The sequence below is a fragment of the Saccostrea echinata genome, unplaced genomic scaffold (assembly GCF_033153115.1).
Source record: "Saccostrea echinata isolate AGI-Se365-2 ecotype Australia unplaced genomic scaffold, CSIRO_AGI_Sech_v1 ptg000029l, whole genome shotgun sequence".
Taxonomy (NCBI): Eukaryota; Metazoa; Mollusca; class Bivalvia; order Ostreida; family Ostreidae; genus Saccostrea; species Saccostrea echinata.
Window position 1 is genome coordinate 4,882,704 of NW_026889778.1, and position 72,089 is coordinate 4,954,792.

At 32.7% G+C, this 72,089-nt stretch overlaps 2 protein-coding genes and 1 long non-coding RNA gene across 3 annotated transcripts; 2 read left to right on the top strand and 1 right to left on the bottom strand.

The window, feature by feature from the left end:
- The first annotated feature begins 12,409 nt into the window (after positions 1–12,409).
- Positions 12,410–14,387, top strand: LOC133195517 (complement C1q-like protein 3). Its single transcript, XM_061331379.1, has 2 exons — positions 12,410–12,500; positions 13,978–14,387. Exons 1-2 carry the CDS (start codon positions 12,428–12,430, stop codon positions 14,385–14,387), a joined length of 483 nt encoding a protein of 160 aa, XP_061187363.1. The 5' UTR covers positions 12,410–12,427.
- Positions 14,388–21,875: 7,488 nt separating this feature from the next.
- On the bottom strand, positions 21,876–28,514 carry LOC133194450 (complement C1q-like protein 4). The gene is made up of 2 exons (XM_061330406.1): positions 28,490–28,514; positions 21,876–22,279 (listed from the first exon to the last, which is right to left on the bottom strand). Exons 1-2 carry the CDS (start codon positions 28,512–28,514, stop codon positions 21,876–21,878), a joined length of 429 nt encoding a protein of 142 aa, XP_061186390.1.
- Positions 28,515–30,456: 1,942 nt separating this feature from the next.
- Positions 30,457–30,809, top strand: LOC133195520 (uncharacterized). The gene is made up of 2 exons (XR_009722216.1): positions 30,457–30,496; positions 30,675–30,809. It is a non-coding gene; the product is annotated as an uncharacterized LOC133195520 (long non-coding RNA).
- The last annotated feature ends 41,280 nt before the right edge of the window (positions 30,810–72,089 follow it).

A 72,089-nucleotide genomic window follows, 5' to 3' on the forward strand; every position in this document is an offset into this window, starting at 1 on the left:
TGGACAAATATATATGATAAGGACAGATAATTTTAAGGAATAAACGATGCCTTGATTGGCATCTTTTTTGACATATGTTATTCGTAAAGAATAAAAATATCTTTTTTTTAATAAAGAAATTGTAAACTTTACTTTCCAAAATTTCAAAATTCTAACATTTTGACTTTACCATCATATCTTTATTCAATTTTTCTTCACTTTTTAAAATACAATGTTGAAACTTTGATGTAAAAATTTAAATTAGCGCGGCTAAGCTCATTTACCTATATAAACAAAGGTGTCGTTGCTATTTCTGTGATTAAAAAAAAGCAATGATTTTCAATCATCTGTCCTTACGGATTAATGACAGAGAAACGCAATGAAAAAAGTAAAGTTATCGAAGATTGATCCCCCCCCCCCAAGCACTCGATCTCGGGGCATTTGCAGAGGCTGGATCAGAAACCAAGGAGGAGTTAACATGCCATGGCGACCGATCACATCCGCCGTGAGCCCTTTGTATTGATCAGGTAGACAGAATATTTAGAAGTCAAATTTAGAATAAAACAAATCTTAACAATTGGTACGAAATATATCAGTCGAAGATAGACCCCATGATAGGTTATATTTGCAAGGTCATTAAATCGACCAACAAATTAACTAAATGTTGACACTTTAAACGTTGAAATCCCTACTTATCAACACATCTGTAAAGAAGCCTGTTTTGGTTTAAAGTTTGATCGTACTCGGATCAGTATCGAAAAAGTTTAGAGACATAAACACCATATGCAGGTGATAGCGAAATATTATTACATAAATAAGGAAAGCTATAACGATGGAGTAGCTGAAATCATCTCGTTTGTCATACAGTTTAGCTGTTTGTTTGTCCTTAACTTTAATAGTCTGTAAAAATCCAAATATGAAACTGATATGGTAAACTTTGTGGTGTCTTTAATTTCGAGTTCATTGGGACAAATCGAATCGACATATGGATTGAATTAACTACAATATATATTTTCATAAACGAAACGTAGTCGATATGATTTTTTAAATGTCGATTTGAATTGAATTGCACACAGAAGTTTCCTTCTCATTTAGAATTTTTTGAATGCATTCTTTTTTTTTTTCATAGGAATATAAAAGCAGGTAGGCTAATAATGTAAGGGCATATTCTAAGTACGAACAATTTCTCAAAAGAAGCAGGCTATCAAAAAATAAATTGATTGTACTAGAATATAAAGAATCTCTTTTAAAGTCATTATTTTGCAAATTCTATGGTTGATACAATTATCTTATTTGCGATTACAATCTGTTGTTGTGTTGAATGTAAGCTGACGATTTACGGACAAATTGTCAGGCAATTATTTTCACTTTGAACTTCCACCCGATCATGACAAAGATCACACGGCGGATGTGACCTGTCGACAAGAGATATATTCTTTTCGATTGCACCTGATCCCACCTCGTTTTCAGAGGTCACTCTTGGCTCTGCTCATGATTTCTTTAAAGGAACTTTTGAGAATTATTACTGTTCTTTATATTGTGGATTTCATTGTGACTCAAATTTCTTAGATTTCTTGTCTAACTCTCATCCAAGATTTACATCCTTAAGGAATTGATGAAATAGGATTATAAAGTCATATTTTCTTTTGTAGGTATCAGAAAATAAACGAGGTTACATCCCCACAAACCTGTAAAATTAAACAAATCCATGAATTTTGGCCCCCACGAATTTCAATAATTCCACAGTATTTAGTTTTCATTTTCGACTAATTTACAAGATAGCATTAGTCATAAAATATGCTTAACTTTTGAGAATAGGTAAAAGTACAATTAACTTCATATGTAGTAGGTGCTATGATATACTGTTAGTAGAAACCAAATCCGATTTTTATTCTGAGGCAAGATTTACATAATTATTGATCTTACATACTAGCACATACATAAATGTGTTAGATTTGATTTTCTTTTGTAGTGCGTACATGTGAAACGTCTATATACATGTAATATATTAATATGTATCAGGTAGTAGCTTTTTTGTACCATAAAATATGAAGATAACAAACGGTAAACTAGCTCAAACGTCTAATAAAACAATACAAACTTGGAGCAGTGCATACATAAACCATTAAAATATGAGAGGTGGTATCAGGTGCCATGGAGGTCTAAGCATTCCCTGTCGGCCGGTCAAATTCACCGTCCACCGTGTGCTCTCTGTCATGGTGGGGAAACAATTCAATGTAAAAACAATTGCCAAACAATTTGTATAAAAACATTAGTCAACATTCGACTTCATGATAGACTGTATTTACTGATAAGGTCATCGCATCTCCCATAGAATTTGCAAAATGCTGACTCTTAATGAGACTGCCGATATCCCTGTTTCATCACGTCTTTGTCACGTCTCTATGAATTCTCGAATTGGACGTTAAACAACATACAGTCAATCAATCAATCTATTTGTCGACAGCTTGCCTCGTTTTAAAAGTACGAACGCAGAGCATACTCTTGCTTATCGAATTAACTGGGAGACATAAAATCAATATATTAACTAAAATCAGCGGTTTTCACAATAATGTTCTTTATTATTTAAAAGATGCTTAAACATGATAAATAGATAATGTTTCGTCGCCAAGCTCTCAGCACTTTCAAGTAAAGAATGAGGATCTTTCGGATGAAACCTTAAAAACGGAGACCCGTGTCACAGTAAGCGTTGGCAAAATAAAGACCCTCACTGTTCTATGGGCCTGATTGCCGAGTTAAGGTCAAGCCTTTCTCCGGTATATAGTAACGTTTCTATTTGAATTAAAAATTCTCGAATGGGACCTAAAATTATCTTAAAATTCAACAAATTAATTGCCCTGTGATAATTATCGCACGCTTGAGCTCATCTTTTCCTGTTATGGTCACAGACAAACCGACCGACATTCTATCATCAATATAAAGTAGGGATGTCAATTTTGTCAATAATTCATATTCGAATATTCAATGAAAGTATATGAATATATTCAAATATTCGATAAAATAAATAAAATGTATTTTTCAATTCGACGATCAATTAACCAAATATAGCTAGAGTTCACTGGGGTTCTTTAGAGTTGTTTATATTTTAACAGGGTACTCGCAAATTAATTCATGCAGGGTGTTGGGAATTAATGGATGTCGATCTCGATTATTTTTTCTCCATTAAATTTTAAATAAGGTACATGTACATAACCATAAATGATTTTTATTTGATTGTCATTTTATCAGGATCAATATTTTGTAATGCATTACTGAAGCAAAAATGTTTATCTTAACAATTTACAACTATATATTATGCTATTTACATCATATGTTGCATAATTAGGGGCCATAAGGGGCCAGAATGCTAAATTTTTGACGCTTTATATCTCAAAAGTGGAAAATATTTTGATAAGCAATATTGAAAAAAAGTTATTCAAAATAATGTTCTAAACAATATGCAACCTTTTGATTTTTGCTAAACGTCCCCATTAAGGAGTTGAAGGGCCGGCCCCTAAATATATCCTTTGCATATATCTCGGAAATGAAAAAGAATTTTTGAATAATTGTTGAACAAAAAGTGTTCAAAATCATAAGAGCTTTAAGGTGATATTAAGGTAAAGGGTCTGACCCATTAAATAAGGGGCTGAGAGGGACCGAAAGTATACAATCAATAACTCTTTAATGATCATTATTTTGTAATATATTACTGAAGCGAAATAGTTCATCTTCATATATAACATGATTTTGATATTATATGTTACGCAATAAGGGGTCTTTAGGGGCCAGGTTACATAATCTTTGGCGCAATATATCTCGAAAAGGAAGAATATTTTGATAAACAGTATTGAACAAAAGACATTCAAAATAATATTCTGAACGATATGCACTCTTTTAATTTGAAAATTAGAGAACAATTAGAAAACAAGAAAATTAAATAAAATCATCAACAAGTTCAAACGCACAGAAATAACATATAGAGACATCAAACAATTTAATGAAAATAATTTTCTTGCAAACTTAAAAGTAAACTTCCAATCATTAGAATTATTCTCTGACCTTAAATAAGCACTAAAGAAATTTTATTCACTGTTTAATGCTGTATTAGATAAATATGCAAAGGTAAAATCAAACAGAGTTAAGCATGACACAGGACCTAAATGGTTAACGCAAGAAATTATGAAAGCACAATACATGCGCGATAACCTTCATAAAAATAAGGACTTCAAATTTCAAAATATGGCGCAATAAAGTTACATCGCTAATTGAAAACGCCAAGACTAGTTATTACAAAACAACTGTAGAACAAAACAAAAATCCGAAACAGATGTGGGATGTATTAAACAATTTAGCTTCTAAATTACATAATATATTCCAGCCGCACTTGCCAAAAATAATAATATCACAGAGCATACACAAGAAATAGTAGAAATGTTTAATTCTCATTTTTCAAATATTTCTGCAGAACTTCTTTCAGGCGTAAGTAAGGAGGAAAATGACTTTACAGGTCTTTTGGATTTTGTAAAGTCTAAATTGGGTACAGACATGTTTGGTATCCCGCTTATAAGTCATGATGAAGTACTATCTTTACTCAATGAACTAGATATAAGTAAATCTTCAGGTGTTGATACCATCGGGCCACGTCTCTTGAAACTTACTTCACAAATAATACATAAATCTGTGACCCATATTACAAATACTAGTATCATATCACCTGAGGGTTTTAAACGTGTAAAAGTTACTCCAGTCTATAAAAAAGGAAACATTAGATCCAAATAATTATAGACCCATTTCCATTTTACCAAAATTATCAAAAATTATTGGAAAACATGTGGCAAAATATATACGATCTCTTTTTCTGCCTTTGATCTTATAGTAGAATCTCAATCAGGCTTCAGAGAACTACATTGCCAAGAAGCCCTTACAAAAATTACAGATGAATGGTTAAATGAAATGGACCAAGGAAAACTTGTTGATACTGATTTCTTGATTTAGTAAAGCTTTTCACCTTTGAAACCATTATATTCTACTTAAGAAACTACAGTGTTAAAATTTTGATGCAATAACTTTACAATGGTTCCGATCATACTTAAGTAACAGACTTCAAAGTGTCCATCTGTCTAACAAAGATTCATCTTATCAGCAAGTCACTACGGGAGTTCCACAGGCGTCTATACTAGAACCTCTTCTGTTTTTATTTTACATTAATGATCTTCCATTATGCATTACAAAATCCAAAATAGACTTATTTGCAGCTGATGCCACTTTACATGCATCCAGAAGAGATTACAATACTATTGTAGATGCATTATCAACGGATATAGCTTGTATACAAAAATGGTGTTCTAAGAATCAAATGGTTCTTAATGCTACAAAACCAAACGCATGTTAGTCGGTACGCATCAAAAGGATCATATTTTTCTGAGCATGAATTTAATCCAAGCGTATCAAACCAGAAACTACACATTGCATCAAATGAAAAGATTCTCGGAGTTTACTTAGATAATTCCTTACAATACAATGTACATATTGACCATGTGTGTAAAATGTAAACGTAAACGTAAAATTTATGCCCTCCGTAGAATTAAAAAGTTTCTTCCTATTCAAACACGCAAGCTTTTTTACAATGCATATAATATGCATTCAATTGTTTATTGTTTAACCGTGTGGTGCAATACATCTCCCTTAAATCTTGACAGAGTTCATAAGCTTCAAAAACGTGCTTCAAGATATATATGAGATTTTCCCCCTGATGCTCACTCACAACCTCTCTTCGAGAAACTAGACTGGCTCACAGTTTATGAGCAACTTATTGTAAATAAATATGTTTTGTTATATAAATCACTGTTTAACTCTAACCCTACTTATAATGCATATTGATTTTTGCATACAAAAGCCCCGGCGAAGATTAGTGCTTGCACTAATCGGGTTACTTTCTTTATATAAGGTATCATTATTACTATAATTATTATTATTATCAAAATACTTTTAAAGAAATGATAAAAATAAAATTAAATAAGAAATGGTATGTATCAATATTACTGTCACGAAGTCATAATGGTCTGTCCAGTCAGGCACATCAAGATTTTTTTTCAATTTATAAATTTTTATTTAAAGTTTAAATCAGTTTAAATAAAAGTAACCTATATTCATATCATAATTATACAACATATTCAGTATAACAACAAAAACAAAACATGTAAAGTTTAAAATTTCCTTATATAGGCACGCCATCCAAATGTGTAGAACGGTTTTAGGGAACAGGATCGCGTCCAGGTAATTCCGTTTTACAACAGACTCAGGTCAATTGACTTTAAGAAAATTGCTGGAATTTATGTAAAAATTATATGTTGTGAGCTAATGATACGTATGCCTTGTCAAAATTGACCATTAATGGTAGACCATACAAACAGCGGGACTAACCAAACGCTGTTAAATAAGAAAATAGTGTTAAAAATACAGATATCCTTAACAGAAAATGCGTTAATCAATTGAAACAAAAACTCCGATTGAATAAATGGCTAAAAAAATAATTAAAAAGATAAATACGTATCCGTCATCATGGATTGTACACCAGGCATGAAAAGTTAAAAAGAAAATGATGAAGGGTAGTGCAAGTAGAGTTCCACAAATTCTAAAAGGAAACTTAATATGGTAATGTGTTTCATAATCTCCATATCTCTAAGATACATAATGACACATAATAAATGATACATAATAAACAGATGCTCATACAAAACATGTTGATCAAACTCGGATGTTTAATTCTGCTTTGGAGTTACGAATGCAGTTCGGCCACTGGAAACAAGAAAATTCCCTTAGAGAAGCCAAGTTTCCAGAATATCCAGAAAACATACGTTTGCTTCTTTATATTGGTGAATTTGAACTACATGTATGCCATACTTTACTACAGTCAAAAACTAAATCCATCGTCATCAGCTTTGCATAGAACACAGAAGGAGTCACTTCTAGAATGAATGAATTTGGGATCTTTTATACAATATAACAGACATGAATAAGAACTGGTCCGTAATATGAGAACCTGGGACTATTATTTATTTTATCGCAATAGAGACAATTTGTTTTGGATCCACCCTTCCCTAACAAAAAAATACTATAGTAAACTATAGTTAACTATAGTAAATCAAAGTTCCAAAGTTTTCACTATAGTAAATCAAAGTTCCAAAGTTTTTACTATAGAAAATCAAAGTTCCAAACTTTTCACTATAGTAAATCAAAGTTTCAAAGTTTTCACTATAGTAAATCAAAGTTCCAAAGTTTATACTATAGTAAATCAATGTTCCAAAGATTTTACTATAGTTAATTAAAGTTTCAAAGTTTTCCCCATACTTAATCAAGGTTTCAAAGTTTGTTCATTAGTTTAACAACTTATGTATTTTTATTAATATCTTTTTTATTATTTAGCCGTTTCAGGGGAGGGGGTAGATATGGGGTTGGTTGGGGCTGGTTTTTGTTGTACATCTTTATTTAAATATACAAAGTTGTTAATTCAAATGCAATATTTTCATTTATAAATTCAAAAAAAAAAAAAAAAAAAAAAAAAAAAAAAAAAAAATACATGTTGACTGAAGTTGATGAAGCAGATATTTTGATTCTAAATGACACAATTTTTTCTATAATATATTTTTTTCTTCATAAATAAGACTTACGTTACATCCGCATAACATTAAAATTAAATACTGAGTACATTGAAATAAATATTGCTTATTTATCGGCGCAAGTGACAACCTTTACATTAAAATTCATATCTTTACATAATTCTTTAAGGGGAGGGGTCGGGTTTTTAAAATGTTCTCTAAAGCTTTTATGAATCTTAAATTTGAAATATCAGAAAATGTAAAGAATGGGAATCAAAAACATAATTCCACAGGATTTATCGTACTTAATCAAAGTTCCAAAGTTTTCACCATAGTAAATCAAAGTTCCAAAGTTTTCACTATAGTAAATCAAAGTTCCAACGTTTTCACTATATTAAATCGAAATTCCAAAGTTTTTACTTTGGTACTATAGTTAACTTTAGTAAGCTATAGTTAACTCTAGTTTACTATAGTATTTTTTTGTTAGGTTTTACAGAAAATCTGATAGAAGTTTGATATTTTATGTATACTATATGATTATTTTAATAAAATTAAACAAAAAAAAAAAAAAAAAAAAAAACTTTGAAAAGTTTAGGAATATTTTAGCATTTGATTTTACAGGAATCATGTCCTTCTCATTTTTTTATGTTTGTCTTTAACGAAAACCTTGCTTTTAAGTTAAAAAAAAATACTATAAGCTTCATATCTTTTTTCGGAGAATTCACTTGCAAATTGGTCTCAAACTAGGCCTGATGCGATATAATATGTTACGGACTTGATTGTCCAACGTTTGACGATTATTCATTAGTATTAAATGAAGGATAAATGAGTCATAAAACATGAATAAAATATTTTTGAAGACTGTTGCAACTTACACATATTGCAATTGATTGACACGTATTGAGTGCAGGTACTGGGCAAACATTTATTTTTCATTTATTATGATAATATCTATAATATGACAACCGTAGTTTTGTAATGTAGAGTGACAGTTCCGTAATTCAATATGATAAATGACATGTATTTTGATCAGTAGGAAGTCTTTTTGTTATGTGTTCTTTCAAAAAATTCTGTTTACGAAGTTATTTAGAAATATTGCTTGACAGGTTGTTGGTTTTTTTTTCGATTTCCAATGCGCTATTTATCTATATAATTATATTGTGAAACAAACACCGTGCATTAACAGATAGATCCAGTCAAATTCTGGTTGCTAAAAGGTAATGTATTGAAAATTTTGATTTTGATTAATTTTGAGTTTTTTTCGTGTGCAGTTAATACCTGAGTCTGTGCCTTTTGCTTAATGTTTTTCTTTGTGCTAACTTCCGTCGTTCTTCGTATTCTTTCCATCTGCTCATCTTTCCCTTAGTCATCGTTTTTTTGAAATAAAAGTTTTAAAGACTTTGAATCAAAAAGGTGAAGATTACAATCGATCTTTACTTAACAACAAACAATACAAATTTGTGAACAGGGTATAAAGCATGAAATGATAAAGCAAGAAATAAACAGTATGATAAAGGTGAAGAAGAATTATTATTTCTAGGCTCATTCCCGGAATACACGTACGAAGGTTGTTCGGAAAGTTCGCGGACTACCATCGTAACTTTTTTTTACTTAACGTTATGCTATAATTAAATTTGGTAGAAATATTTCAACAATGAATTCAAATGACATGTATTTAATTTTCTAAGAATATCGTTATTTATTTCAAACTTTAAAAAATGCGAAAATCGGATCACGGGGCAGGTCAAATTTTTGTAATTTGCAACAAAACACCAATAAAAGTCTGAAGTCATAACTTTTGTAAAACATGTCAAATGGTATTAAAGCGTAAAAAAAATCCTACTTCTTCAAATTAATTTATTTTACATCGTTTTATGTTCAGAATTCTGACTCACTGTTTTGCTTCGTTGAAAAGAAATCAGTTTCAGAAGATAGGTAATCCTCATTGAAAAATGCCAAAAAAGATGACTGCGTAGAATGTCACAAAGTAAAACTTTGGCAGTTTTGTGTTGTACTCCTTAAAACTCAGAAAACAGTAGAGGGAGTAGGAACTATATCAAAAGCGAGCCATGCATGTGTGCACATAGTACAGGCGGTATCTAAATGATAGAGAGATGGTGATCTGTGAGAAAACGGATTATCTGTAAAATCAAATAAAAAAAAACATCGAAAAGTTAGTAACGTCATGCGAAGAGTTAGGCGCTTCACAGTTGCTGATCTTGTGAAAGCACAATTAAGCAGTAAATAATTATATAACATTGACAAATAAAATGATGTTACTGGAACAATTATTAAGAAAATAGTTTTCAAGTGAAAGAGAAATGTTTTAATAAATGCACTGGTATTTGGCGATACTATGTGAAATGTATATGGAAAATGTTTTTGAGAATCTTAAGACGGTATGTTTCTGACACTACAGTGTTTTTTAGTTTGCTCCGTGTTTACAAAACGTGTTGATTTTAGATTCAATAACATTACTTCTATCGAATCATATGGCATGAAATTTCACACATTAACAAAATAAATATTTTTACATATGATAATGTGTTCATTTTAAATTTCTAGTAGATAGTATAACGCAGATTTGCATAGTCCGCGAACTCTCCGAACAACCCTCGTATATCATAGTTCCTACTGACAGTGAATTACAGGCTTATAACAGGAAGAAATATTAGTTAAAAATCCCTCACTTAATTTAGGAGCAGAATTAGATACCCCCCCCCCTTTTCCGTAACTTTAAAATCTCAATTTCAGTAATTGACGATTTCCTTTTTACATGTTGGCAACTTTATTTTGATACCTGATGTAATATGTTATACGTATTGTACTTCGAGGGTGCTCTAGTTGTTTCCTATTCCATCAAGGATAAAAGAAGTGAATGTTCACATTATACCGAATTTGTCAGCACATTTTGTTTGGTGGTGGTGGGTAAAAATAGCTTTTCACACCTTATGTATGGGTTAATATTTAATACAAAAGACTGTATGCAGAGATATTGATTAAAGCATAAATTTTTAAAAAGTTCAGTAAATTGTGAAAATTTAGAATGAACAACTTTAACTTCAAATATTTGAATACTACCATTTTATCATGTTCATTGACATTTTCTCTTTAGCGAGTTTATTACTATATACAATATACAATTTGTACTTCGGGTTCGTTGCCACGATGCTCTCAGTTGTGAATATGGCATTTTACTTGTCAATTTATTAGCACAACTTTCTAACAGTCTTTCGATATATAAATAGATAATTCACTAGTTATAGTGATATCACTTGCTATACAACTATTTCCATGCCATTCACATCAAAAACCATTTTACATTCATATAGCGTAGATCGCCTCATCGGGTTCGATGCCATCTACAGTTCTAGAAATTTCCATCATGATACAGACGTATAATTCTAAGATCGGATACTGGCGAAAACGATTTGCACAATTTTTTTTTATAATTAGTAATCATGATTTATTTCTTCTGTGTCACTTAAATAAAGTTTTCATTGAATGATTCATGAATGACGTTATATCAAATAAATAATAAATTGCTTGTTGTCAGATTCATTAAAAATTATCAGTTACTTAGATCCGCCAATCTAAACAACCACCATACTCTCTTTTTTGCTATTTCACGGCTATACATCGAAAATAAAATTAGACCCTTAAGTAAATTTACAATAGTAAGTATACGAAAGAAATCTGCATATAGTTTACGGACGTCATCTCGTACCTAGTGGAATATCAGAGGATTAAGTATGAAGTTTGGTGCAGGTGTTCCGGAGTTTATTTGCAATTTTTTTTTAATTCATAAGTATAAATATAGATATATATCAAATTTATCGTCATGTGATTAATGACGTCATGTGATATCACTATAAAACCGAGAGAACGCTCTACATCATTTGATGTACTTGAGTGCATAAATTTTACATATTTTGAACGCATTATTTTTTTTTTTTTTTAAATCTTCGGCCAGCCTTAACCTTACTGCCTAGAAAACAATTGCAACTACACTTTCAAGGATGGTAGATCGTGAATTGTTAATGCTGAATAAGTATCTTGTTTTTGTAATCAATACAACCCATCACCAACGGAGGTGATGTGACTGATATAAGAAAGTTTTCAACTTAAGAAGTATTTAGAATTTTCGAGAAATATTAGTTTATTGAATGGTATTTCTACCACCGTAACAAAAAGTTATTTTAAAATGTGTGAAAGTGTAAGAGATAATAAATTATTGTGTACTTCTAAAATCTGAGATATTTAATCGTGTTGAGCATTTCTAGTTCATCTCTGGAAGAGAGTGTAAAAAAAAAAAAAACAAAAAACAAAAAAAAAAAAAAAAAAAAAAAAAAAAAAAAAACAAACAAACAAACCGGATGAAACTCTAGCATTCAGTCAACTGAATGTTCACTGAAAGGTCTGAAAAGGTGACTGAAGCTCTGCCATTCAATCACTATTCAGTAAACATTCAGTTACTATTTAGTTAATGAATGGCAGGGTTTCATCTAATGCCAGAAGGTGACCAAATTATTTTATCGTCTCTTATATCTATCTATATTTTGTATGTACAATTGTCTGATACGACGATTTAAGTTTTCCCAAGGATTCCCAAAGAGGGCGTTTTCATTACATAACGAAATCGTTTCTATTTTTAATTACTAAATAATACTCCGAACAAGACATTTTTTTCTTTCTTTTATTAATCAGAAGAAATTGTTTTCATGCGTTCACAAAGACAAAAATATTTTGTCACTGAATGAATGACTTTTCCGAAACATCTAGTTGCAAGATAAAAAAATATCAACAATAATAAAAGCTTTCAATTTTTTAGATCCAAATTTTAGCAAAAAATGCCGACTTACCACTTGGTGATTTGTCTGATCTTGGTACTGAATTGCTTGGAGGGTTCATCTTCCTGGTCTAGTGAGTATACTATTAATTCATTGTCTTCCTGGTCTCTTGAGTATACTATTAATTCATTGTCTTCTAACTCACCACGAAGAAAATGAGATCTGCTATACCGTAGGAGTCCGTCTCCCGGTTGAAGATTAAGAAAACATGTCCATTCCCAACTAACTTTAATTCCTACTTGTAGAAAACTTGCATGGATGGTGCATGTAGAGATTCATAATGATCACAATTGCTTCAGGTCCGGGATTTGACTTACATTTTCTGGGTAGGATTGAACAGGTGAACAAAATGTGAAGAAACAGGAAATTATGATTGTGACCAAACATGCATTGATGATGTATCAAGGAATACAATAAAACCTTTATGAATAGGCTTTCCAACGGAGAAAGAAAACAAGGGTCACATTTGCCAGTTGGTCTCTATATACAAGTTACCTATTTTCCGCAGTGTTCAAAGGCATACATTTATTCCGTACATAATATACAAAGAAAGAAATTAATTAAAATTTATTTTAAGTTATAACTTTTTTATTTAAGACGGCAATAACTAGCAAAGTAATTTCGTAGGTGCCACAACTGGTTTCAGTAAAACATTGATACAAACAACAATTACTATTTATTTGTGTCAATGCGACAACTGGTTTACGTTCATGATACTGTTAGTTGATGAATTTGTACGTACAAAAAGGGAAATTAGGAACAACTTTCATCATAAAGGATAATAGTTTTTAAAGAGTTTATGGTTATTATTTTTATGTTCATTTCTTGAAGGAAAACAAAGAAATACAAAATTTTCCATCAACTTTTTTTTACAGTTATTGTTTTTTAACCAAATTGTTTTGTTACTATCAAGTGATACAGTGAGCCCAAATTATCTAACAGCATACTGTGGAAAATTTATATGTTCAAGTCACGTTCAACATATTTTTAATATATGATCCTCAAAACATATGTTGAACATATGTTGGAATTTTTCATTCATTTAACGAGATATCCGTGTTTCCGGGGGGGGGGGGGGAGGGGGGTTGAAGGTCATTTTTTTCTTTCACAGAGAAATTTAATAACTCTGAAGATCCAGGGGGGGGGGGGTCTGCGCATGTTTCTCGATTGTTGTTTAATAGCAGAATTAAAATGATATACAAAGATAAATAAATGGAACTATTACTATATATATTAAAGACAAACTCTCCAAAAAACAACATATTATGAACATATTTTTAAACAGAATGAATTTCTGTCATTTAGTTAACTGAAATATAATTGATAAAAGGAATGCTCATAAAAGTGATTATATAAAGTCTTACATAATAAATGTAAATACCGTTGTTGGATTTGTGATATATAACAGGTTACAATTTATGCAGTTAGTTCATTTCGAAGTAACAGCAAACCCTTTCCTTGTTAAACTTGCATTGATGATGCATCTACATATGCTTCCATACTGCTTTGGTTGCTTGACATAATCTTCGTTTTCATCAACATTTTTACAGCAAGCAGAGAGCCAGTAGTTGCATTTACTGCAAAGCTCTCGAAGGATACGACAGTCAGAGGTCACGGCATTGTCAAGTATGATAGCGTGATAACGAATATTGGAAGAGCTTACAATCCAAAGTCTGGTATATTCACCGCTCCCTATGACGGTCTCTACACCATAACGGGCACACTTATGAGTCTACCCTCAAATAGTGTACATTTGAGGATTAATAAGAATGGACAGAAGATGTCTCTCTTATACTCCGCATCAAAGACGTATCCTCAGTCTGGACAAACACTCCATCTGCTACTCAATAAAGGGGATAGAATCTGGATACAGAACGCCAATCCACAGACAGCAAAGCTTCACGACCACGGCTCGTATAATTTGTTTTCTGTTATCCTAGTACATGTTACACATGTCTGAAAAGGAATTTGAATGATCATTTCAAATAAATTCTTCATAAGCATATATGTTTCTTTGTTTGTTTGTTTGTTTTTTCACTTTTATTTCTGGAGATATTTCATGTTTATTGCATGTAAAGCATTTATGCATGTAAAGATTTCAATTAGAAATAAGCTGGATTTGAATTGTTTTCTAAAAAGCATTGCATAAATTATGTTTAATTGAAATTGCAAATGTTTTGGGGATTCCTGTTAAGATGACATGATTCTTAATCATGCAAAAGGCGATAAAGAGGCTTTAACATCAAACCTTCATGCTAAATGTAACTTTCCAATAAAAAAACTTTTTAAAAGTTTCACATTCTCAGTTTTTGCAAAACACGATGTATACCTTTGATGCATTCGTTTACAGTGAATGCTAAAGCAGACATAAAATATCTATTTCGTAATGTTAAGTGTTTGATATGTCATCATGACGTCTATTCTAGTAATCAATATTCCGGTTATAATCGTTTCCATAAAACAAATTCTGCGCAATCCAAATCAATAAAAATATGCCATCATCTTACATTTACGTATTTGTACACATAATAAATCCCTGAAAACCATTTTTGTGAATAAATTGAAATGTTTTCATAAATAATGAGATTTAACTTTAAATAGATTTATAGAATAAACACATAGGCAGATCTCAAAGTGTAGCAACCACTAACGATACAACACCGATTAAGGGTAGAAATAGCATTAAACGCTGCAAATGCAACGCTAAATGTCATCCATTTTTGCAGTAATAGTTGACCTTCTCAACCATATGCTTAATCGACGCTATTGATTGATGTATTATATCGCTAAGCGTCACAGAGCAGCCCTAAAGCATAATGTATCAAGTAAAAATATCAACATGCTCAATTGTTAGATAAACGATACAATATCTATGTAGTTTTTGTAGATCAGGTCTTCCAACAACCTGTCGGAATTCCCATGGGTGCCAATTGCGTCCCCTTATTAGCAGAACTGTTTTGTATTCATATGAAGCAGAATATATTCGACATTTAGATATATCGACGACATATTATCAATTAACAGTAGTTACTTCCATTCATATATCGACTCGATATATCCAAGTGAACTTGAAATAAAAAATACCACAGAATCTGACTCATCTGTTTCATATTTGGATGCTTACTATAAAAAGACGTTAATGATAACATACAAACAAAACTGTATGATAAACATTGCCAATCTTCAGAAGAAAAAACACTTTTACCATTCCTTTAATCCGCCTAACAATAGTAATACATGTATACCTTTAACATGCTAATTAATTTGTGTATGTGCTACGATAGTGATGAGGACGTTATTGGAGTGGTTCATCAATTAATTTTACCACACACGCACACACAATTTGAAGGAAATGCGTAAAGCTCTATTTTCCATCGAAGAACTGCAAACGTTAGTATTGTTCTCCCGCCTATCTCTTGATCAATTTTCAAAAGTTAACACATTTGAATGATTTCTTTTTTATAATTATATAGATGTTTATATGAATTTTCATAAAACATTACTTATTTGGGAAAACAAAGAGAGATAACTCTATAATTTGGGTAACACTATTCTTTTTTCACTATAGAAGTCAACGGAAAACGGAAAATATTTTTAAAACATCTCTCTCCCCCCCCCCCCCCCCCCGTGAAACAAAAATACCTTTTTACAGGTAATATGGATTAATATTTCAAAAGTTCATACCAAAGCTTTTTGTGTTTCATGGGAGAAGACTGATGTTTACAGACAAAAAACAGTAAAAATGGTCATTTTGTAACCAATTTCTAACCAGATAGCAAGTAAAAAAATTTACTTATCAATCATATACTTTGAATTTAACTAACTTTAACAAACGGAAAAATTTAAGGGTCATTTATCCATTTCCGTACATATTTGAAATTTTGGTTATGTTTTAAGGTCTGATTTCAGTGGAAAGAGTTTTCTACTTCCTTTATGAAAAGAGTTGTAAAAAAAGGGAATTAACATTTTGACGCTGGTTTTAAAGTTATCAATCACTTATCAACTATTCTTTGCATTCAAAAACGTTTTAACAGCCAAAATGTCATTTATACTGAATTAAATAGGTATAAAATGTAGGCGAGAATCAAGTGTTAGCGTGCGTAGTTCTTTAGAGATTTATTCCTGATTCGAGATATCATGTTTTCGTCATTTGATATTTATGTTCAATTTAGCTTAGCATTCTTAGTTTTAAGGAAATGTAAAAGGTGAATTGCATGATCTCTTCTTGAGGCTAAACATTAACCCAAATATATACCACTTGGGTTCACATGGTGTTATTTAAGAGTGGATTTCAGCTAATCATTAAATAAATGTTGAATATTCATGTTATCATACTATTTGTTAGGCCATTATTTACACACTGAATTGTCCACGGATTTTTCCTTTATTTCCCGATCATGACAAGGAGCACACGGCGGGTGAGACAGTCGGCAGGGGATGCTCACTACTCCATGGCATCTGATCCCACCTCTGATGTTTTAGAGGTCCGTGTTTGCTCTGCTCCCGTTTGTTTTGTTTCAATTGACTTTTAAGTTTGATTGCTGTTTAATTTGTTATCTCCATATTTCATCTATGAAAATCCTTTACTCTAATCAAGAATGGTAAGAAGACAAAGTGCTTATTTGATTATTACATGTATATACTATTAGAGGGCTTCAAAAAATTGCTAGATTTATGGCCCAAGGGGTTCTATCATGGTACATTCCCTAGGTTGGATAATTTGATCATATTTGATAAATTCATTTCATCTTTGAAGATAATCTTTTGTGAAGGGCATGAATACGTTCTATTTCCACAATGGAAGAGTTATACTTCCTGGTGCGCTCATTTGTGAAAAAAGTCGGAAAATATACAAATCTCGCGGGATTTCTGGGACAAACGTAACATAAACATGTAAACAATATGTTGAACATCGAGAACAATTCCTAAGAAAATGCAAATGAAATATTTTATTGTTGTGAACTTTATATACATCAAGAGTAGGAATGACAACGATATCAATTTATATCTATTGTTGATCATATGTATATATTTATCGTATGGTACATCTAAATACAATACACATGCCTCGGAAATGTCGTATTTTTTATAATGGATGATAAATTACTGTGCAACAATATATTCGAGAAGTGGTGTAAATCAGATGTGGATACTTAAAAATTCCAAGGAACTTTTGGAAAATTTGAAATCACAAGATTTTACCAAAATCAACAGCTTAAAAACTTACGACTTTTCAACTTTATACACAACCATTCCCCACGATAAATTAAAGTCCAGGCTTTTTGATATCATAGACAGCTGCTTTTCAATAAAAATGGAACTCGTAAATATACTTATCTTGTCATTGGTCATTTGCAAAATTATTTTGTTAAACAACATCCTGATTGTACACACAAGGACTCTGAAGTTGACATTAAAAAGATGCTTGAGTTTCTGATTGACAATATCTATGTGGTTTTTGGAGACCAGGTCTTCCAACAATCTATTGGAATTCCTATGGGTACCAATTGCGCCCCGTTATTAGCAGACCTTTTTTTTTGTATTCATATGAAGCAGAATTTGTCCAAAATCTTGTACGTGAAAAGAAGAAAACACTTGCTGTGGCGTTCAACTCGACATTTAGATATATCGACGACGTATTGTCAATTAACAATGGCTATTTTCATTCTTATGTCGATACGATATATCCTGGTGAACTTGAGATAAAAGATACCACAGAGTCTGACACATCTGTTTCATATTTGGATATTTTACTTGAAAAAGACGTTAATGGTAATCTAACAACCAAGCTTTATGATAAACGTGATGACTTTAACTTTTCAATCGTCAACTTCCCTTACTTATGCAGCAATATACCTTCATCACCTGCATACGTGGTGTATATCTCTCAGTTGATTCGATACGCAAGAGCATGCTCTACGTATGTACAATTTCTAAAACGAGGTAAATTATTGACAAATAAGTTGATGAAACAAGAATATCAGCTGTCTCGTTTAAAGTCATCATTTCGTAAGTTCTATGGTCGATACAATGACCTTGTCAGCAAATACAATTTATCATTGAGTCAAATGCTGACTGACGTTTTTCATACTAATTGTTAGGCCATTATTTACACACTGAATTGTCGACGGATTTTTCCGTTATTTCCCGACCATGACAAGGAGCACACGGCGGGTGTGACCGGTCGGCAGGGGATGCTCACTCCTCCATGGCACCTGATCCCACCTCTGATATTTGGAGGTCCGTGTTTGCTCTGCTCCTATTTTGTATTGTATAATGGACTTTTGAGCTTGAATACTGTTCGTTATCTCCATATATTTCATTCAGGGTTCTCGCTTTCTTACATATGTTTTTTAGTTCTTCTATTTTTTTAATTGGAATGACAAATACATTTAACATTTAAAATTGGATTGAGATTGGCATGTTTTGTATTATCCGCAACGCCATGCTTTCCCAGTCAGCTGACCAAACGAGCCTCTAATATTGAAGAGTTCACCAATGGAAATAGAACGTATTAGGCAAACTTTATGTTCAGTTTCACTGACTGCAAACTCTTTCACCCAAAAATGTAAAATTCGTGTCCCCTTGGTCCAATATACAAATTCGAGGGTGTCTTTATGTTAGCCATACGTATAAAGTGAAAATTCATATCACCTTGAAAATCTTCCTTATAAGGTAATTAGTCGTGAACATCAAGCAGACAAAATATTGACCTGATTATAATAACACTTAGCTCTTTATCAGGATTTTAAATTTCATACCCCTTTCCTCTGTTGGTCCTTTCCTAAAATTATCAAATTATTCACACTAATTGTTAGGCCATTATTTACATTTGTCGACGGATTTTTCCGTTATTTCCCGATCATGACAAGGAGCACACGGTGGGTGTGACCGGTCGGCAGGGGATGCTCACTCCTCCATGGCACCTGATCCCACCTCTGATGTTTGGAGGTCCGTGTTTGCTCTGCTCCTATTTTGTATTGATTAATGGACTTTTGAGCTTGAATACTGTTCGTTATCTCCGTATATTTCATCTGCACAAAAATACCTTGATATTGCTATTAAAAAAAATGTTAGCCTTGAATCTTGTCAGCATCTACATGTATGTTATATATACGTAAATCAAGGCCTTTCAACAGTCTATTCAAGAATATTTTCTGCATACGATCAGTTTTTAAACCGAGACTGAATTTTGATAAATAGCTGATGATACAGGGCTTCCAACAATCCTGCTTCAAGTCAACAGTCCGCTAATATTAATGACCTTGTTATGAACTTAAGGACGACGGACCTAATTCGACATTTCACGCCACTGCGCAGAAAACCGTGCATATGCCTTGAATCAAATTGACTTTATTATGTATTGCAAAAGATAAAAAATATGCATTTTTAATTCTTTTAAAGATATTCAAAAGTTTCCTCTAAATTAAAAAATATTGTAAATATTTCGAATTATATTCATAAATAAATGATTTATTTGGCCAAAGTATTTTCATTGAAAATTTCCCCCAAAATGTGCCCTACACCTGAGTTTAACATGCCCCCTGAAAAATCTAAGCCGATGACCCATTTATTTTTTGGCATAATTTGCTGGTAAGTTGTCTTGTTAACATTGTCCTTTAATATGAATAAAAATTCTATTGCAGAACTTTTTTCAATGATCTCTCTTACATGTATACCTTACACTGGCAATTTCCCATTACTTTCTATAGTAATTATCGATTTTCATTGCCAACTTCTGAAACCGCTCCCCATTAAAAATCTACTTCCATGGCCATATGATTTTTTATTGATTTAAACTCACCAAAAGCCACATTACTTCATATATTAAAAATTGAATAAAAAATCTATTGCATAATGAATTAGGTCCGTCGTCGTTAAATACAACCTATCGTGGGGTCGTATTTTGTATTCTTGTAAAGTGTTTTCAAAGGTTTGTAAGTTTGGAAAATTTACGATTCAGTTTCCTCACAGAATTTTATGAGATGAATCATTGTTTCTTATCTTCACCTCTTTCACCCTTTCAGACTCTGGGGTGTCATACATTTAAAATTCATAACACCTTTGAAAAGCAGCTTCTCGGTTATTCATGGACATCTGACAGAAAAATATTTTGCATGATTATAATTTATCCCGAGCCTTTTTACAGAAATTGTAGAATCATCCTCGAATCTTGTGTAATGTTTTGACTTTTAACATATGACCCCTGATTTTAATTACACGTGTATTTATGCATTTAAAATATTATTTATTCATTTTTAAATGAGGAGAAACCATAGTACGTGTATATTTTTACAAATCATATCAAGACTAGTCACGTTCTTGCGTAATATTGTATATAAACGAGTATTTGTGTTGAAACTACGATATAACACGTGATGATCTATTTTTACTTTTAACATGTATGGTGTTGAGTACTGTAAATCGCTTAAAATGCATATCACCTAGTCTTATGGAAGAAGCAATGTCACATGTATATTTCATGTAATTTAATATTTTATCTGTGTTACGGTTGTAAACAGGTTCATTTGGCTGCATATTGTACTTTTTCTTACCAGTCGTTTTGTTTACACTTTTCCATCTTGGCATTGCATTATGGTATACTTCCGGTTTATTTTACTCTGGATCCGCACTGTATTTTTTATACGCCCTTGAATTTTATCTGGGAAGAAAATGAACAGCAATAAGGTAAATAATTTATTGTTTATTATTGAATGAATGAAAGTTATGTTATTTTACGGTGACATATTTATTGTAAGTTATTTAGTTAGATGGAAGTATTTTTCGGATACACTGTCTGCTTTTATTTTTTCGTAATGTTCCGTATGGATCTATACGATTTCGTATGAGATATCTTACGAGGGTTTTTAAGGGGTGATTTTTCCGTATGTCACCAGTCTGCTCTTTTGCTCTTTTTTGGGGTTAACGTCATTTCTTGGGGTTATTCATTAACTTTGGTAAATATTTGTTGTCTCTGAAGAAAATAAATTATGACTATGTAATTTATTAATTGGTAAATTTAATCAGGGAAAGTTTAAAAGTTTGGGGAGTTTAATTACGATCACATAACTTGATTATTTCAGGATTCGATCTTATTTGAATTTCCATTAATTTATTATCTCTATTCAATTTATTGACAGTGAAAAGATTATAAATTTTTAGCCATATATCTTGGTTATTTCGAGATCTGGCTACTTGCGTTTAAATTAAAATTGTAAACCTATGTCTCAAGGGTGGTTCAAAAGCCTGGATATATTTTTTTTTTATAAATTATAATATCATTGTTAATTTGGATTTTATGCAGACTCGATAAATTCCTAAAACTAAAATTTTGAGTTAGTATTGTTGACTCAGTGTTTAAAAGGGGAGTTATCTCCAGAATTAAAGTTTAAAAAAATCCAAATATGCTTATGAAGAATTTATTTGAAATGATCATTCAAATTCAAATTCAGAAATCTGTTATTAGAATAACAGAAAACAAATTATAAGAGCCGTGGTCGTGGAGCTTTGCTATCTTCCAACTGCCTTTCTGAATCCAGACTCTATCCCCTTTATTGAGTAGCAGATGGAGTGTTTGTCCAGACTGAGGATACGTCTTACATGCAGAGTATAGTATAGCCATCTTTAGCCCATTCTTAATAATCCTCAAATGTACACTATTTGATGGCTGACTCATAAGTGTACCCGATATGGTGTAGAGACCGTCATAGGGGGCGATGAATATTCCAGACTTTGGATTGTAAGCTCCGCCCAAATTCGTTAGCACATGATCGTACTTGACAACCTCGTGACCACTTAATGTTGTACCCTTGGAGAGCTTTGCAGTAAATGCACCTAATGGCTTTTTGTATGCTGTAAAAATGTTGAAAATAAAGATTATCTCAAACAACCATGTCTAGTCTTGTAGTGTCTATAGATACGTCATAAATGCAAGTTTGATAAAGAAAGAACCCCTAAATATATAACTTTTTATATTGCATCTGTATTAAACGACCGCCTGTCTGATGCGACCGTTTGTATTCGCAACTATTTTTAGTGATTTCATGTAATTCGAATTCAATCGAGAATGTCATTTTCCCTTTCAAAAATTACAACCTCTTGATTATATCATTTAATAGTTATATATTGCGGGTGTTACAAGTATCTGTTAAACAAAAATATAAATATTCCAATATCTTCCAAAAATTAATCTCCAGTATTAAATTTGATGTAACTAGTCGCAAATCCTATAATATTGGTATTAAGCCTACTCTTAAGGTCTTTGTCTTCTTGGTTCCCAGCCTAAGCCGGGACCAAATGAAATGGTAGCCTTCTAGCCCGACTTTTGTCAAGGGTTTCCTAAAACAAATTTATGATAGTAAACTAAGATTACTGTAATTTACAAAAAATAACTTTAATACTTTGATTAGCTAAGAAATTTTATCCCATTTTTTTTTTTTTTTTTTTTTGATTTACGGCCTTAATGCCTCTTTAATTGCACATCAATTAAGAAAAGTTTAGAAATAACGTGTTAATATACAAGAAGTATTTCTTACTGATATAAAAAAATGCATGGAGAACGTGGAGAAAATAAAATATAACAATTTGAAATTCATAGTAAAAATACATTGATTTACTAAAGGAAAAACTTTTATTTGCAATGGTGAATAACTTTTAGATCAAAGTTGTTTTTTTATAACAAATTATAGATTATTTTAGTAGTTTTTGTTACAGTTTGTTAGTGTTTATATTTTCAAATTATTTTCAAATCAATTTATAGATGAGCAATATTTAACAGGTCTGACGATATTTTCAAGTACAAGTACTCTGAAGTTGGTATGAAAAACATGCTTGAGTTTCTGATTGACAATATCTATGTGGTTTTTGGAGATCAGGTCTTTCAACAATCTGTTGGAATTCCAGTGGGTACCAATTGGGCCCTCTTATTTGCAGACCTTTTTTTGTATTCATATGAAGCAGAATTTATTCAAACACTTCTGCATGAGAAGAAAACACTGTGGCCTTCAATCCGACATTTAGATACATCGATGACGTATTATCAATTAACAATAGCTACGTTTATTCATATGTCGACTCGATATATCCCAGTGAGCTGGAAATAAAAGATACCACAGAGTCTGTCACATCTGTTTCATATTTGGATATTTTACTAGAAAAAAAAACTTTTATGGTACTTAACAACAAAGCTTTTTGATAAACGTGATGACTTCAATATTTCAACTTCCCTTACTTATGTAGCATTTTACCCTTATCAACTGAATATGGGGTGTTTGTCTCCCAGTTGATTCGATACACAAGGGCATGCTCTACGTATGAACAACGTCCAAAACGAGGCAAGCTATTGACAAACAAGTTGATAAAACAAAGATATTAACAGTCTCGTTTGAAGTCATCATCTTATGATCGATACAATGACCTTGGTAGCAAAACAACCTGTCAATAAGTCAAATGCTGATTGACGTTTGTCATACCAAATTGTTTGGCCATTATTTACACACTGAATTGTCTACGGATGTTTCCGTTTTTTCCCGATCATGACAAGGAGCACACGGCGGGTGTGACCGCTCGGCAGGGGATGCACACTCCTCCATTGCACCTGATCCCACCTCTGATGTTTTTGGAGGTCCCTGTTTGCTCTGCTCCCGATTTATATTGTCTAATAGACTTTGAGCTTGTATACTTCTCTTTATCTTCATATTTCATTTCTGAAGGTTTAAATGTATCATCATCGAACGTTTGGTCAAAGTAATGGTAATACCTACCATTTTGTTACCTTTTCCAATCAAACGCAAAAAATTAAGTAAAATCTTTCATCTGAAGCAAGTATGGTTCGTGTGATCTCTATAGGCACCATCCAAGCAAACATTAATAAGTAGAAATTACAGTTTGCTGGGAAAGGACATGTTTCTTAAACTTCAACCTGGAGAACCTTCAATCCTATTGTATAGCATAATTTCATCTTGTTATAGTGAACTAGAAAGCAATGAATCTATTATAAAATACTCACTTGCACAGGAAGATGACTCTCCAAATTAAAACAATTGAGAACCAAAATCAGACAAAGCAGGACGCTGCAAGTCGGCATTTTCCTTTACTTAAGATCTGAAAAAAAGAAAGCTTTCATTATTGATTTTTTTTTTTTTTTTTTTTTTTTTTTTTGCTAAATAAAGTTGAGGATAATTCATTAAATAACAAATTATTTTGACTTCTTGAACACAGAATAACAATTTCTTTAGATTTACAACAGAAAAGAAACACAACACTGTTTGCATGTTATGATGTTTTGATTAATCATAAGTAAAAATAATTTCGTTCAACTTAAATGTGATGAGGAGGCCTTCTTTCAAAATCCAAGGAAAAACTTTATTCTCGAATCGAACAAAAAGAAATCAGTCAACCAATCTAGTTGTATAAAATTTCATTGAAAATGAAATTTATTTCACAATTGGTACCGTATATGATATTACATTATGACCCCTGGGTCGAGTCCTCTGCTGAAGGACTGTTAGTACCAGGGGGTTTCTACAGCCCAGTAGTTAAGTACTTCGGTATTTGTTTAATAATACGGATATATATTTAATTGCTGTGGTAAAATTTAGAAATTTATTTCAAAATTAAGGACTATCTCCCTCATGCACAACTCTGATCCTTCGACGTATTTGGCTCCAGTCTTTGGAACTTTTTCAGCTCTTCAAATTCCTTTTTATTTAAATATTTGGATTTCCAACCTTTCGGCATGAGCATCACTGAAGAGATAATCTGTCGCAAAGCGCATCTGGTGCATCAAAATTGGTACCGTATATGATTGACATTTATAAACAACCCTTCAATATGGCACCATATTTTTTTCCAAAGGTATATTCAGAAAATAAAAATTTAATTGTTTCTTTGTCTTGTTTGCAAAAGACCATGCAGGTGATTCAATTAATTTGAGTTTAGAGGTTAGCGGTATTCATTTGTTACGATAATCATGTGAAAAATCTGAAAGTGCAACCATTGAAAGTTTGCATGTTTAGTGACTTTAAAAGAAGTTTAAAATTTTGTTTCAGTCTGCATCCTAAAAAATATTCTATTAGTTTTCCCTTTTTTGTGCCTTAATTGTTTCCTTTTTCTTCTTATTGAGAAATTTGTAATATCTTTACAGCCTTTTGCGTTTTTGTTAAAAAAAGGATATAAAGCGAATTAGGAATAAATTGTCCATTGTTTTCGTTTTTTATCAATATCTTAACTTCATTTTTTCTAAAACTACTACTTTCATCCCACATATTCTACAAAATTTGTTTTTACATTTAGATTTGTGAGGCACTCAAAGTTTACCAATCTTCCTTCAAAGTCAAACAAATCACTTACAAAAACAAAAACTGAATTAAAGTAACTTTTAAAATATAGACGAGTTGTTCAATTTAAAACTTGATTAAATCATATATGTTCATGAAGAACTTGCTTATTGTTTGGCTACCAGAGTTGATTTTGACCCAATTATGTAAAACCTCTTTCCAGAACTTGGTACCAATTTTATTTTAAATGTTTACTGTAAATTCTAAACCCCATATTTCTACAGATTAAGTTTTCATTTCTAATTCTGATTCTAGACGTTTTAGACATTTTGTGTTTTAATTAATCAATCTTCGGATTCATATTGATTCTAATGCACCTTAGAAATCCATACATTCAATACTTTTCAAACCCCCATCCACATATATTTAATCTTGACTCATCATTTTTTTTTCAACTTTGCAAATTTGCATTTCTTTAATTTTAATTTAAGACCATGCTGCCGAATTCTCCGAAATATCTCCTCTATATGGGCTTGATGTTCTTCAGGTGTTTTCGAAAAAATAAGAACATCGTCGAGATAGGCAATGGCCAATATTTAGCATCTCAAGAAATTTATAGAGATTGATGAATTGCTGTATTATTTGTCAGATGGGGATTCAGAGTCACCAAAATTGAGATTATTTATCCCAACAGAGTTAGAAGAACTTACTCTTAAACAATAACAATATCTTGACAATTTAGGGCATATGGCTGTAGACAAGACCTATGATGCTATCCGACAAAAATACTACATTCCTAATCTATATAAAAAGTAAATCAGTTTTATAGAACAATGTGTTATTTGTCAGACTAGGAGTGCTAGAAAAAGTCAACCTCCGGTGCATGAGACGCAAATTCCACCTTATCCTTTTGCAAAAATTGCGCTTGATTTATCTGGCCCATATCCGACTACTTTGTCTGGAAACAAGTACATCGTTTCATTATTTACTCGGGATTGCCGGAAGCATTTAGTGTCTCAGATAAGTCCGCTGACAATATATAGTACATATAATTTTGGACGAGATCTTTCCAAGGTAAGGGTGTCCTTTACAGCTATTAACACACAATGGTATTGAATATGTTAATAAGGCGGTAGCAGAAACACTCAAGGAATTGAATATTTATCACATTACTACTTCTTATTACAATCCACAGGGTAACGGGAAGGTAGAAAGGTTTCACCGAACTCTGCATGATGTAATGGCTAAAAATGTTCAAGAAGACACACAAACTTGGGATCTTTATCTTAACCAAACACTAGTTGCTATTAAATTTCACACCAATGAATCAACTAAATACTCTCCTTTTTATCTATTGTATAACAGGGATGTGGTTTTACCATTAGATACTATATTGAAACCCAGAAGGAGGTATTTGGTGGGTGATCAACACAAAATTGCAATTCAACAGCAACATAAGGCATTTGTAAATGTTTACAGAAATTTGAAAGAAGCAAAATATAAACAGAAATTACAAGCCGATAAAGGGAGTAAAGAAGAAACTTTTCAAATGGTTGACCCTGTTTATTTGACAAATAATAGTAGGATTGGTAAGCTGGGTACCCTATTACCGCACTGTTGATCAGACAGCTTTGTTGTTAAAAATCAGTTAAATAATACCACCACTAAAGCTCACGCAAGGCACCTTCATCATGCTCGAATTAATGAGTGGGAAATTCGACAAAATTCTGGAGAACGCACCTTAAGACAAACTCAGTATGTAGTACCCCCAGAAATTGAGTTTGACAGCGAAAATTTTGAACGGAAATGTTAAGTTACTATTAAGATTCTTGATTAAGAGTAATGAAATTGGGAACTTTGAAGCAGATAAGTAAAAGAGCCTAGGGCTAGAACTCCTGTAGTGCAGAGAAGGAGACTGAGTCCATAAATATTATCTACGAAGGTATAACCGTATTGAATCATGTTGGGGTTCATAGGACAACGGACAGACCTACGGACAAAGCGTGGGTGGCATGCCAATGTTAAGTCAGCCAATGAAAAGTACTTTTATATCCAGGACCATGAATACCATCTGAGCACAATATATCCTGAATTGCCGGAAAATGGCATTCTAACACTCTATTCTTTTACTCTATCCTTCTCTCTTTCGACCATTTGTTAGGCATCTATTGACTCTTTGGATTACAATTTGGACTGTAATTTTTGGATCTCACCTTAATTATTACTTTTGGAGTTTTAGATTTACGCTCTTCTGAAATATTTGGACCGATCTTAAAAACTTTTGCTATAACCAGTGTATTTGTCTATTCTGATGAAATTTCAGAAAAAGCATTGAAAATCTGTACGATCACGGTAGTTTAATAAACGTTTCAAAATCTTACACAGGCTACTGACAGATAAGGTTATTTTACAGGGATTTCAACAACCTTGTTTCATGTCAGCATTTCGTAAATTCTATGGTCGTTATAATGACCTTGTTAGCAAATATAACGTATCCTTGAGTTGTTATTTGACTAATGTGTTTTATATCAATTGTTCGGTCAATGTTTTTATTTTGAATTTGACTACGTAGTGTTCCGTCTACCCGATCACTATATAGGACTCACTGCGGATGTGATACATATATACGACTCACGGCTGGTGTGACCTGTCAACAGGGGATTCTTGCTCCTCCAAGGCTCTTGATTCCAACTTTGGAATTTCTAGGGGCCTGTGTTTTATACCCTATTCACAGATTTGTATTGTTTTTGATTGTTTTGAGATCTATTACTTTTGTTATTTTCACCTTTTTCATCCAATATAGCTTCCATCTCGAATGTTGTTTTTTGTTTTTTTGTTTTATTAACGTCCATCTCGAGAATTTTTCACTCATACTGAGACGCATTCACTTGCCGGTGGAGGGCTGTAAATTTTAGACCTATAATTGGTACATAAGGCCATTGAACAGTGATGGATCTTTTTCATGTCAGCATCTACAGCGACACGAAACCTCGGTTTATTGGGTCTCATCCGAAGGACCGTTCTCTACGTCCCCCAGTGGGATTCGAACCCGCGACGAAAGGATCAAATCCTTACTCCGCGACTCTAGAGAAAACGCTCTAACCACTGCGCAAAGCGGGTGAAACGATGATGTCGTATCTGTTTAACAAACATTCATACATAAAGGAGAACATGTACTGCGAATTCGTCATACCGTATAAATAGAAATTTCAGCGGGATGCAAATTAAGTGATTTGTTATGAAAAATCAATATATAATTTTAGCGAAAACTAATTTTAGCGATTTTATGAAATTAGAAATATAATGGTACCCCCCCCCCCCCCATGCGGTAAGAGTTATTAGCGATATTTTATTTTTGCGATCATACAACCCTCGCTAAAAATGCTAAAATTGAATCTTCGCTAAAATATCTACTTATACAGTATATGATTTAATGATTTCGATATACAGATATAACGAATTACGGATATAGCGAAGTAAATTCAAAGGTCGCTTTATCCGAGTTTTACTGTATTTCACTAGTGATGCTTCACGAGATTACGCATTAATATATTCCTAGCTTTAACTGTAAAGGCAGAAACATTCGATGGGATTAAATTTCGTTTACGCAGTACAGTTAAGGCTACACATGAAGATAATATGGTAATGAGGTCATAATGAGGTTTGACGTCATGACAGTTGCTCCGCCTTGATAGATCCATATAAGGAAATAGAGCTCAAATAAGCTATTTAATGCTGATTGCGAGAATTTGTAATGAATGTCTGTATTTTCAGGTTTAAATAAATAAACATTAGTGATTTTCTCTTATATAGTAACAACACGTCTTCGAAATAATTCTCTTTTTCTTGTGTCGTTTGGCTGCATTCGGCTTCAGCCAAGCGCTTGCACTCGGTGACACGGAATGTTGTATACATCTAAAAACGTGGCGACAGCAGATGGGATATCCAGTGGATAAATGCAACAATCAGACAATCTTTAAAGAGAATAGGGATAAAATAAGAGACCTGGGCCTTGTTTATCTTTTTGATGGGAAGATGATGACGTTATTTCGGGAAATCTGAGACGATCCGCACTACCTCCTTAGGTCTGTTTCTGTTCATTAAGGTGTGTATGTGCATAGGTATTAACATGCAGACATACTATTCTTTACATCGATGTAAAATAACCGTGAATATGTACAATAAGATGTATTATTACAAACTGCAATGTAGTGCCTTGTGTGTAACACCCCCCCCCCCCCACACACACACACACATACACAAAAACACACACATTATGAAAGTTACACACTTTTAAACATGCAATGATGTTGTCCTTTGGCATACATGTACAAACATGTAACATAATATAAGCACAGCACGTCATGATATCAAATAGTATAATTTAGATGCAGTCACACTTACAATGTATTTGTGAAGTCAAACTGCACAGTGTACAATGTATGTGAACTCTACTTACAAGAGTATAAGACCCTATAAATTTTATAAATGTTATCTTAAGTATACCAGTATTGATTTTATTTTTTTTTTACTTAAATTAAGTATAGCTACCAATTCTACTTTTGCAAATGTCATAGGTTTCGATATCCCAGAAAAGTTTTGTATCAAAAGTTTTTTTTTTCCATTTATTTTATGAATTTCAGAAAGTATAGTATAGCATGGTTTGTTTTGTACAATGCAATAGTAATCATTATGTTATTCACTCATTACATATATATTGTGTTGTAGCTACTCCCAAACAATTTGAAGAACTCATTCAGGCAGCAAGTGTTTCCACCAATAAAATAAAAAGGTATGCTCCATATAAGATATAAACCATACATATTCCTAGCAAGATTATTGAAATGTTTTGAGAATAAAAACAATAGAGTCATGTATATGCTTTCCATGTTACTCAATGCATTGTTTTGAGTATCACTTTTTTAAAACACCAATGAACTTTCCATAATGGTATTTCATTTTGTTTTCAGAATTGATTTCATCCAGAAGAACTGTTTGAACTGTGGACTGTTTGAAATATTTTGCACCTGCTCAGAAATCCCTTCACAGCCTGCCTTTGAATTTGAAAAGCTGTTTTTAATTAAATAAATTTTCTAGATAAATAATACTTTGAATTTTTAACAGTACAATGGTGTTAAAGTTTGAAGGCTGTTAAGATTTGAATATCTTTACTTGAATATATTCTGACAGGCGCGTAGCTGCCTATACGCAGATGTGTACACATCGTTTTCAAATTAAAAAAAAAAATGGGAGGGGTGGGGGGGGGGAGGGAAGGGAGAGATTGGTGAGAAGAGAAAAAAATATCAATACCATCCAGCAAATAGTTGAGTTTCAAATTATTTTATCTCATACTGTTTCGATTCAAATTCAAATTTTATATTGCCAGGTCTTTATAAAAAAAATTGTAATGTTTTATTTAAACATTGCCACAACCAAATAAAACATTTATTAATTTGTAATTCTTCCACAACTCATTGATAACATTTTTAAAGATCTTTGAGAAAATATCAACCGTTGAATGCTGTGATCCACTAGAATATGATTTGAAATATAACATTATTTTTGTTAATAATTGAAATTAATTATATTTGTTGCTAAGAGTTAAAAAAGAGTAGATGTTACCAATATATCATTTTAAAAAATATTCAGCCTCTACATGTACAATAAATTTGCACGGAAGTATTTAACTGTGTTAAAAAGCAACATTAAGTACTATGTCTTGTATTTTCTAAAGAAAATCGAAATGGCATGATTTTGAATGAAATATTTGGTAAAACCCATGAGCTTCCAGGGACTTCGCCCATGGGTCCTCATCAGGGCTTCGCCCTGGACCAAAGCGGACCCCAGCCGTTCTCTGCGTACATTTCACTTCCATTCTGGCTACGCGCCTGTCTGTGTTTTTGGGTACCAACAAGATCTAAATTTCAGCATGTATATTGTGTTCACCTGATCTTTAACAGAGGATATGTTTCTTGATTACAAAGTTTTACTATGATTATCTTGTTTGCGCATGGATTGATAATTACTCAAAAAATAACTCAAAGATCTGTAGAAAGGAAAACAGGTTATTAAATGCAGGAGTAAGCTCCCCAATCCCTTTCTCCTGTTCTTAAAACTTTTAACGTAGTCTAGAATCCCTAAACAGTTGAAGTTTGATAACTAAAATAATCACATATGTAAAAAAACAAATCAAACTAAGTTCTGTTGGAGATATTTTTCTGTGTGTCTGCTGGGGGAGAATAAATATTTTATCATTGATAGGGGCTGTCTATTGTTTACTACAAGTTATTGAATCTTTTAACCATGGGCATTTTCCAATTGATTTACATGATAGATGTTGCGGCTAATTTTAGGCCTATTTTTGACGATCGGAGGAAATGCAGTAGGTGTCAAATACGTCTTGTGTAGCGTATAAAAGAACGAAGATATACAAAACAAAGTAAAGTCAAGAATTTTTTTAAGCATACCGATTTGATTTAATGAAATAAAGCCCAGCACAGTTCGTAGGTATTATTTGTTCAAAATTTGCGAGGTTCACAAACTCTATTAAGTACCACAGACTTATCTCCCATGCTAGGTCAATGATGCGTTTAAAAACTATTTTTAGAATGAATGTGTTAAGATTTCAATTTTTAATCAAAAAGTGCAAGGGCAAGGCGACAACCCAAGAGGTAGGTTTTTATTTTAAATTCTTTACTTTTCTGTATAGTTTTTAAAAAGTGATGCTCATTTCTTTGTAATTCATTAGGCAATTTAAAACTTCCAATTAAATGATGAAAAATACCCTATTTTTGAATACTGGTGTTTGTTTTCAATGAATAACTTAAATATCTCAGAAATCTGACTGAATGAGAATCAGTTTTACGATAGGATAGATACTAAGGACACAATGAAACATTGTGCAGTTCAAATATTGTTTGACTTGCCCTTGCACTTTTCGGTTAAATTTGACCTTTACTCGGCACTCAGGGCCATTGAGCAGTGAGGGATCTTTATCGTGCAAACGCCTGTCGTGACACGGTTCTCGGTTTTTAAGGTCACCAGCGACTTTCACTTCAAAGTGCCGATCGTATGGCGAAGCAACAGTTGCTACCAATTTTTTTATCGACTTAGGTCAGTCGTGGCGGTGATACGAACTCACGACCTCCCGATCACGGAGCGAGAGCTCTCCCGATTGAGCTTCCATGAACGTTTTCTTTTTCATTTTAAGTTATATGAAACAAATGCATTTTGACTTTAATTAAGAAGAACGAAGTCAATGGAACGGTGTAAGATAGAAAGAATACACAAAACGATTGGCGTTATAGTACAAATTAAAGCGAATGGGAGAAAACATTAAGCAAACGAGATAGAATCTAGTATTAAGTATACACGACTAGAAACTCACAATATTAAACAAAATAACATTATAATTACATTACCTTTTGACAACCAGAATTTACCTGGATCTATCAGTCAATGCGGTGTTTACTTATAAAGATATATAGATAAAAATCGAAAACACCTGTCAAACAATATTTCTAAATATCTTAGTAAATCGATTTTTCTAAGAACATAAACAAAAGATATGCTAACTAATGGTCAGAAACAAATGTCATTTATCATAATGTAATTACAGAATTCTTTACATTTACAAAACTTAGGATGCAACATTATAAATATTATTATAATATATGCACATATCGTTTGTCCAGTGTTGCCATTCAATATATGTCAACCAATTACAAAACTGTGAAGTTGCAACAGTCTTCAAACACATGTTATCTATGTTTTATGACGCATTAATAGCAATGAATAGTTGTCAATTCTGGACAATGACGTTTGTAACATATGGGAACGCACCAGGCTGAGTTTAAAACCAATTTGGCAGCGGATTCTCCGACAAAAGTTATTGAATGTAGCTTTATGTATTAAACCTTCTTTACCTTAAACTTTGAAAAGAAAGTTTCCTTGAAAGACAAAAGATTTAAATGATGAGCATGACATAATTCCTTTAAGATTAAAAGCTGATATAGTCTTCGAAATGACAAAGCTTTTAAAGCAATGTTGAGATAATCATACATTATACATAAAATATTAAACTTCTATCTGATTTTCATGTAAACAGGAGGATGTATCCAAAATAATGTCCCCATTGGGATAAAACGAATAATAGTCCCTGGTTCTCTTATAACTGATCGGTCCTTATTTTAAAATAACAAATTACATAAAACGTAAAATAAAGGTAGTTATTGGATGTCTGTTACATTGCAAAAAAGATATCAAAATTCATTCATTTCTTAAAGTAACTCCTTTGGTTGTTACACTGAGGTTTTGAATTTGTGATAAAACATGGCATACATGTAGTTCAAAACCACCCAAGTAAAAAAAAGAACAACAAGAACATACATATGTTTTCTGGATTATGTGGAACTCGGCTTCTCTGAGAGAATCTTCGTATTTCCAGTGACTGAACTGCATTCTTAACAAAATCAAAATGATGCATCCGAGTTCTATCCATGGGTATTTTAAGCTTCATTAAGGCTTCTCTTCTTTTTTTACCACCTAAAGAATCTTGGAAATTGGGTGATTCTTAAACACATGAACATATTTCATTTTCTGTCAGAAGTTGTGGAAACGATCTTGCACTAACCTTCCTAATGTTTAGGTTCTCTGTGAATTCTGTGAATTGAATAACAGGACAAACCTACAGGATTTTATATAAGAATTATATTTTAATACACCTGGTCCTAGGACCATGAAACAGACTTAGTCTCAAGTCAAAATTTTAATCCCTTTTAAGGGGGCCGACTGGGGTTTTCATTGCGCAATACATTGCGCAACATAGTAAAATAAAGCGTAATTATTTACTCTTTTAAAGCAAATATTTTTATATAATTTTTAAAAATTAACAAAATTAGGAAATCTCAGGTGAAAAAAAAATCTAATTACGTTTTTAAATAACTGATATTTTAAACGATTTTTCAAATGATGGGTAGATAAACTTCGTAATTATGTGTTTTGACGTTCTGAATAACCAAAGTTCTTTAAGAGGGATCATTAATTATGTCACAAAATAAAATTATAAAATAGATGATCTTGAAATTTAAACATAGGAAATTGAGAATCTCATAATCAGTTTTATTATTTTTTATATAAATTTGTGATATTTCTCCTGTTTTCTAAAAATCCACAAAAACAGGAAAATATCATGAATTTTGACATTTTGAGATGCCCCTCTGGAAACCAGACCGCAGAATTTTGTGTTTCTTGCATAAAATGTACAATATAGTATTACTCATTAAATAATATAATTTGAGCAAAACGTCTACAGTAGCACTTGTATAGTTTGCTCCGAAGTGCGAACAAATAGTATTTTCCTATATAATCCTATAGTAAATGTACCTGTATTTTGAGATGGTCCCTAAAAAATAACCAGACGGTAGATTTTCACTAGACTTGGCATGTATAATGAAGTCAATGTAAGGTACATATGGTATAAAATTAAAAAGTTTCTCTATAGTAGTTTTCACACAATAAAACCCCAGTCGGCTCCCTTAAAATGTTTATTTCTTGTGTACTAAAACTCTTAATTTGCAGACAACAGTTTGTTGATGCAGTGTTGAAAAGCATCCCTATATTATATTTTGTCTTAAGCTTAAGATGTTTCATGATCCCGGGGGCCTGTTTTCGTGTACTAGTATTATATCACATACTAGCTTTATGCTTCTTTCTCACATTGAATATTTGCTCCTCCTGTCCTCTGGGGATCTTTTTGTCCACCGCCGCCCTACCATGAAACGATGACACCACCTTTTATTATGTATTCTAACTGGCTTCTGCGCTACAAACATCCTGGTGGGTCAAACTCATCAGCTGTGTCAGTTCAAAAATTCTTTCCTCAAATCACTAACTTAATAAAATGCCTCATGAAATTAGAGTTAAACCAATTTTTGCATTTTTTAAAGACGTACATCTTAATTCTCTTACGTATATGTTTAATATGGCTGCAACAGCCCAAATTGATTATAAGTTCAGTAATTTTATAAATTTTCAGTTGTCGATGTTTATTTGTTTAGATTGTTCTCTTTTTTTGTTTGTGTGCAAGATCCAAACAGATTGATGTTGTTTTAAATGCTATGTGCTGGCTCTAATTTTAGGGAAATCCTTTGAATTTATACAACTGACAGAAAAATTTTTAATAATTGAGGGTTCTTATGACATCTTGAAAAAGAATATCATTTTAAGTATGATAACATTATTCTTCTAAAGTAAGCACATTCGTAACTCAATAGCAGACCTTGGCTTTTTATCATTTATTTTTTACAGTTTATATCACAGTAATCATTAATCGTGTTGCGATGAATCTAAATGACATTAAATAATTATACAATCGTCGAAATGATCCAAAACTGCCGAACTATCACATTCAAATACGAATCGAAATAATATCTTTATTAAGTATATCATTTGCAGGGCTTTAATGTTTTACTTAATATATCAAAACCCGATTTTGGGACTCACAGGCATTTATCATTTGTTGCCCTTTTGTTTTGGAAGCTCTCTATATTGTCTTTAAGCGACTGAAGTCCCCTTTTTTTTATATCTTAACCTTTCATGCTTGGAGTACAATCCATGATGTCTGGAAAGTTTCTCTATCTCTCTTTTCTCATCATTCTATGTAAGGGCAAGATTTTCGCATACGTTACTTTTTAAGGCTATATTTAGACGCTATTTAAAGATACAGGTTAAGTAATGGTTTTGTTACTTTTTATGTATACAGCTTCTGCTGACTTCGTTAGTTAATCAAGCATGAAACATTCTATCTTGTGCAGTGTTATAAGAAATACACGCACATTTATGGAATTATATTTTTTAAATTTATTTTTATTTAGGCTATTTATTCAGTCAGCGTTTTTGTTTGAAGTGATCAACACATTTTCTATTAAGAAATTGTGTATTCTTAACACTTTCTTCTTATTTAACAGACCATTCACGGTAGCTCAGTCGGTAGAGCTCTCACTCCGTGATCGTGAGGTCGAATCTCGGCCGCGACTGACCTAAGTCGATAAAAATGGGTAGCAACTGTTGCTTCGCCATGCGTTCGGCACTTTAAAGTGAAGTTGCGGGTCTTTCGGATGAGAATTTAAAAACCGAGGCCCCGTGTCGCGGCAGGCGTTGGCACGATAAAGTCCCTCACTGCTCAATGGCTCTGAGTACCGAGTAAATGTCAAAATTTGAAGCCCTTCACCGGTTTATGATGACGTCTCTATATGAGTGAAAAATTCTCGAATGGGACGTAAAACAACATACAATCAATCTTATTTAACAGCGTTTGGTTAGTTCTGTAGTTTGTATGGTCTACCATTAAGACCATATAGGTCAATTTTGACAAGGCATACGTATCATTAGCTCACAACAGATAATTTTCACATAAATTCCAGCAGTTTTCTTAGAGCCCATTGACCTGAGTCTGTCGTAAAAGGATTGCCTTGACGCGAACTTGTTCGCAAAAACCATCGTTCACATTTGGATGGCGTGGCTATACAAAAAAAAATCTTAAACTTTACATCGCAGTACAGTTAAGGTGCCAAATGGAAAAATCGGCGAATTTTTTAGACAGAAAACACATTCTTTACTAGGATGGGCGATTCTTTTTAGACCTTTACTATTATCGGACAAATGTAATGTGGCTGAAAACTACATGTTGAGGACATTTATATTTCTTATTTAGATTTGTCACGTAATGTGGCAGTCACGTGATTTTAGCACATATACCTGCAGTATTGAGGTCATCTATAAATTCCAATATTGCAAGGGCATAACCAAGTTAAAAATCTAAGTTTAATTTATAAATATATTCAACACTCTTTGTAGTTTGTGAAAAGTGCTGCAAACTTATGTAGATTCTACTACATAATTGCTAAAACTACATTTTTTAGACCGTATGTTGACTATTTTGCTGGTCAAGTACATAAATGCAGATATAATTAATTCATTTGGAAGATTTCATCAGGTTCGCAGCACTTTTCAAATATCTTCATACCTCTTGCGTTTATGTGTAAAAGCTTGTCGTATTCATTGAGTGTATGCCCTTGCAATAAATCGATTTATTACGACCCTTCTATTACTCTTCAATGAATCTGCATACAAATGTACAGCAGTTTCACTTGTCTAGGGAATGTACGGGAAGTATATGAATAAAATCATATAATAGACATCGCATCCAAGATAATGGCATCTTATATATCTGCAAATAATATCTTATTTAATTACAAAACACATTTTTCATTGTATAAAATATAACTTGGTCCGCCTCTCACTGCATACAAATTGCGTCAAATTTTACGATATGACGTCACATTGACAAGTGCATTGCGATCAGTGAATTGTTTATATACTGCTGTGTGGGATTTAACCAACGACAAAAATACACGCAATAGTAAGTATTGATGTAGTTTAAAGTTATCCAACAGTTTAAAATAGCGTGTCATTTCATTTTGTGGTAATTTGAAGAACACGATTTTTTGTGTGATGTCATAGTAAGCATTTCCCGTAAAAATTAGGCCCCGCCTCCTTATTGCAGCCTTAACTGTGATGCGATGTTGCGATTGCTGTTCTATTGTATGTTGTATAATAATGATGTATATATATTTTTATATTTTACGTTGATTTAAACTTTAAATTAAAAAAAATTATGAAAAAAAAAATCTTGTTGTCCCTGACTGGACAGACCACTATGATTGTCGTGACAGTAATATTGATACATATACTATTTCTTATTTTATTTTTTATCTATTTCTAAAGATATTTCGATATGTTTTACTTACTTGAAAAGCATTTGCCAATGATATCAAAAAGCTTGGACTTTAATTCATCGTGGGGAATGGCTGTATATAAAGTTGAAAAGTCGTACGTTTTTATGTTGTTGATTTTGGTAAAGTTTTGTGATTTCAAATTTCCAAAAAGTTCTTTGGAATTTTTAAATATAAATATCCGATTTACACCACTTCTCGAATATATTGTTGCCCAATACTTCTGAAGTTTCTCCTTCACTCCGTCCCATTCGAGAATTTTTCACTCATATAGATAGTTCTCAATATAAAGGGGAAGGGCTTCAAATTTAGACTAGGCACTCAGGTCCATCGAACAGTGATAATTCTTTATCGTTCCAAAGTCTGCCTTGACACGGGACCTTAGTTTTTATGATCTCATCCGAAAAACCCATGACTTTCACTTCTAATGCCCAACATCTGCCGAAGGAACAATCAATACCTATGTTTTACGTCTTAGGTTTGACGCAGCGGCGAACGAAAATTGATATCCGGGCGAGAGAGAGAGAGAGAGAGAGAGAGAGAGAGAGAGAGAGAGATTTACTATATAAAATACGTAACCATTACCATGCATGATAATTTTTTCCTTATATAGGTTATATCATACAGAAATACAGTTCTCTCAAAGTATTTATGGGATGTCAAGAAATATCGGTTTACGTGGTACCTCCGGTCTTATAAATAAAGATATTGCTAAGAGGAGCAGAATTTTATTCATGAAGAATAATGACATATATTTAGGGTATTGCTAAATGGCCACTTCAAGGCTCTTTTTTATAGTCCAAAATCTAAGAAAGATGAATGTATAAGTGCATGCTGTACGGGGTTGACTTTATGGCTTGATCAACTTTCTCTTTAGATTTTTTTCATCTCAACTGAGCCAAACCGGTAAGCTTTTCTGCATGATCAACATCTGTCGTACGTCCGTGTGTCGTCTCTAAACTTTTCACATGTTTGGCTTCTTCTCCAGAACCAGAGGGCCAACGTCAACTAACTTGTCAAAAACATCTTTGGGTAATTAAGATTCAAGATTTTTTTTTCAGATGAAGATATTTTTGAAAAAAATATGGAAAATAGTCTAGAGCATTTAATTTTTTTTCCCCCTCAAGAAACACTGGTGAAGAAAATTCTAACCTTATATGAGTGTACAAACATAGTTAAGGGGCGTAAGGTAGATCCAAATTAACCAATCTCCATTGGAATGTATTAGAAAAAGAACTCAAAATCTTCAAAAAGCTGGGCTATGATTAATCATATAAATATGTAAGCATCCTGTGAAAGTGCAAAAGTCAGGTTTGTTCAAATCATGGCCCCAGTGTGTAAGGTAGGTCCAATAAAAAGTGTATGTAGGTAAACGTAATTTTACATAGAGATATAAAAAAAAAATTTGAAAAGCTTTCCTAGAACAGCAGAGATGACATAAGTAATGGTAGTCATTATAATTTACAAGCACCTTCAGGTGTTTGAGATTCATTTTAAGCTATAATTTTAAGCTATAATGTTCAATTTACATTTTAGGTTTAAAATAATTTTACAAAGTAATCTTCCTTGGCTCTCCGTAATGTTTATTATTTTGTAGGACTTTATAAAATGGAAATATTATAAAGTTTCCATTCGCATATGAATTAAAATGTTCACTGCATGGCGTATTCCTGACAGAAGGGTCCCGTATTTGTTGTTTATGGACTCTTACACGGTCAGCTAGTTTGTTACCGGTCTGTCCAATGTAGTTTTCCCCGCATGAAGTACAAGTCATACAGTATATTAAATTTTTAGATTTGCATGACATATTCGCATTAACGGTAAATGTTTTACCACATTTAAAAGTAAACGTCTCTCCTGTTTTTAAATAAGGACAGGTTCCACATAGGGGTTCCATACATTTGGCCACTGTGCGAATGTCTTCATTTGACGAAAATTTGGCTCTTGTAAGGAGTTTCCTCAGGTTTGGGGGTTGGCGCCGGCTATAGATAATGCTCTTCAGGTCAATTAATTCCTTTAGATTTTGGGATTGTTGTAGAATGGGGAAACACTGTTTTACGGAATTATACATATGAAGGTTCCGGGGGTTATGTGTAACGACAAGCGGGATTTCTTTATTGTTTTCCTGGGTCCCTGGTCTAGTAGAACTCCGGGGATCTGTAGTTTGTATAGACTTGGCCCTTTCAATAGCGACGTCTATTAGATCATTGAGATATTTTTGTCTAAGTAAAGACGTTTTCAATTCCTGTAGACGGCTATTTCTTCTGGTTTCATCTATGACAATGGTACAAACACGTCTTGCCATATTAAAAGGTATGTTACGTTTTACATGTGAAGGATGGCAGGAATTAAATACATGGTATTTGTGGGAATCCGTATTCTTGTAGCATAAATCTGTTATGATTTTACTACCCTCCTTAATTATAAGGATATCTAAAAAAGGTAGTTCCAATCCGCTTTTTTCCACCGTAAATTTAATAGACGGGTGTATATTGTTAAGAATAATATGAAATTCTTGGGTTGAAAAACTCAACAGAAAAACAATTATTTAGAAACAGAAATCCTGGACAGGGACCTATAAAGTTCTTCAATCCTTCTGGAAACTTATTCAGAAGAAATGGTACAACTTACATTGGAAAGAAATCTTCATATTACTTTTTGGGAGGAGGCAAACACAGCCCACGACAAAGATTTCAGCAATACCAATATCTACAAGGACAGAGGAAAAAATGGGAACTATAGACCCAAAAGTGATAAACCTGTCAAGCAGGCCATTAAACGCGGCTGAAATAAAATTACTGTCAAAAGGATTAAAATTTACACCAACACCAAGTCACTCTAATCTTCAGGAATTATCTAAGGATATCAAGGAATATACAAGAAAATTAAGACAAGCAGAGTATTTTCATGGTAATGACGACGACGAAACACGTCTGAAAGTGATCTTGTTAGGAACAAATCAAATTTTAATCCAAAGAAAGGAAGGAACAGTCTCCTTGACACCGTTTGTAATACTCTGCAAAATGTACCTCTAAATAATGAAAAAAATTATACAAGAAAAGGCTGTTCAGTCATTGACAAAGGATAGTTCAATCGCAATCAAAGAAGCAGACAAAAGTGGAGCAGTAGTAGTTATGAACGCAGAATTTTACAAAACAAAAATACATATGCTCAATAACAACGAGTTTTACGATGAAATATCTGAGAACAGTGATAAAAAGACAATGCGAAAAATCAAAAACTGAATAAAAAACCACAATACAACTTCCTTCTTAACAGCCAAAGAAGAGGACTTTTTAACTTATTTTGATTTAAGAGAAAGTGCCTTTATGGACATCCTAAGATACACAAATCTAAATAATTAAGGAAGCGATCAAAATACAAAACTCTGCATACATTACATGTAGCGATCCAGATGATCTTACATTTAGACCTATCGTGGGTGGACCAAAAGCTCCAACACAAAGGCTGGGTCATCTTATGGACATATTACTGAAATCTTTATGTTTAGAAGTAAAAAGTTATGTTCGGGATGATCTAGATTTTCTGAAACATCTTCCTGAAAAAGTTGGTCATGATGCCACGCTAGTCACAATGGATGTTACTAATTTGTACACTAATATTACAACTTCTCTTGGTGTCAAGGCGCTCGAGAACTGGATTGATAAATATCCACAAAAAATTAATGGGCGTTTCAGCAAAGACTTCATCTTAGAGGCTAGTAAAATAGTATTGAAAAATAATACTTTCTCTTTTAACGATTAACATTATGCACAAAAGAAAGGATTGGCAATGGGTACAAAGATGGCCCCTACTTATGCCACCCTTACACTAGGATATCTCGGGGAGAGGATGTATGAAAAAACTACTCAGTACATTGATCAACAGACTTCAGAAAATATAAAGAACAATTGGAAAAGATACCTTGACGATTGTTTTTTTTCATTTGGAATGACAGCGATGCGAATTTAGCAGTTTATCTAGATATTATGAACGATCTAGATCCTGACATCAAATTTAAAATGGACGAAAGTTTACATAGCATTCCATTTTTGGACTTCCTTATAACAAAACATGGAGAATGTTTATCGACAGACATATACTACAAACCAACAGACACCCATCAATATCTCCATTTCAGTTCCTGTCATCCAAGCCATAAAAAACGTTCGATCCCTTACAATTTAGCTAGAAAAATCTGCACTATTGTTAGCGACAAGAAAAGAAGAAATGAACGTCTGAATGAATTAAAAAAATATCTGCTTGAACAATGCTATCCTCTTGGAATCATTGAGGACGGAATCAAAAAGGCTATAGAAATCGACAGAGAAAAACTTATTAATTCTTCAAAAAGTGACACATCAGATTCCGCAATATTACCGCTTGTTACTACATACAACCAAAGAACAGGAATATTACCCCTACAGTGCGCCACCTCAACAACATTCTACAGACTGATGAGACAATGTCCAAAGTCCTGGAAAAATATAAATTCATCAACAGTAAAAGACAACCTTAAAACCTCCGAAGAATATTGTGTAAATCTACATTTCACCAACGGAATTCATATATGGTCAATAAATGCTCTGATTCACGTTGTGGAACCTGCCAGTATATTAAAGAGGGAAGTACTTTTACGCTCGGAAATAAAGAATTTACTGTCAATGCAGACATCACCTGTGCATCTAAAAACGTTATTTATTGTATAACATGCGCTGGATTCGGACAATTATACATAGGAGAAACTGGGACCACACTACGCACTCGTATACGCATACATAGACAACATATCAACCAACCCGAGTACAGAAAAATAAAACTCAGTGAACATCTTGCTGTTTGTGGGCTGGGACAATTCTCAGTTTATCCCATTTATAAACTCAAAACAGAAAATCTTTTAGAAAGACGGGAAAAAGAAAAACATTTCATCAAGATTTTTAAACCGTCCTTAAATAATTTAATATAGACTGTTTCATGACTTTATCATTTATTACGCTATTAATGAATTGCGTAATTTTACTTACACTCTAGAATTGTTTCCTCTATAAGCATTGTGACGTCATTGCATTGTGGTTGACGTTATCATCAGGTAGCGTTATAACATCACATATTTGAATTGTTTTGGAATGTAAAATGTCTGAAGAAGTAATGAAAGCGGTTACGTATTACTAACATTGTTGCCTTGTTATTTTTTATTTTCATATTAATTACCGGACACTGTGGTATTTCTTTTCATTTTTGGATATATATATATATATATATATATATATATATATATATATATATATATATATATATATATATATATATATATATATATATATATATATATATATATATATAAAATCATAATTATATTCTCATGTAAAATTTTGAATCCCTATTTGAATCCCACCCTTACTTCAGGGGTAACGATTTGATGGAAAGAAAAACAAACTTGAATCTGAAACACCTGAAGGTGCTTGTAAATTATAATGACTACCATTAATTATGTCATCTCTGCTGTTCTAGGAAAGCTTTTCAAATTTTTTTTTTATATCTCTATGTAAAATTACGTTTACCTACATACACTTTTTATTGGACCTACCTTACACACTGGGGCCATGATTTGAACAAACCTGACTTTTGCACTTTCACAGGATGCTTACATATTTATATGATTAATCATAGCCCAGCTACTTTTTGAAGATTTTGAGTTCTTTTTCTAATACATTCCAATGGAGATTGGTTAATTTGGGTCTACCTTACGCCCCTTAACTATGTTTGTACACTCATATAAGGTTAGAATTTTCTTCACCAGTGTTTCTTGAGGGAAAAAAAAGATTAAATGCTCTAGACTATTTTCCATATTTTTTTCAAAAATATCTTCATCTGAAAAAAAATCTTGAATCTTAATTACCCAAAGATGTTTTTGACAAGTTAGTTGACGTTGGCCCTCTGGTTCTGGAGAAGAAGCCAAACATGTGAAAAGTTTAGAGACGACACACGGACGTACGACAGATGTTGATCATGCAGAAAAGCTTACCGGTTTGGCTCAGTTGAGATGAAAAAAATCTAAAGAGAAAGTTGATCAAGCCATAAAGTCAACCCCGTACAGCATGCACTTATACATTCATCTTTCTTAGATTTTGGACTATAAAAAAGAGCCTTGAAGTGGCCATTTAGCAATACCCTAAATATATGTCATTATTCTTCATGAATAAAATTCTGCTCCTCTTAGCAATATCTTTATTTATAAGACCGGAGGTACCACGTAAACCGATATTTCTTGACATCCCATAAATACTTTGAGAGAACTGTATTTCTGTATGATATAACCTATATAAGGAAAAAATTATCATGCATGGTAATGGTTACGTATTTTATATAGTAAATCTCTCTCTCTCTCTCTCTCTCTCTCGCCCGGATATCAATTTTCGTTCGCCGCTGCGTCAAACCTAAGACGTAAAACATAGGTTTTGATTGTTTCTTCGCCAAATGTCGGGCATTAGAAGTGAAAGTCATGGGTCTTTCGGATGAGACCATAAAAACTAAGGTCCCGTGTCAAGGCAGACTTTGGAACGATAAAGAATTATCACTGTTCGATGGACCTGAGTGCCTAGTCTAAATTTGAAGCCCTTCACCGGTATATTGTGACGTCTCTATATGAGTGAAAAATTTTCGAATGGGACGGAGTGAAGGAGAAACTTCAGAAGTATTGGGCAACAATATATTCGAGAAGTGATGAAAATCAGATGTTTATACTTAAAAATTTCAAAGAACTTTTGGAAAATTTGAAATCACAAAACTTTACCAAAATCAACAACATAAAAACTTACAACTTTTCAGCTTTATATACAGCCATTCTCCACGATGAATTAAAGTCCAAGCTTTTTGATATCATTGGCAGATGCTTTTTAAGTAAGTAAAACATCGAAATATCTTTAAAAATAAATAAAAAAATTAAAAAAAAAAAAAAAATTTACTCGGTACCCAGGACCATTGAGCAGTGAGGGATCGTTATCGTGCCAACGCCTGCCGTGACACGGGGCCTAGGGTTTTTAAGGTCTCACCCGAAAGACCCGCGACTTTCACTTTAGAGTGCCGAGCGCATGGCGAAGCAACAATTGCTACCCGTTTTTATCGACTTATGTCAGTCACCGCCGAAATTCGACCTCACGACCTCCCGATCACGGAGCGAGCGCTCTACCGACTGAGCTACCGTGAATGGTCTGATAAATAAAAAGAAAGTGTTAAGATTACACAATTTCTTAACAAAAATTGATTGATCACTTTAAACAAAAACGCTGACTGAATAAATGGCCTAAATAAAAATAAATTTAAAAAATATAATTACATAAATGTGCGTGCATTTCTTATAACACTGCACAAGATAGAATGTTTCATGCTTAAGTAACTAAAGAAGTCAGCAGAAGCTGTATACATAAAAAGTAACAAAACCATTACTTAACATGTATCTTTAAACAGCGTCTAAATATAGCCTTAAAAAAGTAACGTAACTTGCCCTCACATAGAATGATGAGAAAAGAGAGATAAAGAAACTTTCCAGACATCATGGATTGTACTCCAAGCATGAAAAGTTAAGTTAAAGACAATAAAGAGAGCTTCCAAAACAAAAGGGCAACAAACAATAAATGCCTGTGAGTCCCAAAATCGGGTTTTGATATTTTAAGTAAAACATTAAGGCCCCGCAAATGATATATTTGATAAAGATATTATTTCGATTCGTATTTGATTGTGATAGTTCGGCAGTTTTGGATCATTTCGACGGTTGTAAAATTATTCAATGTCATTTAGATTCATTGCAACACGATTAATGATTACTGTGATATAAACTGTAAAAAATAAATAATAAAAAGCCAAGTTCTGTTATTGAATTATGAATGTGCTGACTTTAGAAGAGTACTGTATAGGTGGAAAATAACTCACGGTGTTAATATTCGCTATATTCAAGGTGATGATAAATCTATGAATTCAAGAAACAGTGAATAAGTTTTCAATAACCTCCATGCTATATTTGGAAATTTGAGAATAAATTACGCTAGGTATATAAACGTGCAGTAGATGGTCATTTCAGTAATTACTAGTCGTACTTGTCATTCAATTATTTTAATTATCACGCTTTACTTTAATTTAGATCAGCAGATAATAACCTGTATTTGTTAAAAAAAAAACTGTTTAAATAACCAACGTAACATGTTTCTTCTATCAAAAGACATGGGTCAAGGGTTTTGATTATCCTTGTGTAACTATGTTACCACGTGCATTTGATACCTGCATTATTATGCGTATTAGTTTTAATCGACATTTTGGTTTTTATAAAACATTCAAATAACTATCGAACTTGCTGAAGATGTGGAATTACATTATTTCGTCGACTTACTTAACACATTTCTTACCGTCCAGTAGTTTTTCGCCGCGATGTATTATACCTTCGGAAAGATCTTGGGGTGTACATGCATTCATGTAATAGCATAAAGGAAAGATACACTGTAGTAGAACTTTTATTAACTGCACTTGTTTTAATTAGTCGTCAATCAATTATTAATTCTAACTTTTTTATATAAACCTACCCTGGTTCGTGAAGTGAATACACGATGCTGATTAATGTCGTTCTAGCTTTGCTATGGTTTAAACATACATAGACAAGGGAGGTAACTTTTATTATATACCAATTCTGCGAATTCAAGAACCCGCGATCGTTTCAGGGGAGAGAAAAAAGTGAAAATTACAACCCGTGAAATTAATCCCCTAAACAGTAATGTTATCATAATTACAATGATATTTTTTTCAAGATGTCATAAGAATCCCTCAATTCTTAAATATTTTTCTGTCAGTTGTATAAATTCAAAGGGTTTCCCTAAAATTAGAGCCAACACATAGCATTTAAAACAACATCAATCTGTTTGGATCTTGCACACAAACAAAAAAAAGAGAACAATCTAAACAAATAAACATCGACAACTGAAAATTTATAAAATTACTGAACTTATAATCAATTTGGGCTGTTGCAGCCATATTCAACATATACGTAAGAGAATTAAGATGTACGTCTTTAAAAAATGCAAAAATTTGTTTAACTCTAATTTAATGACGCATCTTATTAAGTTAGTGATTTGAGAAAAGAATTTTTGAACTGACACAGCTGATGAGTTTGACCCAGGATGTTTGAAGCGCAGAAGTCAGTTAGAATACTTAATAAAAGGTGGTGTCATCGTTTCATGGTAGGGCGGTGGTGGACAAAAAGATCCCCAGAGGACAGGAGGAGCAAATATTCAATGTGAGAAAGAAGCATAAAGCTAGTATGTGATATAATACTAGTACATGAAAACAGACCCCGGAATCATGAAACATCTTAAGCTTAAGACAAAATATGATATAGGGATGCTTTTCAACACTGCATCAACAAACTGTTGTTGTCTGCAAATTGAGAGTTTTAGTACACAAGAAATAAACATTTTAAAGGAGCCGACTGGGGTTTTATTGTGTGAAAACTACTATAGAGAAACTCTTTAATTTTATGCCATATGTACTTTACATTGACTTCAGTATACATGCCAAGCTTAGTGAAAATCTACCGTCTGGTTATTTTTAGGGACCATCTCAAAATACAGGAACATTTACTATAGGATTATATAGGAAAATACTATTTTTTGCACTTCGGAGCAAATTATACAAATGCTACTGTAGACTTTTTGCAAAAATTATATTATTTAATGAGTAATACTATATTGTACATTTTATGCAAGAAACACAAAATTCTACCGTCTGGTTTCCAGAGATGGCATCTCAAAATGTCAAAATTCATGATATTTTCCTGCTTTTATGGATTTCTACAAAACAGGACAATACCACAGATTTATATAAAAAAAATAATAAAACTGATTATGAGATTCTCAATTTCCTATGTTTAAAATTTCAATTATATACTTTTATACTTTTTATTTTATGACATAATTAATGATCCCTCTTAAAGAACTTTGGTTATTCATAACGTCAAAACACATAATTACGACGTCTATGTACCCATTATTTGAAAAACCGTTTAAAAATCAGTTATTTAAAAACGTAATTAAATTTTTTTTTTACCTGAGATTTCCTAATTTTGTTAATTTTTATAAATCATCTGAAAATATTTGCTTTAAAAGAGTAAATAATTACGCTTTATTTTACTATGCTGCGCAAAGTATCGCGCAATGAAAACCCTGTCGGCCCCCTTAAAGGTGATTAAAATTTTGACTTGAGACTAAGTCTGTTTCATGGTCCTAGGACCAGGTATATTAGAATATAATTCTTATATAAAATCCTGTAGGTTTGTCCTGTTATTCAATTCACAGAAATCACAGAGAACCTAAACATGAGGAAGGTTAGTGCAAGATCGTTTTCACAACTTCTGACAGAAAATGAAATATGTTCATGTGTTTGAGAATCACCCAATTTCCAAGATTCTTTTGGTGGTAAAAAAGAAGAGAAGACTTAATGAAGCTTAAAATACCCATGGATAGAACTCGGATGCATCATTTTGATTTTGTTAAGAATGCAGTTCAGTCACTGGAAACACGAAGATTCTCTTAGAGAAGCCGAGTTCCACATAATCCAGAAAACATATGTATGTTCTTGTTGTTCTTTTTTTTACTTGGGTGGTTTTGAACTACATGTATGCCATGTTTTATCACAAATTCAAAACCTCAGTGTAACAACCAAAGGAGTTACTTTAAGAAATGAATGAATTTTGATATCTTTTTTGCAATGTAACAGACATCCAATAACTACCTTTATCTTACGTTTTATGTAATTTGTTATTTTAAAATAAGGACCGATCAGTTATAAGAGAACCAGGGACTATTATTCGTTTTATCCCAATGGGGACATTATTTTGGATACATCCTCCTGTTTACATGAAAATCAGAAGTTTAATATTTTATGTATAATGTATGATTATTTCAACAACGTTTTAAAAGCTTTGACATTTCGAAGACTATATCAGCTTTTAATCTTAAAGGAATTATGTCATGCTCATTATTTAAATCTTTTGACTTTCAAGGAAACTTTCTTTTCAAAGTTTTAGGTAAAGAAAGTTTAATACATAAAGCTACATTCATTAATTTCGTCGGAGAATCCACTCCCAAATTGTTTTTAAACTCAGCCTGATGCGTTCCCATATGTTACAAACGTCATTGTCCAGAATTGACAACTATTCATTGCTATTAATGCGTCATAAAACATAGATAACATGTGTTTGAAGACTGTTGCAACTTCACAGTTTTGTAATTGGTTGACATATATTGAATGGCAACACTGGACAAACGATATGTGCATATATTATAATAATATTATGTTGCATCCTAAGTTTTGTAAATGTAAAGAATTCTGTAATTACATTATGATAATGACGTGTTTTTCTGATCATTAGTTAGCATATCTTTTGTTTATGTTCTTAGAAAAATCGATTTACTAAGATATTTAGAAATATTGTTTGACAGGTGTTTTCGATTTCCAATGTGATTTTTATCTATATATCTTTATAAGTAAACACCGCATTGACTGATAGATCCAGGTAAATTCTGGTTGTCAAAAGGTAATGTAATTATAATGTTATTTTGTTTAATATTGTGAGTTTCTAGTCGTGTGTACTTAATACTAGATTCTATCTCGTTTGCTTAATGTTTTCTCCCATTCGCTTTAATTTGTACTATAACGCCAATCGTTTTGTGTATTCTTTCTATCTTACACCGTTCCATTGACTTCTTTCTACTTAATTAAAGTCAAAATTCATTTGTTTTATATACTTTAAAATGAAAAAAACGGTTCACGGTAGCTCAGTCGGTAGAGCTCTCGCTCCGTGATCGGGAGGTCGTGAGTTCGTATTACCGCCGCGACTGACTTAAGTCGATAAAAAAATTGGTAGCAACTGTTCCTTCGCCACGCGCTCGGCACATTGAAATGAAAGTCGCGGGTCCTTCGTATGAGACCTTAAAAACCGAGACCCGCGTCACGACAGGCGTTTGCACGATAAAGATCCCTCACTGCTCAATGGCCCTGAGTGCCGAGTAAAGGTCATAATTTTTCTTGATATTTGGTAATAACGAAATAAACGAAATTGAATCCCATCGAATATTTCTGCCTTTACAGTATATGCTAGGAATATATTAATGCGTAATCTCGTGAAGCATCACTAGTGAAATACAGTAAAACTCTGTTAAAGCGAAGTCCTGGGGACCTTTGAATTTCCTTCGCTATATCCGTAATTCGTTATATCTGTATATCGAAATCATTAAATCATATACTGTATAAACAGATGTTTTAGCGAGGATTCAATTTTAGCATTTTTAGCGAGGGTTTTATGATCACTTAAATTGAATATCGCTAATAACTCTTACCGCATGGGAGGGTACCATTATATTTCTAATTTCATAAAATTGCTAAAAGTAGTTTTCGCTTAAATTATATCTTGATTTTTCAGGACAAATCACTTAATTTGCATCTCGTTAAAAATTCCATTTATACGTTATAACGAATTCGCAGTACATGTTCTCCTGTATGTATGAATGTTTGTTGAACAGATACGACATCATCGTTTCACCCGCTTTGCGCAGTGGTTAGAGCGTTTGCTCTAGAATCGCGGAGTAAGGATTTGATCCTTTCGTCGCGGGTTCGAATCCCACGGATGAGACCCAATAAACTGAGGTCCCGTGTCGCTGTAGATGCTGGCATGAAAAAGATCCATCACTGTTCAATGGCCTTAAGTACCAATTATAGGTCTAAAATTTGCAGCCCTCCAAGGCAAGTGATTGCGTCTCAGTATAATGAAAAATTCTCGAGAGGGACGTTAAACAACAAACAAACAAAAAAACAACATTCGAGATGGAAGCTATATTGGATGAAAAAAGTGAAAATAACGAAAGTAATAGATCTCAAAACAATCTATAAACAATACAAATTTGTGAATAGGGTATAAAACACAGGCCCCTGGAAATTCCAAAGTTGGAATCAAGAGCCTTAGAGGAGCAAGAATCCCCTGTTGACCGGTCACACCAGCCATAAGTCGCATATATGTATCACATCCGCCGTGAGCCCTATATAGTGATCGGGTAGACGGAACATAACGTAGTCAAAATTAATATAAAAACATTGACCGAACAATTGGAATAAAACACATCAGCCAAATAACAACTCAAGGATAGGTTATATTTGCTAACAAGGTCATTATAACGACCATAGAATTTACGAAATGCTGAAATGAAACAAGGTTGTTGAAATCCCTGTAAAATAACCTTATCTGTCAGTAGCCTGTGTAAGCCAATAACGAAATTTATAAGTTTTTTGAAACGTTTATTAAACTACCGTGATCGTATAGATTTTTCAATGCTTTTTTCTGAAATTTCATCAGAATAGACCAATACACTGGTTATAGCAAAAGTTTTTAAGATCCGTCCCAAATATTTCCGAAGAGCGTAGAACTAAAACTCCAAAAGTAATATTTAAGGTGAGGCCCAAAAAATTAGAATCCAAATTGTAATCCAAAGAGCCAATAGATGCCTAACAAATGGTTTAAAGAAAGAAGAATAGAGTAAAAGAATAGAGTGTTAGAATGCCATTTTTCGGCAAATCAGGGTATATTGTGCTCAGATGGTATTCATAGTCCTGGATATAAAAGTACTTTTCATTGGCTGATTTAACATTGCCCTGCCACCTACGCTTTGTCCGAAGGTCTGTCCCTTGACCTATGAACCCCAACATGATACTACACAGTACCACCTTCCAATACAGGTATACCTTCATTAATAATATTTATGGACTCAGTCTCCATCTCTGCACCACAGGAGTTTTAGCCCTAGGCTCCTTTACATATCTGCTTCAAAGTTTCCAATTTTATTTCTCTTAATCAAGAATCTTAATAGTAACTTAACATTTCCGTTCAAATTTTTCGCTGTCAAACTCAATTTCTGGGGGTACTACATACTGAGTTTGTCTTAAGGTGCGTTCTCCAGAATTTTGTCGAATTTCCCACTCATTAATTCGAGCATGATGAAGGTGCCTTGCGTGAGCTTTAGTGGTGGTATTATTTAACTGATTTTTAACAACAAAGCTAACAGGACCTGTTTGATCAATAATGCGGTAATAGGGTACCCATCTTTTATCCAGCTTAGCAATCCTACTATTATTTGTTAAATAAACAGGCTCAACCATTTGAAAAGTTTCTTCTTTACTCCCTTTATCGGCTTGTGATTTCTGTTTATGTTTTGCTTCTTTCAAATTTCTGTAAACATTTACAAATGCCTTATGTTGCTGTTGAATTGCAATTTTGTGGTGATCCTCCCCTAAATACCTCCTTCTGGGTTTCAATAAAGTATCTAATGGTAAAACCACATCCCTGTTATACAATAGATAAAAAGGAGAGTATTTAGTTGATTCATTGGTGTGAAACCTAATGGAAGCTAGTGTTTGGTTAAGATAAAGATCCCAAGTTTGTGTGTCTTCTTGAAACTTTTTAGCCATTACATCGTGCAGAGTTCGGTGCAACCTTCCTACCTTCCCGTTACCCTGTGGATTGTAATAAGAAGTAGTAATATGCTGAATATTCAATTCCTTGACTGTTTCTGCTACCGCCTTATTAACATTTTTAGTACCATTGTCTGTTAATAGCTGTAAAGGACACCCATACCTTGGAAAGATCTAGTCCAAAATTATATGTACTATACATTGTCAGCGGACTTAACTGAGACACTAAATGCTTCCGGCCACCCCGAGTAAATAATGAAACGATGTATTTGTTTCCAGACAAAGTAGTCGGATATGATCCAGATACTTCAAGTGCAATTTTTTGCAAAAGGATAAGGTGGAATTTGCGTCTCATGCACCGGAGGTTGACTTTTTCTTGCACTCCTAATCTGACAAATAACACATTGTTCTATATAACTGATTAACTTTTTATATAGATTGGGAATATAGTATTTTTGTCGGATAGCATTATAGGTCTTGTCTACAGCCATATGCCCTAAATTGTCACGATATTGTTTTAGAGTAAGTTCTTCTAACTTTGTCGGGATAAATAATCTCAATTTTGGTGACTCTGAATCCCCATCTGACAAATAATAAAGCAATTCATCAATCTGTATATTTTTTTTTCTTCAAATTGAGTAGCTTTTCCCCTTTTAAAATTTTCCCTGAATTTCTTTATCTGCTCATCTGAATTTTGTAATTGTTGAATATCAATACCCGCTGGTAATTCCAAAAATGGTTTTATCAAATCATCAGGTACCGAAAATTCACAACTAGCAAATTTCTTTGGTTCAATTATGTTAGAATTAATCACATTGATTTCAAAAGCATTGTCATTTACATCTGTTTCATTGTCTTCCCCATTTCCCTCATCATTTTCCTTAGTAATTGTAGACGGAAGCCTGGAAAGTTAATCTGCACAACAATTATATCTACCCTCAATGTACTCTACTTTACAATTGTAATCTGCTATACTTAATGCCCAAAGTTGAATCTTTATTTTGCGAGGGGGCATCTAATATGTACTTTAATGGTTTCTGGTCAATTTTTATAGTAAAAGTGGCGTTATATATGCAAATAATGATCTAACTTTTGTAACGCGTGATGAACAGCAAATGCTTCTTTCTCTATTGTGGACCACCTAGTCTGAGTACTACTGAGCTTATGCGAGAGATAATATATGTGTTTTTCCTCCCCCTCATTAGTTTGCTGTGTAAGACACGCCCCAATACAATTATCACTAGCATCAGTGTAAAGTACATACGGTTTGTTTATACCGGGTATGATTGATAGAAATTAAAAAAATTACATGACTGTCTTAATGAGGAACCCGGTTTAATATTAAAAGAATCAGTGGGTGTAATAACAAATACGCGTAAGGTGCCAATCAAGATCATAAATCAGTCTAACCGCGCGTATCAATTGAAGCCCGGGAGCGCTGTAGGTACAGTTCGATCTGTTTACAAAAGCGAGATAAATGCAATTAAAACAGCGGGGAAGATAACAAACAGTACATTAGACTTAAACGAAGTAGATGCGCCCGAGAAATATAAATCCTATACAAGGCAAATTGTACAACGTAACAAAGATTTGTTTGCTAAAAAGGATAGTAAGTTAGGGCACACTAAAACTGTAACAATGAAAATAGAAACTGGTGACCACCCCCCAATTAAAAAGAGACCTTACTGAACTCCGCTTAACAAAAGACAAATTATTGATAAAGCAATTGATGAAATGCTTGATGCAAAAATCATACAAATATCACAATCGCCGTGGTCTTTCCCTTTAGCAGTAATTGGAAAGAAAGACGGAACGCAAAGAATGTCTGTAGATTTTCGGTCATTAAATAAAATTGTAAGACCCGCATCCTGCCCACTTCCGCAAGTAGATGATATCCTGAGTTTATTGGATAAATCTAAACATTTTACTACACTAGATCTTATAAGCGGATATTGGCAAGTTCAGTTAGATGAAGAAAGTAAAGAAAAAACTGCATTTGCTTGTCATAAAGGTTTATTTCATTTTAACAGAATGCCTTTTGGTTTAAGTAATGCACCCGCAGTATTTCAAGAGCCTATGAACATTGTTTTACAAGGATGCTAAAAATTTGCCACTGCCTATCTCGACGATGTTCTTATTTTTTCGAAAACACCTGAAGAACATAAAGCCCATATAGAGGAGATTTTTCGGAGAATTCGGCAGCATGGTCTTAAATTAAAATTAAAGAAATGCAAATTTTTCCAGGAAGAAACAGAATATCTAGGTTTTGTTATAGGTCCGGAAGGGTTAAACTTGATGAAAAGAAAATAATGGTCATTAGAACATTACCAGCGCCAGATGGTATTTATGGTCCTGGATATAAAAGTACTTTTCATTGGCTGACTTAACATTGCCATGCCACCTACGCTTTGTCCGAAGGTCTGTCCGTTGACCTATGAACCCCAACATGATACCACCCTCCAATACAGGCATACCTTCATTAATAATATTTATGGACTCTCCATCTCTGCACCACAGGAGTTTTAGCCCTAGGTTCTTTTACATATCTGCTTCAAAGTTCCCAATTTTATAACTCTTAATCAAGAATCTTTATAATAACTAAACATTTCCGTTCAAATTTTATTACTTAATTTCGATGGGCTTGATTGGTCTATTCTGATCAATTCCATTACAAATAAGTTTACAAAATTATAGTTCAGTGTACCAATAACAACATTAATGTGTGCTAACAATATAATTATAGTTCATGATGTTAAAGTCACTTTTCCAATTATAAAATCACCGCATGTGGTACATGAACAATGTTCATCCCTGTTTAACAAACTTTTATTTTATTTTACTTCCACTATTAATAACTAAAATAATTATGTTATGTATATAGTCCAAGTTTCAAATGTTCAGATAAAATGTCCATTCTAACACCTATAGGTTTATACCTGTCTCGGTTTAAAAATTCATCTTACTGGGAGTATTGTATTGTATGTACTCGCTCTCTAAAGCATCGAATAAGGTGGGAGATGTAAACATCATATGCAGGTGATACTGGGATATTACTACATAAATAAAGAAAGTTGACGATGGAAAAGCTGAAGTCATCTCGTTTGTCATGTAATATAGTTGTTAGTTTGCCTTTATCGTCTATAGTCAATAAAACATCCAAATATGAAATAGATGTGGCAAACTCTGTGGTGTCTTAGAATAACTCTACAATTGACCTTATTGGTAAAAAAAAATGTCTACTTGTATTATTCTTAATGAAATGATTGATCTGATTTAACCCCCTCCCAAGTTAATTGAAATAAAGCGGTTAATAAAACAATGACAATTAAGAAAACTTACTCCAATTTGTAGATTGAATCCCTGATTATATCCAACATAAATCATTTCATATTGACTATTCCAAACTACACGTATAATAAGGAACTTTTTTAAGACTTTGAAAGAGAATTTAATATTTTTATTGGAAAGTAAACATTCACCAGTTGAAGAAAAAACATGATGAGTCAAGATTAAAGGTATGATGATGGGGGTTTGAAAAGTATTGAATGTTTGGATTTCTAATGTGCATTAAAATCAACATGAATCCGAAGATTGATAAAATTGAAACACAAAATGTCTAAAACTTCTAGAATCAGAATTAGAAATGAAAACTGAATCTCTATGAGTATGGGGTTTAGAATTTACAATAAACATTTAAAATAAAATTAGTACCAAGTTCTGGAAAGAGGTTTTACATAATGTGGTCAAAATCATTCTGGTAGCCAAAAAATAAGCAAGTTCTTCACGAACATATATGGTTTAATCAAGTTTTAAATTGAACAACTCGTCTTTATTTTAAAAGTTACTTTGATGCAGGTTTTGTTTTTGTAAGTGATTAGTTTGACTTTGAAGGAAAATTGGTAAACCTTGAGTGTCTCACAAATCTAAATGTAAAAACAAATTTTGTAGAATATGTGAGTTGAAAGGAGTAGTTTTAGAAAAATTGAAGTTAAGATATTGATAAAAAAACGAAAACAATGGGCAGTTTATTCCTTATTCGCTTTAAATCCTTTTTTAACACAAAAGGCTGCAAAGATATTACAATTTTCTCAATAAGAAGAAAAAGGAAACAATTAAGGCACTAAAAAGGGAAAACTAGTAGAATATTTTATAGGATGCAGACTGAAACAAAATTTTAAACTTCCTTTTAAAGTCACTAAACATGCAAACTTTCAATGGTTGCACTTTCAGATTTTTCACGATTATCGTTACAAATACCTCTAACCTCTAAACGCAAATTAATTGAATCACCTGTATGGTCTTTTGCAAACAAGACAAAGAAACAATTGAACATTTATTTTCTGAAAATTCCTTTGGAAAAAATATATGGTGCCATATTTATGAGTTGTTTATAAATTTCAATCATATACGGTACCAATTTTGATGCACCAGATGCGCATTTCGACAAATTGTCTCTTCAGTGATGCTCATGCCGAAAGGTTGGAAATCCAAATATTGAATAAAAAAGACTTTGAAGAGCTGAAAAGAGCTCCAAAGACTGGAGCCAAATACGTCGTCGGATCAGAGTTATGCATGAGGGAGATAGTCCTTAATTTTGAAATAAATTTCTAAATTTTACCACAGCAATTAAATATATATCCGTATTATTAAAACTAATACCGAAGAACGACACTACTGGGCTGTAGAAACCCTCGGGGACTAACAGTCCTTCAGCAGAGGCCTCGACTCAGGGGGTCATAATGTAAATCATATACGGTACCAATTGTGAAATAAATTTCATTTTCAATGAAATTTTATACATCTAGATTGGTTGGCTGATTGTGTGTTGCTTTTTGTTCCATTCGAGAATAAAGTTTTTCCTTGGATTTTGAAAGAAGGCCTCCTCATCACAAAGAAATTGGTATTCTGTGTTCAAGAAGTCAAAATAATTTTTTCATTTAATGAATTATCCTCAACTTTTTTTAGCGGAAAAAAAAATTCAATAATGAAAGCTTTCTTTTTTCAGATCTTAAGTAAAGGAAGATGCCGACTTGCAGTGTCCTGCTTTGTCTGATTTTGGTTCTAAATTGTTTTGGGGAGTTATCTTCCTGTGCAAGTGAGTATTTTATAAAAGATTCATTGCTTTCTAGCTCACTACTACGAAGACGAGATGAAATTATGCTATATAATAGGAATGAAGGTTCTCCAGGTTGAAGTTTAAGAAACATGTCCTTTCCCAGCAAACTGTAATTTCTACTTATTAATGTTTGCTTGGATGGTGCCTGTAGAGATCACACGAACCATACTTGCTTCAGATGAAAGATTTTACTTAATTTTTTTGCGTTTGATTGGAAAAGGTAACAAAATGGTAGGTCCTACCATTACTTTGACCAAACGTGCGATGATGATACATTTACACCTTTAGAAATGAAATATAGAGATAAAGAGAAGTATACAAGCTCAAAGTCCATTTAGACAATACAAATCGGGAGCAGAGCAAACAGGGACCTCCAAAAACATCAGAGGTGGTATCAGGTGCCATGGAGAAGTTTGCATCCCCTGCCGACCGGTCACACCCGCCGTGTGCTCCTTGTCATGGTCGGGAAAAACGGAAACATCCGTAGACAATTCAGTGTGTAAATCATGGCCTAACAATTGGTATGACATACGTCAGTCAGCATTTGACTTACTGACAGTTTGTTCTGCTAACAAGGTCATTGTATCGACCATAAAATGATGACTTCAAAGGAGACTGTTCATATCTTTGTTTTATCAACTTGTTTGTCAATAGCTTGCCTCGTTTTGGACAGTGTTCATACGTAGAGCATGCCCTTGTGTATCGGATCAACTGAGAGACAATCACCCCATATGCAGGTGATAAGGGTAAAATGCTACATAAGTAAGGGAAGTTGAAATATTGAAGTCATCACGTTTATCATAAAGCTTTGTTGTTAAGTATCATAAAAGTTGTTTTTTTTTTCTAGTAAAATATCCAAATATGAAACAGATGTGACAGACTCTATGGTATCTTTTATTTCCAGCTCACTGGGATATATCGAGTCGACATATGAATAAACGTAACTACTGTTAATTGATAATACGTCATTGATGTATCTAAATGTCGGATTGAAGGCCACAACAAGTGTTTTCTTCTCATGCAGAAGTGTTTGAATAAATTCTGCTTCATATGAATACAGAAAAGGTCTGCAAACAAGGGGGGCCCAATTGGTACCCACTGGAATTCCATCAGATTGTTGAAAGACCTGATCTCCAAAAACCTCATAGATATTGTCAATCAGAAACTCAAGCATGTTTTTATACCAACTTCAGAGTACTGTGGAATCATCATTGTTCGTGGGGGATCAATGTTCGTGGATTTCGTGGGTAACCCTTACCCACGAATTTACATCCCCACGAACAACTTTTTTGTCAACGTACTGATTAATTATATCTACCAAATAAACGAGCTGCCTACGAAATTACATCCCCATGAACCAATAAAATTTTGCTTGCCCACGAACATTGACCCCCACGAATTTAAATGATTCCACAGTACTTTGTGTACAATCAGAATGCTTTTTAACAAATTCAATAATGAAAGCTTTCTTTTTTCAGATCTTAAGTAAAGGAAAATGCCGACTTGCAGTGTCCTGCTTTGTCTGATTTTGGTTCTGAATTGTTTTGGGGAGTTATCTTCCTGTGCAAGTGAGTATTTTATAATAGATTCATTGCTTTCTAGCTCACTACTATTGTAAATAAAAGTTTTTCCTAATGTAAATCAATGTATTTTTACTATGAATTTCAAATTGTTATATTTTATTTTCTCCACGTTCTACATGCAATTTTTTTTATATCAGTAAGAAATACTTCTTGTATATTAACATTTTATTTCTAAACTTTTCTTCATTGCTGTGCAATTAAAGAGGCATTAAGGCCGTATATCTAAAAAAAAATGTGATAAAATTTCATAGCTAATCAAAGTATTAAAGTTATTTTTTGTAAATTACAGTAATCTTAGTTTACTATCATAAATTTGTTTTAGGAAACCCTTGACAAAAGTCGGGCTAGAAGGCTACCATTTCATTTGGTCCCGGCTTAGGCTGGGAACCAAGAAGACAAAGACCTTAAGAGTAGGCTTAATACCAATATTATAGGATTTGCGACTAGTTACATCAAATTTAACATTGGAGATTAATTTTTGGAAGACCTTTTCACCTTGCTATCACAAAGATGTGCAGTGGCTTTTAGATAATTGAAAACTTGCGGATTTGAAAGAGCTATACTTGATGGATGGATGAATTAACAATTACGTCAAGTGCCACCACAAACCTGACTTTACAATAGACTTTTGTCAAGGTTTTGTGGAAGTAAATAATATTACAAAACAATGACATTTTTCAGATGCTAGGTAACGTGTGTTTACAAAACCAGACGGTGACAAGGTCCGTGTGATTACAAAACCAGACGGTGACAAGGTCCGTGTGATTACAAAACCAGACGGTGACAAGGTCCGGTAAAATTAACCTCTAATAAGAGTTATTGTAAAAAAAAAGTTATCCGACAGAAAACGTACAACCTTAACTCATGGTTCCATCTATTTTGCTTTGGTAGTACAAAAGTAATGACTCTATATTTTTTTACGAATCAAAATACTAATCGGGATCGACCTCAAAAGTCTGTTTTTAAAACTGCGCTCTCACATTAAGAAGATATTCAATAGTTATCAAATCACAAGTAATTATATTTATGCATTATTGTATTCTGCAATATTTATATTGTTGTTTAACAGGTACTTGTAACACCCGCAATATATAACTATTAAATGATATAATCAAGAGATTGTAATGTTTGAAAGGGAAAAAATGACATTCTCGATTGAAATTGAATAACATGAAATCACTAAAAATAGTTGCGAATATAACGGTCGCATCAGACAGGCGGTCGTTTAATACAGGTGCAATATAAAAAGTTATATATTTAGGGGTTCTTTCTTTATCAAACTTGCATTTATGACATATCTATAGACACTACAAGACTAGACATGGTTGTTTGAGATAATCTTCATTTTCAACATTTTTACAGCATACAAAAAGCCATTAGTTGCATTTACTGCAAAGCTCTCCAAGGGTACAACATTAAGTGGTCACGAGGTTGTCAAATACGATCATGTGCTAACGAATTTGGGCGGAGCTTACAATCCGAAGTCTGGAATACTCATCGCCCCCTATGACGGTCTCTACACCATATCGGGTACACTTATGAGTCAACCATCAAATAGTGTACATTTGAGGATTATTAAGAATGGGCAGAAGATGGCTATACTATACTTTGCATCAAAGACGTATCCTCAGTCTGGACAAACACTCCATCTGCTACTCAATAAAGGGGATAGAGTCTGGATTCAGAATGGCAATCGGAAGATAGCAAAACTCCACGACCAAGGCTCATATAATTTGTTTTCTGTTATTCTAATGACAGATTTCTGAATTTGAATTTGAATGTTCATTTCAAATAAATTCTTCATAAGCATATTTGGATTTTTTTTAACTTTTAGTTCTGGAGATTTTTCATGTTTATTCCACGTAAAGCATTAAAATCATACAGAAATCTTTTTTTCTGGAATTTTTCAGTCTTATTAGTCATAAAGGGAACTACATTCTTAAAAAAAAAATTAAAGCAGCCCCGCGTAACTAAAATAATATCTAGGTGCAAGATAAGCAAACATTTTTTTAATGAATAACCATGATAACGTTTAAAAATATAAATATCAATGAACAAAATCGATTTTCAATAAGTTGAATCGGGCTTGATGTTCGACGTAACAATATGCATATGCTGTGACGTCATATCGAAGGTCGGGAGAATGAGGTTGACATGCAGTGTACATTCAATTTATAGGCTATTAAATGGAGATAAATCGATAAATTGAAATGTTTTATGTCTAAATTAAATTGTAATCATGAATTAGCGGAAGGTGTAGAGCAAAAATACACGTAAACATTAAGAGTAATATTGTTTTAATTAAACAGTAAATCCAGAGAAGTTCTGATGACGTTCCCCATAAAAATAAGTGATAAAAAACATTCCCCATAATTTTCGATTACATACTGAAACGACAGATAGGTTATTTTTAAGATAAGAAAGGAGAGACAGCAACAAAACAAGTATTTTCCATAAGAATTGCCCATTATATAAATAAAAACATAATGGGAAAACACTTTCCCCACAACATATTCCATTAGTCCAATTCTTCACAAGTCGGCTATGATGGGTAAGAGAGAGAGAGAGAGAGATGAAATTATGGAGAATTTAATAACCTATGTTGAAATTTTCCTTCTTATTAACTTGATTCCACTCCGTAAACATGGAGTAGTAATAAACTCCGAAATGGGTGCACCAGAGTTCTTACTAACTCCTTTATGAATACACTAGATACAAGATGATGTCTGTAATTTATATTAAGATTTCAGTAAGAATCGTGCATTAAATTAAAAATCTACTTTCATTTTCTATAATCGTCCATGAAAAAGTAAAAACGTGAGTACGATGGCGGTTCCGGTTGGCGGATCTAAGATAGTGGCAATTTTTAATGAAACTGACAACAAACAATCGTTATTTATTTCATAAAACGTCATCACAGATTTATTCAATCAAATCTGGATTTAAATGATATAAAAGAAATAAGTTGTGAAAATTTATTAAAAAGAGAAATGTGCAAATTACATTTGTTATATACCGGTCTTAATATTGACGGAAACTTCTAGAACCTCATATAGCATCGATCCCAATATTAAACAGAAAAATGAGGCGATTATAGCTGCATAAACATAAAAAAAAACTTTTGTGTGAATGGTCATTGAAATAATAAGTTATTGATAACACTATAAGTTGTGAATATATTCATATATCGAAAGACTATTAGTAGGTTTTCCTAATAAATTTATCGGTAAAATTTGTATATTCCTCACTGAGAGCATAATAGAACGAACCCGAAGTACAAATTGTACTTTGTAATAAATTCGCTTACATGAAAAGAGAAAATTTAAGAATAGGGTATTGTTCAAATACAATTAAAGCTGTTCAAATTTTGTGCTTTTTTCTGAATAGTCTTTTTGTACCAAATACTCGGCCTTTTACTAGGGCGTTAAAACCTAATGTTTACAAAAAGAAAATCAATTTATCATTAAAATGTGCATATTCGCTGCTTTTATCCTTGACGGAAATAAAATAAGAGCACCTGTACAACATCCATAACATACTATAAGAGGTTTCACAATAAACGTCAATTAATGAAATTGTAATTTTTTCCAAGTTTTCACAAGGGGGATGGTGACGTACATCTACTTCTGCTTCGAATTCAAACCTAAATGAGGAATTTTGAACAAAGTGTTTCTTCCTGCTATAAACCTGTAGGCTGTCAGTAGAAACTACAATATATATTATTGGAATATTTCTGTCGGTAGTGGTATAAATTCAATTCCACACGCTTGCGCGGGATTTCATCTAGTATTTATGAAATTAAGAAACCAGTCGAAAGATCGGGGTTCCCTAAATCTCGGTCCTATTATAAGTGATTTGAGGTTCTCATTATTAACTATATTTACATCACTATGACGTTTCCAGGAAGACTTTAGTTGTAGGATGTAAAAGAACATGAACAGGTTGGAGGATTATGTTTCAGATGCTGAGTATCTAGGCATTGTTGTGTTTTTGTAATTAAAAATTTTGGAAGCAATAGCCGATGTGTATTCTTAAGAAAAACAAGTGTGAATTTCAACTTGATATATTCTGGAATACTAAACTGGACCCTTTTCTGATTAAAAATATTACTAATATCTACTGCGTCAATTCCATTTTTAGCTGTATTTTGAGGAATAAACAGGTTATTTAAGCAGTATTTTCTTCCGGAAACATGATAAAAGAACCTATGATTTACAATATCCATAATCACAGATCCGACCATGTATTCTGGTGTCGAACGATCCAAACATGGACTTTCCATGACCTTTCAAATAAACTATTTTAAACTTTCAAAGGGAAAGAGTAGAGTTTGGTGCGAATTTAATTAAGAGCCCTAAATGTTTATCTACATAAGGTACATGTAGTAGTGAACCAAAAGATACAATAGTAAAATAGTTTATTGATAATATAACTAGGGTTATGTCTTTGTGGATTGTTCAAAAAACCCCATCACATTTACCTTGCTTCACTGTGGACTTGAGAGATTCTCAACACTATCGATATTGAATTCTATACAATTCTAATTTTCATGGAAGGAATAATCATATAAATTAAAATGCTTGTAGAGAGGCTGTTGGCCCCCGTTGTTTATTTGTAATTTATGCCACGATGTTCCTTTCCTAAATGAACTTTTATTTTTACATAAATAAACCCCTAAATGATACATTCTTACGGAGTCCGGTAGGTGACAGGTAAGAAAAGGGTTTTATTTAGCGGCCGCCACATAATTTTCTGGCGGCCGCCATAATATTTCCTGGCATTTGCCATATAAGCTTCAATCGCTTGTCATTGAAATAACTTACGGCCGCCAGATAAAAAATGGGTTTTCCACATACAATCGCTCGATTGTTTGCTACACAGTTATACTCTCGGCTTTATTTCTACCTTAAACAAATTACATGAAGTTATGCTTATATTTATCATTTAATTCTGATGAAGAAATTGGTTTTAAATTCTTTGACCAAAATGTATCAAAAATTATTAACTTTTCGCCACATAATTATCTTGCGGCCACCAGAAACTTTCCTTGCGGCCGCCAGATAATTATGTGGGGGCCTCCACATAAATAAATGGCGGCCGCAAGATAAGATTTTTTCTTACCTGGCACTTACCGGCTTACATACAGTCTTTTCCGTAGACAACATAAGAAGATTAGCAGTTCAGATTTTCACAGGTTTTGGTACAATTAAGATACATGTAACTAGTAAAAGAAAGAACAGCTTGTTATCAAAACACCACAGGCTTAACAGATTTTGGTAGAATATTTATAAATAGTTGACGTGTGATCGGAAATGGATTCTTCAAATATACATGTATCTCTAATAGAAACTATCATTCTGTCAATCTGGCAGCTTTCCTAAATATATATCATCATTAATGTTAAAGGTCTTGGAAATAAATGTCAAAAAAAAAATCCGTCAATTTTTGTATGCACTGTTTGTTTTATAACAAAACTGTTAATCTGAAGACTAATGACGTATGTTTAATATCCCGGAGTAACGTCTGCCAGAATCATTTCGTCTGTACTCTGTACTACTCATGTATGAATGAACCAAAAAATAGTACCGAAAGATCAGTATCTTCGGGGACAGACTATACATGCAGAGATACATGTTCGGTGGTTAATATGAAATACGAAGATAACGAACAGTAGTCAAACTCAAAAGCTAATTGAAGCAATACAAATTGGAAACAGAGTAAATACGGACGTCTAAAAACATCAGGTGAAATCAGGCGCCATTGAGTAGTAAGTATACCCTGTCTACCGGTCACACCAGCTGTGTGCTACTTGTCATGATCAGGCTAACGGAAAAATCCGTAGACAACTTAGTGTTAAAATACTGCCCTAACAATTTGTATGAAAGACGTCAGTCAGCATTGGACTTAAAGATTAAATATGCTGACAAGGTCATTGTATCGACCATAGAACTACTGAAATGTTGACTTTAAAAGGCACTGTCGATACCCTTGTTTCACTAACGTATTTGTCAATACTTGCCTCGTTTAAGAAATTGGTTGCACCTAGAGAATGCTCTTGCTTATCGAATCAATTGCAGCTAGATGATGTGCAGGTGAAATGGTATGTTGCTACATAGATAAGGGCAGTTGATTAAAAAAAAAAGTTGAACTCATCACGTTAATCATAAAGTTTTGTTATTAGGTTACAATTACATTTAACATCTTTTTCTGGTAAAATATCCAAATATGAAACAGTTGTGTCAAACTCTGTGTTATCTTTTATATCGAGTTTAAAGATATATAATGAATATATAATGAATCAATGTAGGAATGAAAATGAATGTTTAATAAAACGCCGTCGATACAAAAAAAAGTTTAATAAAACGCCGTCGATACAAAAAACAAAAAAAAAAAAAAAACAAAAAAACAAAAAAAAAAAAAAAAAAAAAAAAACCAGCACTTCTACTAAACTACCAAAATACTAAATATTTACAATGTTACATGTTTAATTTGAAGTTTGTTAACAGTTATGAAGAAAGAAAACCGGAGCGCTATGAAATGCGTCCGGTCTATCTGGTGTAGTCTGGTGAAGTGCGATTTACACAATTGAACGAATTAATTATCGCTAATTAATTACGACCATGTAGTAAATTGTACACTGTCTTATTCTGTCAAAATAGCGTAATTATACATGAGAAAAGAAATTAAAGAAAGATAATATGGAAGGACAATTTTAAAATATGAGTTTGGATATATTATAAATTTGGAAATGTTTTAGGACTGTTAATTGGATAAAAGAAATAAACAAAAATGTAAGCTATAAATATTTGCATGGGTTGTTCCAGAATTGGTTATGCGAATGAAGGGTAAAGTTTACACTATATAGAGAGAATGAACTAGCTTGTTACAATCTGGGGTTTGGATCTAGTTCATGTTCATCCTGGTGAAGTCATTTAGTTTGTTAATACCATTAGGGCGGAATGACTTCAGCCTGTACATCCAGAACTTTTCCTTGTTTTTTTTTTCTCTGAGCTTCTGTTCATCTTGGATTGTGGTCAATAACCACTACTGTCATGTCCTCCCATTTGTGACCTTCAAGGTTGAAATGTTCCCCAACGGGTTCATTTGAGTTTTTTGGTTCTAATGGTAAAACGGTGATTATTGACTCTACAGCAGAGATCTCCTGTTTCACCAACCTACTGTTTGGAACAAACTTTGCAACTGATGAGATAAATGCAGTTGTCTGTTTGACAGGACAAATTCCCTAGTATTTTGTAGCTGCGGCCTGTAACGGGACTGTTAAAGCTGTCAATTCAATTCAATTTATTCTCTCAAAACCATGTAAATGGTACATGAGGTGCATAAACATATAAAACATACAGTGGGTCAAGCAAAGGGTGAGATTAATTAAGCTAGCTAGAGAGAACAGACCATACAATTAATATTAGTAATAAATGTACACAAGTGTTTCAAAGAATCAACATCATTTTGGCACATGAATTCACAAAACTTCATAGTGTTTGGCTTAGAACAAAATTTTGGTTCAAAAGAATTTTCCTCAGTTGGTTTAAGGAGGTTGCAATTGGGGGGTCAACAAATTAACCATCAGATATAACTTAATTTTTTTTAAATATGATATCTTAAGCTTTCAACTAAACTTTGGCAAAGAAAAATTTCATACATTTTAGTTGTAAAATTTGATCATTTTTGTATATTTTTATATGGAGCTCTTCTTCTAAAGAAGATCAATACAGTCTGAAAATGGCCACAACCACCCAGCCCTCTTAAAGCACTACATTCTAAAATAATGATATTCATCTCCTATCTGATTCCTACCTCATAATCTACAAAATCTTTTATTTCTTTGAGTGCCATTCCATGTACCTGTTTCAATTGGAAGGTGGTGATTTTGTGGTTCTAAATTTAACTAAAGTTTTTTTTTTTTTACATGATAATAGTGAAAATAATTTTTCGCACTCAAAATTGGTTTTAAAAATTCTATAATTTAAAATTTTTAAAGATACTTGAACTTCACTATTCCACTATTGAATATACTGATCTACTGACTGTATCTGTTATCCATTCTACATTATCGAAATATTTATCATACCATATAATTCATAAACCACATCTGTCAAAAATATTTTCTACAAATAAAATCCAGGAGTTTGTCATTTCTCCTTTATCATATTGTTTACGTAAATACATATATACAATTCTACACAACTTGTTTTCTTTTCCATACCCAAGTTTTGTCCAATATTTTACAATTCTTGAGTTTATATTTTAATATAATAATGGAAACCGTCCAGTTTCTCCATAAAACATATAACTTGGAGAAGTACTTTTTAAATTAAATATATGTTTCAGAAAACGTAAATATACTTGTTCAGTAATATCAATATTTTCATAACCCAATATTTCACAGCCAGCTTAAAAGGATAATAGGTCGATAATTCTCAAGATAAGTTGGGTCACCCTTAATTTTGTAGAAGAGGACACACGGTAAATTCAAACCCATATAATTTTTTTTCTAAACCAATATCCATTCTCACTATTATTAGTTAAGTACGATTCAGGGCTTAATTTCTTGTAGATTTTAAAACGATAATTTTATTTCAAATCAATGTGATGAATTATTCTAATATTTCCAAAAATATTCATCAGAACCCAGCTAATTTGCTTTGTTATATTATGAACACGGTGGGGTACGGAGGAAAATTTTATGGACACGGTTCAGCACAGTGTACCTACCTGTGCATTTCAAATTCAAGCACACCGTGCTTCACCGTGTGCATGGTGTAGCAGACCATTTTCCACCATACGAAGAGAAATACTCGTGCCCTGTACTGTAGTTTTTAAGACTTATATTTTAAACATGCAGGCATCAGAATAAAAATCGAATTTGATTGTCTACGAACAGTTTGTCATTACACCTGCTACACAAGCAAGTGTTAAATATACATTCAAATAATTATATAAAAGTAAAATATGTTTTCATGTTCCATATCATGTTATTATTTGTGAAAAATATGGTTATTTCAAAGATTAATTGATGAAAGGAAATATAAAACGTGCTGCATTACCATGGTTATTTGCAAATTAGCAAAAATAATCGACATGGCTGTATATTTATGCAAATGACATCTATATTATATATTACGTAAGGGTAGTCTATGAAATCATTTTCAAGGTTTTTCTATATGGAGTCCCTCATCTTAATTTTCATGACAAAAATAACAAAATAATAAAAAAAAAATACCAGGAAAAATTACTGGAATTCAGGCAGGATGTCTTTTGATGAGAAATGAATTATGAAGATAACGAACAATAATCAAACTCAAAAGCCAATCGTACAATACAAATTGGGAGCTTAACAAAAACGAATCCCTAAAATCAGTTGCTATAGAGGAGTACGCAAACATCCGTGTGCTCCTTGTAATGATTTGACAAATAAAAAATCTGCAGACAATTCAGGGTGAAAATAGTGGCTTAACAATCTATTGCTCATTGGAGATTTGAATTATGACTTGTTATCTGATGATAAAAGTATACCATTAATTAATGTATGTGACATATGTGACTTAGAAAATATGGTTACAGAAGATACATGTTTCACTCAAGGTTCAAACCCCTCTCTTATTGATGTGATTCTTACAAAAAGAAAGAATTTATTACAAAACACAAAAAACTTTAATTGTGGTATAAGTAATGTACACAATATGGTTGCTATTCAGATCAAAGGTCTTAATGCATCCATACACAACCCTTATGTAACATACAGAAGTTCCAAGAATTTTAAGCATGAAAATTTTGCAATTGACCTTGAACAGAGGAGTGGGGTTTAAAATTATTGCCAATGTCATATTCCCTTTTTTTGTCTTCGATATATTGACAATTTAAATTTCTAAAAAAAATAAAATAAAATATCGACCTAAAGAAAATCTGGTAACGACTAACGATTACAAAAAAAAGAATTTATGGCAAACACGAGATAAGAACAAACACATGCATAACTATTTGCTATACATCATTTGGGAATTTTTTTTTTACTATTATCAAAATATTATATATTTCATGGATTGATAATTTACTTCATACTACTAATTTGATTCCCAAAAGTGTGTGTCATAAAACAGTTTGTCACAAATGATGATGGAATTTTTCAACAAATCATTTATTTATGTTTTCATTATAATTAAGTAACTGGAAAATTAATACAAGACTCCCTGCTTGACGTAGAACCACAGACAATTTGCAAACAACAAAATCTTGTCTCATACGTCACATGAAAGAAAAAAAAATCAAAATGATTTATTTCTAACTTCAACACTCTGAAAAATCTTGTAATTAATTAGATGATCTTGAAGCTGCTGAGATGCCTAGTTCTGCTCTCTGTAGCCGTGGGTTATGTTTATCATGGCCCCTTCTACGGCTTCTACCATGAAGGACTGGGAAGGAGACATGAACGGGGATACTATGAAGGTCCAGGATGTACAGGTAACAATATTTATGAAGAGGATTTGTGGACGTTATCACAAAAGCTAAGGACTGGAGAATTTTACTTCTTCGGAGGATAAAATATTATTTCTACGGTCTTCAGGGATTTATTGACACGCTATATGTAAATGATAATGTCCAAATTTGCATTCTTCTTTTTCTTCACCTTCTCTTTATTAGTATTAATTATTACTATTTCTGCGCTCTTTTTAAGATCTTAAAAATATCTAACAAGTTTCAAAAATCTAAATGTAGCATTTCATCTTGCTGTTTTGATAAATTTTCAGGATCGTTTGTGAAAACTTGGATAATCATGTCACCATCGGCAAATGATTGTTGATTAAATAAACAATAAATAGGAACGATATTCCATTGAATATCTTACTGAGCTCTCTTTTATAAGATTTGTAAACTTTATTTATTTCACCGCGGCAAACGTTCTATGAAATATATAAAACACTTTATGATTGTTTATCATTCACAGAAAAAAAGTCAAAAAAGAGAAGAATATAATTTTTAAAGAAATTAACATTGCGTTAGCATCAGTTATAAATGACGCCTGTTAATTAATGCTTAGCAATAAAAAAAGTTATAAAGTAAAATGGATATCATTTATTTTTAACAGCGCAACTAGGTGCAGTGATGTTTTTGGTATAACGGAATCCCTCCCCAGCCCTTATAACCACTTGAAAACTCACGTGAAGACCCACAATGGGATTAATTGTGCACTGAGTTGATTCGTAAGTGAACAAACGGCACCCGTACATAATTACAAGTCAAAAAATAGATATTGAAAAATGTGCAATGGTCCATGATGACCTGTGCATGGTTGCACTTTGCATGCACTGGACCGACAATTCACAAGTGCATAGGCCCGCAGAATAATAAGTAAAAATGAAGCAAAAGCACAATATCAACAACAAGTCAATTTAATCAATCATTTAATCATTGAATCAATTTACAGCAAGATAATTGAAGATAATGTCGTAAATGAATATGTGGCAAATATCTCTTGTCAATTCAATGTTATTTAGCGGCCCTCCAGTTAAGTTTCATTTCAAAATATGTCGTTCGTTTGACTTTGCATCTCGTACGTACTACACATTATCTCGTACACTAACGACATACTATTTTGTAAGAACGACTTAGTATCTCATCCGTACGACATAATATTAAAGGTACGTACGACAAAGCAAAAAAATATTTTTCAACGGGCAGCAATATAAAACTGTATAAAGAATAAGTTTTTTGTGTGAGTAAAATAAATGTTAGCTTCAAGTTATTGCATTATGTAGAATGAGTAGCACACTAACTATTGACCTGTGGAAATCATTTGGTAAATTTGGATATGTTTGTGTATGCCCTGTAACTCCAATTCAATGATATATGATTTATTGATATCATCTTACACATCAGTTGACCTTGTTCGGTTGCTGTACCAATTCTAAATGCATGCGATTTAAAGTTTCTACCATCAATGTCCAACTCATTCAAAGTTCTTGGTTATACTGATGATAGTTGATAAAGGGATAAAGGTTTGATACAATAGTGACAAAAGAGGAGGCCCGGGTTTGCATGCCTTAATTTCAGGTAATCTTGCATATCTTTTACTGGGCACAAAATCCCCAGTTATGCCTGTAACCAGCAATCTTATACCTTTGCATAACAGATCTGTTTTAGAATGTATTAAAAACAGGACAATTTTGTTATTTACAAAGTTTATATTTATGTCATTTTTTTACAGATCAATGTCAGTAAATAACTATCGAACACGAAGACGTAGACTTATGCATGTATTAGATTTAACTAATTGCAGTAGATCTTAATGAAAACAGTTTCCCAAATAAAACTATTATTAATGAAACTAAAAATTAAATATTCGAATATACCTATTTATGGCATGTCAAACGT

Coding starts and splice junctions, on each gene's coding strand:
- LOC133195517 (XM_061331379.1), top strand. CDS start 12,428: ATGCCGACTTACCACTTGGTGATTTGTCTGATCTTGGTACTGAATTGC. Junction 12,501..13,977: donor GGGTTCATCTTCCTGGTCTA/GTGAGTATACTA, acceptor ACATTTTTACAG/CAAGCAGAGAGCCAGTAGTT.
- LOC133194450 (XM_061330406.1), bottom strand. CDS start 28,514: ATGGAAGCTATATTGGATGAAAAAG. Junction 22,280..28,489: donor AGCTATATTGGATGAAAAAG/GTGAAAATAACA, acceptor ACATTTTTACAG/CATACAAAAAGCCATTAGGT.